Below are 65,976 nucleotides of genomic sequence, written 5' to 3' on the forward strand. Positions count from 1 at the left end.
GTACACTAGTTTATGCCTTATTTATATTTTCGTGCGTGAAATAAAGGGGTTTGGAATAATTATAGCTTTGCAAGCTTGAACGATTCTTAGAACCTCAATGATGTCTAGACGTAGAAATGGCTTAAGTTATAAAACTTCAAGTTACATCGCGCCGAGCGCGACCTAGTCAAGTTTATCACTGTCATAATATAATGTACCTATCATAAAACAACCGTATCGTATGTCGTACTCCTATTCTCTTCATCCTTGCTTCAACGTATTGTACATTTTCGATCCTTTTTTTAATAGCAGGGTTTTTGTATGTAACAACTCCGTAATTATGTTGGATAAGTTGAATTTAAACGGTTATAGTAATTTTATGATTTAACCCACAGGGCTCAACAAACAGCTGTGGCTCGCAAGCCGCCTGCGGCTATATGGACCTGCAATTGCGGCTCTTCAAGGATGTCCTATAATATTTATTTATTTAATTAGACCAGTCAAATCACCTATTGTGGCTCTTTGACATTCCTGAAACTGATTTCTACTGAGGTTGAATCTTCTCTTCAAAAGATTTCCGACCCCTGGTTACGGACAATCTATTAGGGTCTCCATTTTTAATCTCTAAGAATGCTAAGCACCGTAAAAGTTTTATATCTTAATTAGCTTTTCTCACGTGTACCTATACGACGTAATAAATCCACAAAATCCACAATAACCCTCGACACGAACAAATCACTCACCGGTAGCTCACCGGCGCCCTCAAGTTCACGGCCGCCTCCCGCGACGGCGACCTCCTCCTCTTATCGCCCTCGCGCCAGCTGCCGTAGCTCCTCAAAAACCCCCCAACCCCACAATCACTTCCGTTCACTTCCAAAAAATCCGTTTCGTTTATGAATTCGAATCGTTCAGACACGTTCACATTAGTCACGTTTTCAAAATTGGAATGGTTGCTTTCGTAAACGCCGTTATGTTTGGGACTAGAATACACATAGACTCTATCGAGTTCTGAATCGTTCTCAGTTTTGATGGTGAGGTTAGTGAGGTCTGATGAGGTGTTGAGGTGGTCGGTTGAGGTGAACCACGCTTCGAGGATGGCGATGTGAGCGTCGAGCTGGCGACATGTCAGGCGGAAGGCGTAGTCGTGGCATTGTTGCTCTTCGACGATTTCTGAAACAAGAAAAAGTAACACGTTAAAGCCCATGTTTTATTAAACATTTATCATACACACGTTGTCAAGTCGAAACCATTATGACTAACAGGTATTCACGAGACGGCGACAGATTTAATAGGAACGCTTTAGGCATATGAAGCGCCCATTCCCATTCCCAAGTCCTACTTTCCTTTTATTCGTCCATTTTTCTATTTTATTGAAATTGATTTCCATTGGGTTTCTTAGATGAGAAACAATATAGGTATTGTCTTTGTGAAATAGTTACCTATTTGTTTTACAAGGGGGCAAAGTTGTTTTTTAACCGCTCGTGCTAATATTGATACCCGAGCAAGCGAAAGATTCCAAGATTGAAACACGAGCGTAGCGAGTGGTTCGAGAAATAGAATCTTGAGCGTTGCGAGGGTTTCAAGGCACGAGGGTTAAACAAACTTTGCCTCCGAGTGAAACACAAAATTTTTCACCCCACAACGAGAGGAAATTATTAACTATAAAATACCAAGATATTCAAATTAAATCAAGTCCAAATGAATGTAAAAAAAAATATCATTCAAAATCATCATTTAAAAGTCAATTCTACTAGGTAACATAAGGAAACAACTCAAAATTTGTATCTGATTACTTTGCCCACATGTGGGTAAAATGCAACTTTCTCATTCGTTTCTGAACAATCAAGAGGGCCTTTACCAGTTGGTGTGGTGAAAAAATATTTATATCCTCCAATATTCCTGGGAAGTAAATATTTTATTTTATTTTATTTATACATACATCAAATGGGAATGCCGCGCCCGACTAGAAATATCAGTACTAATAATCAAAGTGTTACAAAACTATCAGGTTCCCAGTATGCAGGCAATGCTGCATGGGAATTAATTTGTCATTCACAGTAAAAGCACCAGCTCATGCATATTAATGTCGTATCAGTAACGGATTGCGGTGCATCAATATATAGGTGCCCTATTGTGTAAACATGTCAGGTGACGTATTAACTTGTCATATGCATTGATGTTCAGTATATCTACTAAACTAGAAACACATTCTATTGTAGCAATAGTAAGCAAGATGCCTTGATAAGCGTTCCGGCCGAATGTTAATTAGAATTGACCATTGAAATTTATCCATTACAAATTGAACCGTAACCGTAAACCGTAACGGACGCTTATAATTTACGGTTCAATTTGTAATGGTTAAATCTCACTATGGTCAATTCTAATTAGCGCTCAGTCAATTTCTATATGGTCAATTCTAATTAACGCTCAGATAACACTGCGTTGCAGTAGTGTACTTCATTGTTGCTAGTCACAGAATAAATACTACTACTGATATCAATGTTCCATATTCCGACAAATAAATACCTACATTTCATTTAATTTCATAACCGTAAGAAAGGAAACTTCCTACAAAACCAAACTTTGACAGCGATTCAGGGACGAATCACCTTTTCTAACTTATAGCATCCCTTTCGGTTATTTAAGGTTGTTAAAATTAAAGTCATTATCTTATCTGTGGTCGTGCACGCATAGGAGCGTCAAGTTCTGCCAACCCTAATAATTGGTCGTAGCAATGCTGAGCCGAACGGAGCCGAGAATGCCCGACCGCTACAGTTTCCCCCCACTGCTTAAGTATAAAGTGCAGAGGCACTTAAAACCGAGGTTTTATAATTGCCATTTTCAAAATTAGGTACCCCGCTTTTAAAGTTACCCCGACGCACCTTAAATAGTTACTTAAATTTATGGAATATTAAGTTTTTGGCAAAATTTTTATTTTTGGTACAAGTTTTTATCGCTGACTACTTTTTTCCACAGGCAACTAATACTCATCGAGACAATTCTAAAAACCCCAAACATAATCAGGTTGCGTTGTTTTATCACAGAGTTCCTATGGCTACCTCCTGTGTCCATCATGAGATCAGCTTGATGGTACCATAATATTGCATTGTCACCCGACTTACATATGTATGCAAATTTTCAGCTTCTCCGGAAACCGGGAAGTGGGTCAAGTTTAACTTGCAAGATTTGTCCCATACATACTAACAGGGAAAGTTAAATAAAAGCTTGTAAAATAGCGACCAGCACGGGTTACACAAAACCTTAACAAATTATACACCTAAACCTTCCTCAAGAATCACTATTGATCGGTGAAAACCGTATGAAAATCCTTTCAATAGTTTTGGAATTTATTGCGAATATACAGACAGACGCGGCGGAGGACTTTGTTTTAATAAGGTAGTGAAGTCCCTAAAGAAGAAGTACAACAACTTCTAGCTTTAATATTCTCGTGCCAATCTTTACGTGTCATTCACGAGGACATGTGCCTTGGTACGTATTGTCATGCCATTAAAGCTTAGATTTGTCAAATTCGCGCGTCATCATGACACGATCTATTAGAAGTATTAGAGAAAATTCAATTATTTTCTAAAAATATTTTAATTCGTTTTTATTTCAAGTAGAAACACTACATAAACTATAAACTGAAATAAATGGCATATACTAAGAAAAAGGTGTTGGTGGCCACACCAAAAAGCCACTGAAAAAGCCAAAAAGTGTTCCAGCCTAAGGCACTGGAGGTCTTGGTCACTTTTTTTAGTATATGACGTTTATTTCAGTTTATGACACGATCTATTGCAGCGAACTCCATACAAACGTACTCATTTAACTTGTAATTCTCATGCATCTACATTACCTCATAAAAACTGGTGGTTAAAAAAGTAAATCCTACCCGTTGCATAATTCAGGCGGCCAGCATTCTTGCACGGCCTTTTTGTTCATTCCAACCACAGACCATTATCCATAGACTCCGCTTTATAAGAAAGCCGAGACGTCGTCACACGTAGACACTCTTTTTAGCCTGCTGGATCGTATGGCGTTTTACTCTACAATAAAATGAACAATCCACATTTAGGCTTATTTTTTTTAAGATTCATAAAATCATGCGTTATCCGTTGAGCGATTTCCATGAAAACGATTTTAAATAAAACGGGCTATAACAATGCATCATAATCATAACTTAAACTCATTTAAATTTTTTCTATTTTTAAGATGGCTGAATCAAGTGAGAGCTGAAGAGCAGTGGGCAAATTCGCCCCATATTTTACGAAACCTCAAGGGAATGAGATATTGAACTAAATAATTGTAATATACATAAGTCTGAAGACCTTTTCACTTAGTTGGTCGCGATCCTGCCAATGAAGCCGATGATCCTGGGTTAAAATCCAGGTAAGGGCCTTTAATTGTGTGATATTTGTTCCTGAGTGTTTTCTATGTATTTAAGTATATCTAAATACGCATATATTATAAATAGGTATCGCAGTCCAAGTACCCACAACACACACCTTATTGAGCGTACTGCGGGGGTTAGTCAATTTGTGTAATAGTGTCCTATAATAATTAATTTGAGAGCGGCAATAAATAAATAAAACATTTATTACAGACAACATTGATCAATAGAACATTTACATTTACAATTTAAATTACGTACAAGGCAAATTAAGCAAGCATATAATTGATAAAATATAAAAATGTGTTGATAATTATTAAAATAAGGTTGAAACCTTTAAAGATGTGCGCAGTCCAATGAAATGAAAATAGCAATGCGTGATTCCCCATTTGTCGGATACATGCTCTACTTGCTCCAGTACTCCGGCTAGTAAGTAGGTAAGTGATCTGTGATTCAAACACTGCCCGGGTACGCCCTAATAAATTCACGACGTGTATAAGTTATATATTTATGGAAAATTCTTTGTAGGATTACGGTATAAAGGATTCCTTTATAACAGACTTGGCGCATTAATTGTTTAGAGGAAAGCTTCGTTAGGCGGCATTGATCGACCAATAGAAAAAAAAGAATTGAAAAATTACTAGAATATAAATTCTGGAAATTTTAAAGGCCCTAAACAAGGCAGATACACACCGTGGGCCTATTAAACCGCATTTAGAGACTAAAATGTCATACTAAGTTTCCTGAAATCGATCTTGTTTTAGAGATAATGTCAATTTTTGTGAAAATTTGTTTATAACTTAGTGAAAAACGGCTTTCTAACTGCGTCGCTGCCACTATGTGACTTGGTTTAGACATACCTACAGACTGACATCAAAGTTTTAAGGTAAACTCGAATTTTTTTTATTTGTGAAAATAAAATTACCTATTTATTCGTTTTAATATTATGTTTGCAATTTTTTTTCACCAAGGTGTAAAAATAAATAATGTGTCGTATGCAGAAAACGCATTTTTTTTACCAAAACTCAGATAACTCCTTATGTCCTAAGGAATGCGAGATTAAAATCTCGGTCGGGTTTAATTGGCCCACAGTGTATATATGAATATGTCCAGGAGTGGCTGTCTTTCTGATAATGAGAGAAATGTCAAATTATCCATGTCTACATTCCCTGGCCCTCGGCAGTTTTGCGTAAGTTTTGAAACACATAAATACCAACTTCGTGATTATCCATCTTGCGGCATGTGCGCCCCGCGCCCACTTCTTTGTCAACAATAAAATTAGTCTTCGCTGTCAGACTTGAAAAGGTTGAGTCAAGCCTAGGGCGAGGCCGGAACAGGTCATTCAAACCAAGGGTATTTCATAAACCCTCGTTATTATAACTGAAGGGTTTGCAAAAAGTATTTATTTTATCTAAAATAACAATTTTCTTTTCCGAAAAAGGAACTGAATCCTCAAAACAAAAATGATTCCATACTCATTTTTGGACTTCATCAGCAGATTTTTGCCGACCGGTCCGGCCCAGTGGGTATGCGTAGTGACCTTGCCTATGAAGGCGATGGTCCTGGGTTCGAACCCCTGTAAAGGCATTTATGAGCCTGGCCTGTGATGAGCAGAATGATTTGTTCCTGAGTCATGGGTGCTTTATATATGTTTAAGTATTTATATTTATCGTTGTCTGAGTACCCACAACACAAGCCTTCTTGAGCTTACTATGGGGCTTAGTCAATTTGTGTTGTATGTGTGTGTAAGTTGCACTGTATCAGCAATTGCGCAGTTAAAATATAGTTACCGAGCAATATCGCTTAAAATATAGTTATAAAAATTTGCTATATTTATATTATCTTCGCTTACAAACGCTTACGATCGTCTACCACGCGATTTTGTGTTTCGCTGACTTAATCTCTACTTTCTATGCAGGTCCCGTATTATCTCGCCTAAAATTTTAATACAAGAACGAAATTACACATCATAATTTTAGCAGTAATGTTTCAGATAACATGGAGATAACATAACCCTTTTAATTTATTTCGCCACCTGAACACACAGTTCAAACACATTTCAGAAAAGGGTTACTTGTATGGACAATAAAGGAAAGTATTTTTTGTTACTTTTTATTTTGTTATTTAATCTTATATTATATCAAGTGAAAGCTTATTTAAAATAATATGGGTCATGTGACATGACGTAGGATCACTTTATTTAGTACAGAAAATGAAAGAACTTGTTTTGAACCTAATATCACCGGCGAAATCAAATCCCACAGACATCGCTGGTTCGGCCACCTACTTAGAATGGAAGAAGAGTGACCGCTGGAGAGACAGTGTTGAAGCGGACCTGCTGCGGCAGCTCGAAGCCGATATTTGGCAGGAAGCGGCGCAGTATCGGGAAAAAGGAGGCGTGTTCCTGTTTCGGAAGCCAAGACCCTCTTTGGGTCGTTGAGCCACGTTAGTTTAGTTGTTTTGAAACACTTTGACGGTTTTAGGATAGGTGTTTAATTGATATGTTGTGGTTATGTTAGAAGAGACGGACTACGCTTAATTTGCACAGATTTTACAACAACAGGGCCACCATATCATAATCAAGAAACTTCTAAGAAAATATATCGGTTGTAGGTAGACTAAGGGCCGATTTTTCAATCCCCAGTTAAACAGTCAGATAGGTTTTATTCTACAGATAGCGGCAACTTCAGTTTTTCAACAGTCAGATAGCAGTTAACTGAGGAATAAATCCCTTAACGGAGGAATAAAGTTATCTGTCCGTTCAAGAGCCAGTTAGTACCTATCGCTCTGTTAAGTTGGACGTTTTAGGTTATGTTACAACCTTGAACTGGCTACCTAACCTAATGGATATTTTTGACGCCGTATATAAAATACGAGTATATATAAGATACTAGAATAAAATTTAGAATGTTAATAGAAAAATATTAATATTAACAACAATAATAGTACTAATGTATTAAAAAGTAAATATCTAAAGCAAACTATATTCTTGATCTGCTTTTATTAATATATGTAGCATAAAAATATAAATAAATTTATATCATATATATATTATTTATTTATTATTAAAAAAATCGGTTAATAAATGCACTTTCGATTTCTCAAAGCTGGAGAAACGTTCACGTTTCTTCATATCGCTTATTTTTCAATGCAATGATCACAAAACAACTCGGTTTTAAATAATAATAAAATAACACGACACTGTCGTACGTATATTACGCGGGTAATAATAGTAATGTACTAATGTAATAGGTTATGTTTGGTTTGGCAACAAACGTCAAATGTCAAATAAGCGTTGTATTTCTGTTTCACTCTAACATGTTGAGTTCTGTATCCTTGCATCCTGCTCACACTTGTTTAAAACGAAGTTAGCTGGCTAAGACCACAGATAACTATTCTCTGGATAAAAAAGGAATGAAAAATTGAAAATCTTTAACCAACAAATAAACAGTCAGTTATTTTTATCGGTGGGATAACTATTCGGCGATTTATCTGGGGATTGAAAAATCGGCCCTAAAGGCCGTAAAGTAAAAGTACAATAAGAGAAAAGTAGAGCTATGTAGCTACTCGTATATTTTCACTAGTTTTCCTCTCGGGCACGGGCATTTGCAAAAATAATTGTTTTTGAAAAACATCACAACAACAAAGTTTTTATTCAGTTAGCCCGAATATTGCTGCATTCATTTTATGTAATATTTAATTTATAACAAACTTTAATTTAATTTTTATTGTAATGTCTATTTTATCCCATGTTAATATAAATTGTATTTTCTGTACCTAATATAATGTGTATTGTGTGGACCATTGTTGTCTATAAATAAATAAATTGATTGATTGAAAGCACAGTCAAATGCCACATACACTCCTTTTTATGTAATTACAATATACAATACAACATAATACATTTTTTTAGTAAAACCTAAACTAAAATAAAAATTCACCCCTCGGCAAGGTGCCGTAGATGCTGGCAGCATTACCCCGCTGGATTGCAATACTAATGCGCTGTGCGAGGAAGCTGCCAGCCCTACGGTCCCCAGTCGCATCCACAAGCCTCTTTGACAAAGCCCCAAAAAATTTCAGGGCACCGGGACCCCACGGGCCAAGTGTTTCCACACCAAAAGGGGTAAAACTATATTCTTGGCCGATGCGGCTGTACTTAGCTCTTTTTTTTCGCTCAGCCGCATCCGCCGCTGCACCCGGTGAGACGGAAGTGCCATGAAGATGGGATGGGGCTAGTGTGTCCACGCATGTAGCGTCCCACACCAACACCCGTCCCATCTCCCACGGAATCAATGACATTCCGTCCGGCCTTTTACCATCGTCCCTGAGGACGCCGGAGGGCTCCAGCAAAGCCGGCACGTTAGCGCTGGCGAGCGCGCGTCGCAAGATGTCGTTGAGAGCCCAGTGCCTGGAAAAAACGCCCAGCACTCCTTTGACACGAAAGCCCGTGGTGGCCGCGCACATCGACATCAACTCCACAGGGGCACCGATGAGGAGCACAAACACGGACACCCAGCCGCAAACAGGTTGCCACGCGCATGGTGTTGGGTTCCAAAAAGGTACCGGTGTGCACCGAAGGATAAGCGTGCAACCAGGCCCCGGCCTCTTTAGTCCCCACCGCCAAGAGCCTGGCACGATCTGAACTAGTGCTGCGGCTAAGAAGGTCCTCGTAAAGAATTTTGGACTGAACGTCATCCCAGGCACTCTGTGATTCCAGATTCTCGGGAAATTCTTTACCCGGACAGGCAATAGACCAGGCGTTCTTGGCCTCTGCCAAGCCAACAGTCTCATTGTTTGACGGGAAACCCCGTAGTATCTTACCAATGAGAACTGCTGTGCTATAGGCAGAAGACAAAAACGCCGGTGCGGAGACGCACGACATCTTGCGTACCCCTAACCCACCGTACCGAATTGGAAGAGACGCTTGGATCCACGATTCTTCGGCCAGCTGTAAATTCAAAATTGATTCCAAATTTGATTTAATCATTTTATCCACTGGTATTAATAAACTTTGGAATTTTGTAAAAGGACAGCAGCGGAGCACATACATCAATTTGGGTACAAAAAGACAGGACCTCATGATGGTAATTGCGAAATGAGGGCTAATTTCAAGAAGATTGCTCTCGTACTTTTGAAATTTAAGGATGGTATCCGTAATAAATCCTTGAAAAGACTCTTCGAATATCGGTGATCCCAGCAGGTAAAGTGAGCTTCTGTCAACTATCTTGATGCCCGGCATCATGCCATCGAACTTTTCCTTCACATCTTCCGGACGTAAAGATTCATTCCTGATAAAAAGTTCGCACTTAGCATAGTTAAGGTCTAATCCAATGGAATGAAACTTAGAAACTACGTCCGACAGATCCGAGAGAACGGTCTCCAAGTCGCCTCCTATGGTCCCGTCGTCTAGGTACCAAACATTGAATTTGGATTTTAAATTTTGAGCTTATTTTATATATAATCTAGCTATATTAGGTTGCCTTATTAAAAAGTTGGTCCAGTCCATGGTTCCCCTTAGATAAAAATATACAAAAAAAGGTAAAAATATATTTTTTACTGTCCGTACGCAATTTAGCTAGACAATCTACTTGCAATGTGCCAATGTGAATATTATCTATCATTTATTTATTATTAAAAATAAATAACAGATGAGGGCATATATTTATATAACTCATCTCCGACTACAGGTATTGATTTTCATTGCATTGCGATGTCTACAGGAAAGACGCAAACGAATTAAGCATACAATAAAATTTGTATACGATACCTGTTAGTACACTCAGTCCAATTCGCAAATCCAGCAGATTGCGTCCCAAAAGGCAGCCTAATGCAATTTAACCGGTATCCCACTGCATTCACCCTATCCTGCATCCCTTACTTACACACACAAATCTGTATTTTCCTTTCACCTGTACAGCACCCTTGCGCACCCAAATTGTGCGTTACCATGACGACCGTCCAAAACAAGCATTTACGACCAATTTACATTGATCCCTGATATCTGCTCATTAACTTTAAATTACTGTAAAACAGAATGGCAATCGAAGTTCAGGTTATATTGGTTTTGTATGGGATTAACAAGGCATCTCTATTAAGGGAAAGTAAACGTTAATTGGTGGAATTAAAGTGCAATTTGGATTAATTAACGATGAGGTCGTAGGGTAGGTATGTATAGTTGGGGCGATAATCGGACCGCTTGACAAAGGTTGTGGGGCAGGATTGGTATATTTGTAATGTCGTTTTGCACACTGGAGATAACTATTAACTACTGTAATTGCTGAACACACATCCTGAGGAAACTGTTCTGTTAATGGGGTCACCGTGCTCAATTTTATCAAAGTAGCAGCTTATTAACATTTTATAAATGCCGAATTTCCCCTTCCTATACAAACGGAGTTTCGTTCGAATTGTAAAACTACGTATTGGGTTGTAATGAAACTTTGCACATACAATGACATGAGGTATACATACGCCTGTAATTAGTTTATATAGGGTGCGTGCATGAACTGTAGGAGGCAGCACAGGAGCCGTCAGATTTTTAGCGCGAGGCGTTAATGTGATGTTTTTTGACCGATGTAGCCCACAAGATGGCAGAACCTACTATGCACAAGAAATCACGTGACGTGTACATGTGCATGTTTATGGTTCCGATTCAGGCCACAAGATGGCAGACCCTCCAACGCGCACGGTCCCTATAGCTCCAGCTTATAAAGCAAACGAAATACAGCAAAACAAGTTTTGTATGAAAAATTCGCTGTATCTTTTAACCATGGTATCTGAACTACATAAACTAATAGAAGGCATACATATCCCTTACCTTATTGTAAGTACAAAGTTTCAGAGGAATCTAGCTAGTCGTTTTGAAATGAGAGCTTAACTACGTTTGTATGAAAACCGAACTTGCTGCGGATTCTTAATTAAATCAATGCTAGGATTTTGCAAATAAAGAAATGTTGATTTTCATGTCTGACCACAAAAATACCGAATGAAAAAAAGCATGACAGATTATTATGAATATATTATTTTTTCTTCCATTATCTATTAAAATGCTTTATACTCGTAGATATATAGCTTGAAGGCTAAATAATATACTAGTACTAATCATTTAATTTATTTCATTTAATTTTGGATGGAAGCCATGAGTATCAAATCTATATGATATCAGACCAATATAAACACTTATTTCACGGCTGAATCCGCCTCAAAGACGCAACAATTATAACAAAGGTAGGGTTGACATATTTTCACCTACCACAATAGATCCCTAAGTATCCCTAATCCTCAAATTAAAACAGGGCTCCAACCACTGCACACCACTCGAGAAACAAAACACGTCAAATAAGACTGCATTGTCATGTCACAAAATACTCAGAGAAGAAATCAATTCGCCTCACCGACGAGGGTGCTACCCCAAGTCGGTGCAGGGGTGAAGATGTCTAGGCCGTGTTTCCATTATTAAGAACAATATTTATTCGCTAAATTTCAGAAACTGGCGCCAACGAAAGACAACGAGGTCGATTCAAATTTAACAATTTGTTATGGATTGAATTGATTTTGATACGACGCGCGCATCTCACGTACGTAGCGATCTTCAAGGTAGTATTCAAATTAGATCAAAACTCTAACAAGGTGTTGAATCACGTCACAATCGCTTTTAAGGGGGTTTCTAACGCAAATGACCTTCGATCTGAATCCCTTAGTTTTCTAAGGTTTTTTGTAGCTTATCATATTAACAACAACGGCTGACGGCTGTAAGCAATATAGTATACCATATTTACTTCAAAGTTCACTGTCTTCGAGATATTTGACATCAATGTTGAACAATTTTAGGCCTATAAACTGGTTTACAGGCCATAACTTTTGTGTTAACTAGTTTAAAATTAAAATCTCTGACCAGTTTTTAGAGACGTCAAAGACGAACCCATATGTGTAGATTTCGTACATGTAAAATCCTTCACAGCAATCTTGTAACGAAAAAAGTGTTTTTTTTAGACATTGTTTAACAAAAAAAAAATGTTCATTTCTTTCAAAATCCGGCAGACCAGAATGGAGATAAAAGATTGAAGAACCGATAGCCGTTTGTCTTATAATTCTATCTATAGTGCAAATGTAGGAGTAACGACTCAAAACTAGTCAAAAATCGATGAAAACTTAAGGGGCCGCAGCAAGCTCGGTTCTCCATACAAACGTAGTTACGCTCTCATTTAAAACGACTAGCTAGATTGCTCTGAAACTTTGTACTTATTTACAATAGGATAAGGTAAATCTAATTAGTTTATGCTCCTAGCTTCAGATACCATAGTTTAAAAAACACAGCGAATTTAAGTTTTTCATTTAAAACATGTTTTTGCTCTATTTCGTTTGTTTTATAAGCTGGAGCCATAGAAACTAATTATAGATATACTTCATCTATTTGTATGTGCAAAGTTTCATTCCAATCCAACACTTAGTTTTAAAATGAGAATGAAATTCCGTTGGTATGGGAACTTGAAATTCGGCCGAGCTTACTGCGGACTCTTAATACTTTCGCTACCAACGTTTTCGTAGCGCTGCGCTAGTAGCCGATCCCAGCGTTTTCCCGCTTTGTAGAGGAAAGCGACTACAAACAGAGAACCCGCCGAGCGGCTTCCCGGTACTCAACGTGTTATTTTTTTTCTATTTACTGTGATATTCTTCTAAAAAATAAGAATATGCAACAGTATTTGAAATTTTAGAAAATGTAAGCTTACATTGAATAATATTTTATGCGGATACGAGTATTTCCATTAAACCATCGACATGTGTCGTGTCGCGTGCAACAATGCGAACGCGTTAACCTTTCTTCGCGATTGCCTGATAAACATGAACTGCTGCTTTACATAAAAATCATGACAAGAACATTTTTATTACTTATAGAAATAAAACTTTGAACTTGAGCGCGTAGCGGTAAGAGCGCGCGACTTGCAATTATAGAGGTCGCAGGTTCAAACCCCGGCTCGTACCAATGAGTTTTTTCGGAACTTATGTACGAAATATTATTTGATATTTACCAGTCGCTTTTCGGTGCAGGAAAACATCGCGAGGAAACTGGACTAATCCCAATAAGGCCTAGTTTAGCATTTGGGCTGGAAGGTCAGATGGCAGTCACTTTCGTAAAAACTAGTGTTTACGCCAATTCTAGGGATTAGTTGCCAAACGGACCCTAGGCTCCCATGAGCCGGGACAACGCGAGGAAGGTGATGAGATGATAGAATATCTAGACTAACTTCTAGAAGCTTTATGCATAGTGTTTCGAAGTTAAGTCTTAAGTATTGTTTCTCTTGTTATTATTTAGTATTTAAATGTTGCCGTATTTTTAGATTGATATTTATTTGTTTACTTGTAGGTACCTACATTTGATAAGTTCTTTGTTGTTGTTTTTCTCATGTTTTTGTCTCATTGTTCATGAATAAAGATACTATGACTATGACTACTATGACTATGACTAGGTTGGTTTGCTTTCAGGAAGACTTCATTTGAAGAAAATATTAGCTGCCTACTTATAAGTAAAGCAAAACTTTCTACTGAGAACTGTGACAACGCATTTTCTATCAATTAACAGAATTTACAGTACATACGGTGCTACTTTACCGCACTAGTGCGAAAATTTGCATATTACGTTACTGTGTCGAATATTTAAAGGGCCATATGTACTGTAAAACGTTGTACGATACATGTGCGAATAGGTAATTCGCAACTCGTGTCGATTTAAAACACTCCCTTCGGTCGTGTTTATTTTATCGCCACTCGTTTCGAATTTCCTATTTTTCGCACTTGTATCGTAATGTACTATTTCTAAACAAGACCATCGGTTATCTATCATAACCAATTTGATACTTTAACGCCACTAGAAGCGGTACATATTAATACTATGTCCACCAAGTCTCGGAATTTATTTATAAAATACCGGTAAATACCGGTTTATGTCGGTTTATTAAGAACTGTATTGTAATCTAAAAAAACCGGTTTATTCGACGAGCGGCGAAACGGTAAACATAGTCAGCGACATAGGAAGAAACTGTTTTTTTTAATACTACGTCGGTAGTAAACAAGCATACGGCCCGCCTGATAGTAAGCAGTCTCCGTAGCCGATGTACACCTGCAACTCCAGAGGAGTTACATGCGCGTTGCCGACCCATACACTCCGCACCCTCTTTGAGCTCTGGCAACTTTATTCACCGGCAGGAACACAACACTATGAGTAGGGTCTAGTGTTATTTGGCTGCGGTTTTCTGTAAGGTGGAGGTACTTCCCCAGTTGGGCTCTGCTCTAGATCTGGAATGACATCCGCTGTGCTGTGCATGCACAAAACGAAATGAGATTCACAATGCCCATACCTCTCTTTTTATTGCTCTAAACCGGTTAATTTAACGGTTCCTCGAGCGAAACCGAAATTAAAAGGTTTTGCGCAAAGTACATGATAACGGTTTGGAAATTTCACCGGTTTCCGAGCCTTGATGTGCACCCAGTCATAATGTGTCTACGCAATTTTGCAGCACGCTGTGCTAGCAATTCTTATAGTCGTTAGATTTGTAGCTGGCCTCCAACGGCTTATCCAGGTAGTGGCACGCGCAGTTTTAGTTAACAATAGACAAAAGATTAGCCGCTTCAGGCCAGCTTTAAATCGAACAAATATACTACCGGCAATAGGTCACCTACTACTGATAAACTGTTTTTATTTGTGTCATTTATTATCCTCCTTCCTTTTTACCCGTCGATAGGGCTGTCAAATGATCGTGTTTGCAGGAAAACTCTATGCACTTGACAGGATCGAGATAACGCATCCCGTGGGTCAGGTGGGACTCTTTAATTATTAACACGCGCCCTGGGGGTGGCAACCCTAACATAACTATCTTTGACATGGGGACAGGGCGTAACCGAATGTGCACAATTTGTTTGTACTCTATTGAGAGTAGCTATTATTTCACTATCGTGGTGTCAAGATTCCAATTCCAAAACTTTTATAGTTAATACTTTTATAGAAAGATTACCAACTTTAATATAAGAAAACAATAAAATTGCCTGTATAACAATGGTCGATTTAATCTCTTTACTTTTCCAGAAAACCAATGAATTTGGGGATTTTTTTTTTCATCCTACATACATAAAAATCGGCAAAGAGCATGTTGGGCCATGCTCAGTTATTTAAGCTAAACGGGAGATATTAGAAAGTATCATGTACAATATAGCATAAAGGAGTAACTTCACAGTGCTTTGTACTGTCTTTTTTTTTACTAAGAAGAGAAGGTTTTTGCATTAATTCAAAAACGGCTGGATGTATCATGTTCGCCATAATTTTCATTCAAAGTACTTGGTTAGCTTTTGTTTTAAGATTTTTTGGACCCATGGTTCAAAAGTTTGAGGGGGGGGGACATATTTTTTTATTTCGGACCGATTATTTCCGAAAATATTCATTTTATCTAAAAAAAATCACACTCACAAAAAACCTTTTGTATGGGAGGTACCTACATTTTTTGTACCTATTTTTTTTACCATTCTGTCGCCATGCATGATTTACGAGTAAATATGCATCCATGCCAAATTGCAGCTTTCTAGCACTTGCGATCACGGAGCAAAGCGGCGAACGAACGGATGGACATCGCAAAACTTTAAGGGTTCCTATTTCCTACTGGACTACGGAACCCTAAAAATGGCACTTACTCCAAATGCAGCTTTCATGTTCCATGAATAACCGATGAACGACGAAAGTGCAGCACTCAGTGTCTTTCATTACCTAAATAAGAGTAAGCGTAAAATAAACTTTTGGCAAAGATACTTGGCACGATACCTCACGGCTTTCCTCTCAAGATTAATTTTGTGAATTTGTGCAGGCAAAAATGTAGGTACAGTCAGCGACAAAAATATAGTGACAGCCAAAGTGATCCTATATCATGACACCTTTATTAATATGTTAACAGAAATATGGATGTGTACCGATATACAGATAGAAATAGCCGGTCAGACAACTTTATCTGTAGAAAAAGGTGCGAAATTCAAATTTCCTATGGAATGATAAACCTTCGCGCCTATATTTTTTAAATTTGCCGAACTATAGAATAGAACTCACTTTATTGGCACACCTCAGTAAAAAGATACAAAAAAAGAAAATAAACAATTGATAACATTAAAACAAGAATAAAATGGAAATAATTGATATATTTAGCCATTTTGGCCATCACTATTCTAGATATTTGAAGCTGACTAAATACTTAACAATTTGGAAGCACTCCAAACCATGAAACAGTTCAATGACATATTAACTTAATATGCAGTTTCGATAGAAGTTTAAAGACGCACAGCACATATAGACGTTGCATTGATTTTTTAACTGATTCAGATCACAGATTTTTCGACATGGCTATATCATAAAGACATTTTACGATACCTGCTTTAAGCATTAAGAAGTTCATGTCCTAAATTTACTTTGGAATTTTATGTTTAAAAAGCATTTTGTCCGAACATCCATCTAAATATAAAATAATGAACATAAACTTAGAATTAGCTGCTGAAATACGACAGCAATATGCGAGCATCTAATGCGTAGCGTTGGTGTTAAAACCACATAAAAACTTTACGACTCCCACCAGAAAAATTACTAACACCAGCTAACAATAAACACCGTGTTAACCACTTAGAGGAAAACCACTAAAAGAAGGCAAATTCACACAAAAATAGTCCCTTTCTCAATGGAATAAAGTATAGCAGAAAATCATGATATAGCAAAAGTCGTAAAAAAAAAACTGTCATATACATACGGCGATGATGTCAAACGATTACAAATCGGAAATCAATCCATCAAGAAAGCGCTCCGCTAAAGGTGTTGGGATTAGTTCCCATTCACGAACGAATGATTAATGATTGTCGTTCATTCCCTTCGTTCCCATGTTTACGGGAGGTTTAACCATTTAAGTAAACTAATAGGAGTGGTGAAGTTAGCTAAGTTTGTGTAATGCGTGTTGTAAATGAAGTTGTAAGTAAAAATCAATAGTAGAGTCTTAGGACTCTTAAGGTTCTGTACTGTCATATAGTAAAAAGGAAAGCTCTTGGTATGTACAGCGAGCTTGAAAAGTGCATACACACATTATGAATAAATTACATTCATAAAGTCGATATGCACTTTTACAGCTGAGTGTACACTGCACACACCTGGTCGGTGGGTATATGGCGCATTAGGCGCATGCACGCGTGTCTATATATGTGTTATTCAATTTACTTTTTAGTGAATTTTAGTATATAATACTTTCTATATCTATATACCTAACTCCGATTACCTATAGCTTCTTTAAAGATGAAGTAGTACCTTTTCATCTTCATAAATCAAACTAAAATATGTTTGCATACGTACCTGCTGTGATTTATTGCAGACTGTCACTAAGTCAAATCAATCTATAAAACGTAAGCGTTCTATTTATATAGGTAAGTAAGTTAATTACAACTTTTAGGATCATCGCACATCGATCCATCCAGTTATTTCTGACCCAAATCCCAAGATTTAAAGTTCTCTTACAATATAAAACTAAATTGCCATCACGCTCTAAAAAATCTAGATTATTTCCGCGCACGGATTGCCAAAACAACTACATAAAAGTCTTTTAAGTCTGTTGATGCAATGAATTGCCGGATTTACTTCCAGAATGTGCAACATTTATTTTAGAAGACCGCATTGGAAGGTCACATGAATGATATACATAAAGACTAAAATAATACAGCTAAAAATATGAAATGATACCTAAATTCCAATTATACTTTCTACAATTTAGAGAAATTTAACAACTCCTTAATGTGCTCAATGTCAAATGACCTACTTACTACCTTTTGACTTCCCGTCACGGAAATGAAGGTAGGAAATTATGCCTCTTATTTTTATATCCTAACCTACAAAAGCTTACTAGCAGACAAAAACACAGATAACAAAAGAAAAGGGAGCAAAATATTTGGCACCTAGTTTCTAACAATCCCATTCCTTTCATATTTATTTTTAATTACTTCCGCAATCACTACACACAATACAAAAATAGTATTTTCTAATGTATTCTAACCTACCATTCATGTGCCGAATGAACGTAACCATTAAAAAACTATTCACAATAGCACCCCTCGATCTACTAATATCGAATCACCGTGATTAGGATGCATGAAAAAATCGGCCAAGGGCGAGCTGATACAAGTTAACCGGGGTTCTCAGAAAATATCTATTATCCCTTGGAGTGGCAGGCCGTCGACTCCCGACCGATTACGTCATTTAAATTTGAATTTTGATTAATTGAAATAAAATCAAAATTCCCACAACTCACAAACGACGTATGCCACTTGAAGAGTTATTAGTAAAGATGCTTTAAAAATAGCACATAGCCTCAACTTTTTCTTAGCTAATATTAGAATAGAATTGCCTACTTATTATAAACGTTTTATACACATACGTTTTACATGAAGTACTTTGGTAAAATTTCGTATACATAATAATCACTTTCACGCAAACGTATAAATTACATTACTTAATTGAAACAAAGGCCAAAACTATGTGTAAATATCTACAGAGTGTATACTGTGTGAATATTTACAGAGCTGTTCGATCGAATTAGGTAAGTACAGTCACAGTCCTTTGTAACACAAATATTAAATTAAATAATTTGTAAACACAGCGCTTACAATAATTGTCCAACATACCTACTTAATTTGGTTTATATTATGTGAAGCCATCTTAGGATTGTATTGTACTACCTGGAGTTCGTCTAGGCTGTTTTCATGGCAAGTGTTACGTCAAGTATCACGCTTCTATGGGATTTGTATTTGTGTGTCATTGTCACTGCCTAGTCAGTACAACACAAACTTGATATGATCAGAGTCTATCTCTTATCAATAGTACCTGGGCGACCGAGCTTTGCTCGGATATAACTATTTATTGTAATATGGTGGTGTATAGGTGATAATCTTAACTACATTTTTTTACTAAATTAAACTGGTCTAAAACAATAAAAATTATATACAAACTTGAACATAAAAAAAACAAAAGTTAGTCACTCTAGCCGTCCGCGTCTTAACCCGCTGGACCAGACGGACAGTGGCCGGTAACACGAAATTAGCGACCATATCGAAAGAAAAAGGCATGAAAATTCGAAAACACGCGTTTTCCCAAACATAAGACTAATCTAGATCGATTGGATACCCCCAAAAACCCCCATATACCAAATTTCAGCGAAATCGTTAGAGCCGTTTCCGAGATCACAGAAATATATATATATACAAGAATTGCTCGTTTAAAGGTATAAGATTCTCGATAAAGATGAATTTGGCAGATACTGCCTTATTTTAAAAAGCACACACACTTATCCTTCTTAATCACAGAAACCCTTATACTCTTATAGCCTATAGGCCTTTTTCTAAAATTTCATTTCAACTTTTATTAATAAGACGTTACAAGTTTCCAAATTCAAACTAAAACCGAAAGCTTTTGGGTATTGGAATTCCGACGCTAGTATTGGAGGCTATAGTAGTTACGCGTTTAAATCCCTTCGAGAATACGACTATTTGTTAGTGGCCGCACGGATCCCTAAACCTTGCCCCAGTGGCTTAATGGCCGCCTGTCAGTCTGTATGAAATTATCATCTGTGCGATATTCCTACGATAGCGAAGGGGATAGTGATGAAGCCATTTGTCAAATACGGTCGCGGATTTATTATGAAATTTTATATATGAAAGAGAAAAGAGAAAGTCCTTAGAGTCTTTCGTTTTTTGAAGCTTTGTTTCCCGCGAAAGATTTACTCATAAAAGCGACTTTCGGACATGGACAAGGTGCTTAAATTGGTTTTTTTAATCTATAAACATAAAGCGATTTTTTACCCTCTCAATGACCCAGTTTTTGGTTAAGGAGCATGACTCTTATAGCGATTTGGAATTTTCCTCGCCTACTTTCATTAGCATATAAACGAAAAATGTTAAGTCCAAAATGGCAACTAAGTATTCAATTACCAATTAGCTTGTTTTAAATAACAGTCTTCGCCTGTTTAAAATTCCAACTTAAGGGAAATGCACTGTAGGTGTGTAGGTTCATCGTTCGTTTGGATACCATGTCAAAATGCCGTGTTTCCTTGGTTATCATCATATCTAACGCGAAGTTATGCAAATTGTGTATTATACCGCTCCTTTGTACCATACGTACAAACCCCTAACTATGAAACTTTTTGCTTGCAATCTCAAATTACTTACTTGCTAAAATTTCTAAGAGACAAACAAAAATACCTTTTGCTAATAGAGAATTTGTACATAAACAATGCCATTGCATTGTCCAGTGGCATTGCACTTGTCCAAATGTCTACTTTAGGTGAAGGCATCGTGATACCTAGGTATAACCGTAAACTGTAACCGTCCGTTCCGGTTTACGGTTCAATTTGTAATGGTTAATGGTCAATTCCATTAACCTTTTGGCCAACACTAATATATACAGGGCGTCCCAAGACTATGGGACATCAAGGGAAAGTACCTTAAATATCGTAGATAGGATATTTTGCTGAAAGAAGACTTTATTTTATTTTTAAAAGAAAGTAATATTGTATTCAAAGAATTTCTAAAAAAAAATTGAAAATTGCGTACTTTTTCTGGGAATTAAACCGAATCTTGAAATTTTAATCAAAAATTTTACTCTATTCATTTCTTTTGCGATATCATATTTCTGAGATGACTTATTTTTTATGCATTCTTTCGATTGGCATCATAAAAATACAAGATGTTTTTTTTTTCACGTTTGAGTCGGTTCGATTTCCAAATAAAGTAACTTTTTTTTTTTATATCCTTTTAGCAAAATATCCTGTCTTATATTTAAGGTACTTTCCCTTGATGTCCCATAGTCTTGGGACGCCCTGTATACCTATGTATGACGATGCCTTCACCTAAAGTAGACATTTGTAATGGTTAACGGTCAATTGCAATTAACATTCAGCTAAAACTGATCTATTATTTAATGATTTTTTTTTTCGTCTAGCTTTTACTCCCTGCAATTTAATGATATTCAATTATACCGTCCATTTTACATTAATGTTATTCTTTATAAAAGTGTATTACCTACATGTAATTTAACATGTACTTGCCATATTCAAAATAACACAGGAACAACAAATTCATAGAAATAAACATATATAAATTAATATTGTTTCCTTTTTAACACACTTAGCGCCTTTTCTCTCATGTTCCACTCTAGTTACACCAAGGCCAAAGTCGCACAACGAAAAATACCCTCCAAAATTCGATAACTAAACATAAATATTCAGCCAAACTTGATAGTTGATACAAACAAACGTAGCTTCACACAAAAGCCCGATTATTTTCTTTCAAAGCTTTCGCAAACAAACTGCCACGCCACGGTGGAGTTCTATCGTCATGTCCAGCGTTGTTCGAAACCATTCGAAACATTTGTTTGCGTTGCGGTGTTTGGCGAAAAAAAAGTCTGGAGCAATACCAGACTATTGCGAATCGGTACCGAATACAGAATGTGTAAGTTTAATCGTAACTCTGGTCTTTGAATACTGAACAACTAGAGAACTGGTGGTGGTACTGAACTGGTCTGAACCAAGCTAAGTTGGCAGCGATTTTGATAGCCACTGTGCATGTGTTATTTTAAACGTCAAACTTCTATGAAATTATGACGTTTACTTAACACTTGCACAGACTGGGCTATCAAAATCGCTGCCTACTTATCGTGGTCTATCTCTATGAACTATGTATTGGACCAACTCCAAGGAGTTTATCACTTTATAATGTCTCTTTTGTTTTGTCTTTTTAATCCCCGAAGCCCGAAGCAAAAAGTGGGGTGTTACATGTTTGACGCCAATGTTTGTGTGTCTGTCTGTCTGTGGCATCGGAGCTCTCCAACGGATGGAGCGATTTCGATGCGGTTTATTTTACGTTGAAGCCAGTTTTCTTGCGGTGGTTGCTAGCTATGTTTGATAGAAATCGATGCATTCCAAATTGATGTACGATATTTTTGGCATTACTTTATTATTTTGGCATATAACGTATATTGTAGGGTTTTTTTTATTTTATTTAATAGTTATAAGCATAGAAGCAATGGTGGCCTACCGGTAAAAGCGTGTGACTTGCAATCCGGAGATCGCGGGTTCAAACCCCGACTCGTACCACTGAGTTTTTCCTTACTTATGTACGAAATATCATTTGATATTTACCAGTCGCTTTTCGGTGAAGGAAAACATCGTAAGGAAACCGGACTAATCCCAATAAGGCCTAGTTTACCCTCTGGGTTGGAAGGTCAGATGGCCGTCGCTTTCGTAAAAACTAGTGCCTACGTCAAATCTTGGGATTAGTTGTCAAGCGGACCCCAGGCTCCCATGAGCCGTGGCAAAATGCCGGGACAACGCAAGGAAGAAGTTATGAGCATAGACAGAGGTCGAATTTAAAGGACTAGTGTTCTTCGTAAATCTATAACACATACATTACTCTACATACCTACTGTACGTACTACTTACGCTTAATTACATTAATTTGTGTCAGTCTCCAGTACCCCTAGTGTAAATAAATTCGGTTTCGAAACGTGAAGTACGCGTTTGCGTTTAGTCTCATTTTGTATGGGTTTTTGAACAGCGCGCCAAGCGGGACGTTTTGGAAAGTCAAAAATCTCATACAAAATGACACTTAACGCAAACGCGTACGTAACGTTTCGCTGTCGAAAATATTTACACTCGGGGTACTGATTTGTGCCTGCGTCTAAACTCCGTCAAACCATACTAACTGTATGAAAAGTTTGACAGAGTTGAGTCTGGCCGCAGTCATATAATATTAGAAGGGCCCATTTATAGATAGCTGGCATTGTATTTATGGATAGCTATTATATTTTCATGATTCCTATTTTAGGGTAGATAACGTAAGAGAAATATTGGGGCAAAATATACACTTGTAGCCCTTGTAGGGAATTGTTTCTTTTGCTTCGAGTAAAATACACTATGTTTCTCTTACACCACATGACCTTAATATTTTATTTATTTATTTATGCATCTTATCTTACCTATAAGTCCATCCACTCCCAATACCAACAATCCCACGTGCCATAGCGCGAACGCGCTCAACATTTTCCCAAACTCACATCCTTCAGCATTTTCTGACACCAAACACTATTAAATAACATTTAAAACGCACTAATCACTCAATCTCATTAACTCACACACGCCATTGTATTAATAATTGGATTTAAAGTTGAATGACTGCGTACGTAAATACGAGAGACGTGAATTTTAACGCGCGCGACGCGTACTCTCCCTTTGAAAGCTGGCGCGGTACTGAATTTTCTTCGTAGCCGTAGTGGAGCGTAGCGTCGAGCGTTTTGGGAAAGCCCTCAAAGATTGATCGAATTTTCATTGCTGTGCACGTATGGGTGACGACAACGTTCTGTAGGTTAGTTTGTCTATGACGTGTGCAATGGAGAGAATGGGGTAGTAAATTTTGCCGTTTTAAAGGAAAAATTGCCAATGATGTAATGCTAAAATAATGGCGCAATCAACCGTGTAAAGCATAAATTCATTTCTTTTTTATATGTTAGTCAATGACCGAGCATACAGTCAGCATCAAAAGTAGCGGATGAAACAACGCGCCAAAAGTATCTGATATTCCGGATAACTTTTCCAAATATAGATAATTCTCTAAAAATCACCTTTAAAGCTATATCTTTTACAGTCTAAATTGGTCTACATATAGAACCATCAAGTTTTGTTAAGCTGTTACAGAATGGTACTTTTGAAACCTTGTTTGATCCGCTACTTTTGATGCTGACTGTACAAGCACAACCCGCCTGATATGATGATTTAATTTTACCTTCTGTTTTATATTGATAAAAAACCAAATTCGGGAAAATATGCTAACAGAATATATTTACTATTTGGGAAATTTTATAAAATTTTCTAGGTAAAATGACAGGAAACAATTTGTAGTTTAATTTTATTTCTGGTCCTTTAAGCCTGGTAAGATACCAATCCCGCGAGTCCATTTAAAACGGACCGTTAAGACGTGACTTCCATTCTACTATAAAATTTAACGACATTCCAACATAAAGCTTAAAACTTTATTTAACACATTCACCGCTGAGCTACGGTCGTAGCGCTACGTCGTAGCCGATAATATAGGTTTCTTGGTATAAGTACTGTTACGAAATTGCTTCATGGGAGGCAAAACGACAATCAGCCCGATTCGAAGAATGAGATACGATAACGATAAGTTCTGTAGGGCTAAGATGGTTGGCTCTTTATCATTTGTCACCATGCCTGTCACGTTCTAACAAGTGCGTAAGTGCGAAAGTGACGGGCATAAGTGACAAGCGATAAAAATGGAACCATGCTGCCACTGCTGCGGTGGCCTATATGACCATCTTAGCCCTACAGAACTTATCGTTAAGTTCTCATTTAGATATCGTTTATATATCGTATAATTGACAGAAGCAGCTCGATTTGGGCAACCAATGTCACTTTGATGTTGGAAATATCGTAAATAGTTCTTATTGGGATCATAGAGGAATCGAAATAAACGTCAATTTTGACATGACAAGTTATCGATCTTTTAAAGATCTTTAACTTGTCTTAATCATTCTTCGAATCAGGCCGGACGTGTCTTGATTAGCACTGAATCAGTTAAGTGCTTGTCCAGAATCGGAAAACTTTCACAAAAGTAGTTAGGTAAATACTTTTATGATAATTTATAGATTTTTTCACTTTGAAAGATTTTAATATAGGTATAATAACTATACCTATAGTAAAACCGTTCAAATGTCGGTGAATACACCTACTATTCCTAGATAAACGTATACACTAAATAATAATATAAATTATATATTCATTTGTTATTATATAAATTAATATCATTCAGCCAATAATTTAAAAAAATGTTTTAGTGAAATATCGTATTACAGTTATATGTATAATACAATATTTCAATTAAAAACATTTTTTTTAATTATTGGCTGAATGAAACTAACATTCGTTAACAGAAAAAATTAAAAAGTAAAATGTTTGAAATGTGTTGTGATTAATTTTTGCAATGTAATCATCGCTGAACGTAGTGTATAGTGTTGAATTAACATTCAAGTTCAAGGAAAAAATCGTAACTGTAAGGTCTGTGAGCCGTCTCTCATGTAACCAATATTTTTTTTATTGTGATTTTTTTCGCAAATGTTTTAAAAAACGTTGTTCAATGTACGTGTGCAAGTGTCATTATTTACTTGTCCTGTGTCTTTTACGAGCCGTAGGCGAATCTCGGGACTCGTAATTAATGACACACTTTGCACACTTGCATTGAAATATACTATTACAGTACATATAGTGCTACTTTACCGCACGAGTATGATAATTAGCACATTACGTAACTATGTCGAAAATTTCAAAGGCCACTGTAAACACGTGGTAGAATTTTACTGTAATATTATGTATAGAAATACTAACTACGCTCTATCTAGACTCAATTTGAAACCCTCGATTAGATCACAAAAAAGCAATTAAGTAAACCAATTATATGTGAATATGATAAATGATTTATATATATAAGAAATAAAGATAATAGATATATAAGAAATAAAGATAATAGATATATAAGAAATAAAGATAAAAGATATAATTTATCCCTCATCACCATGCAGAAAAGAAAAGCCCAGTCCTTTCTGGGTCCAGGTTACCTATAAATACTGACGTGCCGCCACTTTAGGCTGTTTTACACCAGCGATGTGCGAGGATGCGTAGCGAAGGATGCGTTTGTATTTATAAACCAAAGAATAACTTAATATACCTAGCCGCGTTCAGCGCAGCTCTAGTGGACAATATTCTTTCGGGTCTTAAGGGACGCTCTCATTTTAAAACGACTAGCTAGATTGCTCTGAAACTTTGTACTTACAATAGGATAAGGTATATCTGGTCGTGTAATTAGTTAATGGAGCTTCAGATACCATAGTTTAAAAAATACAGGGAATTTAAGTATTTCATACAAAACTTGTTTCTGCTCTATTTCGTTTGTTTTATAAACTGTGGCTTTATAAACTGATTACAGTACCCCTAGTGTAAATAAATTCGATTTCGAAACGTGACGAACGCGTTTGCGTTTAGTCTCATTTTGTATTGGATTTAGAAAGAGCGCGCCAAGCGGGACGTTTTGGAAACTCAAAATCCTATACAAAATGAGACTTATGCAAACGCGTTCGTCACGTTATGATGTCGATCAAAACTAGGGGTACAGGACAAGATATACCTCATATTATTATTTGTGTAAAGTTTCATTACAAACCAACACGTATTTTTGAAATGAGAACGGAAGTCCGTTTGTATGTGAAGGTGAAATTCGGCCGAGCTTGCTGTGGACTCGCTACGCAATCTACCTTCGAGCAACACAGGGGAGGGAGACGGCATTCATACTATTTCCCCTCTGCCAAAATACTGGCACAACTGTGCCTATGGCGGTGCATGTTGACTCGTCCGTACACAAAAAGAGATCGAGGTGTTCAAGATTTGTCTTTGACATGTGTCATTTTCTATGTATTTGTGTCGTCATTACAGATTGGATTTTGTAAGTGAGAAGTGCGACTGTGTGCACGTTTCCCCCCGCAAAAAATGTTAAAATGATTTGATCGGTAAGATATCGCTTAGGCTCCTCCCTTCTGACGTTTCGGAAGCCGGTGTTGCTCGAAGCAATCTACGCATCCTCGCACATCTTGGAAACGTAGCCTTAACCGACCCAAATAATGTCATACATTATTACATCAACGATCGACGACGCCGTGAAATGTGTCCACACCCGCAGGCACCAATCATCCAGATCGAAGGCACGCCCGCACATTAGTATGGCAAAAGGGCCGGCATTACCTAAAGTAGAGACAAATAATTGATAAAAACTGTCAATCATAGACTTCTTAACACAATGAAGCCCGCAAGGCAACGGCAATCTGTGTTAGTAGTAGTGACTGGTGGTATGAAAACTGTGTAGTGTAATGATAAACTCGGCAAACGTCTGAAAAAATACATAACACTACCACCTGCAGTCGCCACCCAGCACACTCTGCTTAAACCATAAGGGCCACTTGCGCCATCCAGGGTTAGCCACTAACTCGGGGTTAACCGGTTAAAAGTGACGAAAGTGCGACTATCCTCACTCCAGGGAGTGTGACACAATGATGATGCCTTTCATTCACGAATGTAAATAAATGTGGTTAACTTTATTTGATGCTGATTTTTTTTAACCTTTAATAAGTTCTGACTACCGAGGTGAAAAGTTGTGGCACACGAGAGCAGTTATTTTACATCTCGTATTTTGGAGTCCCTCGCTACGCTCAAGATTTTAACTTAGAATCGTTCACTTACTCAGGACTCAAAATCAACACTCGCAAGAAAAACCAACTTTTCTCTCTTGTTGCACAAAATACTTTTTTTTTTCGAGTGAAAATTTCGCTATATTGTAATCTTTCCGACATCATCGTATTGACAATCCTCATTATTTACTTATCTTTGGCTAAATAGACATAAAGGGCTCACTCGCTACTCTACTCACGTCATGCGCTCTTTCCTATGTTGCCTATTTCAGAAGAGCGTAACTGCATAGAGGCGTCAATGACGTATTAATCTCTTTTTAACAAAATACCTGAGCCGCCGGCATTTTGGTAAAAAACAATAAATTCGATGGGACATGATGGGAATTGGGATGAGTATAAAAGAATAAATACGATGAGGGTATAAAAGGTTGTTGACAGTTCGATGCCCTTATTAATCCTTTGATGTATTGGACAATATGTAGTTTTATTTATGCTACGTCGGTGGCAAACAAGCATACGGCTCGCCTAATGGTAAGCAGTCTCCGTAGCCTATGTACACCTGCAGTTACATGCGCGTTACCGACCCTGCAGACTCCTGACGTGCAGATTCCTCAAATCTAACCATAACATATAATATACATGACTTGACATAACATGACTTTACGAGTCAAGGCACGCGTCTTCGTGAATGGCACTATCTAGATATGTACTTTTTGATGTGGTTTTGGTAATTCGTTGTATCTAATTTTAATTTAATCTACATTTATTTATTATAATGCTAATTAATTGATTATTAATTACCTAATTTAATTTATTTCAATTAGGTTGTAATGTATTATTTTATTGTTTGTAGTATGATCCTGGTTGGTCGAAATAAATGATAATTTAATTTAATTTAACCTGAACGCCAAGCCTATTCTTGGCTTTTTGCCAAGGAATCGTACGTAACTAGACAACTTGATCAGGGTCTAGGTACAGAAGCTGCCAAATTGCATGGAATGGAATTCATTTATGGCTTTGCAGCTAGGTGTATCTAGGGAAGATTTTGGAATAATAAGTAAAAAACATTTAAACCGTTAATCATTTAATAATCAATCATGTTAATAAATACGTACATTTTATCCTCATCCTATTTATATATCTAATAGGTAGATGCAAACAAAAGAATAAACTCTTCCACTGTAATGTTAACCTGTGGTGTAGGTACCATCTAAATTCTAGGCAGAGCCTGAATGTGCGCTATCAGCTCCAAGTTAATGGGGATAAGGTCGGATGCATGTGGATACATGCACCTGTATGCTTCCCAGATGGCTTCGCCCGCCACGCCAGAGATGTTCTCGACGTCTTTCTGGGTTCGCTTATCGCGGGACACCTGATATAAATAACAAAATAGTACATTACGATACAAGTGCGAAAAATAGGAAATTCGAAACGAGTGGCGATAAATTAAAACACGACCGAAGGGAATGTTTTAAATCGACACGAGTTGCGAATTACCTATTCGCACATGTATCGTACAACGTTTTACAGTACATATGGCCCTTTAAATGTTCGACACAGTAACGTAATATGCTACTTCTCGCACTAGTGCTATAAAGTAGCCCCATATGTACTGTAAAAGTTTTTTAAAATTGATGGTCGTCGGAAACGAGGAAATATTTTCCTTTTCGGGATAGTTTCTAACGTTTTACTCATTTTACAAGCATTTATTTAACTGGCAATGTTTGTATGTATGTATCTAAATTAGACCCACTCCCACCTGGTTCGATTGAGATGAAATTTCAGAAAGATATGTAAGTTGGGTCACAACACAATATTATGGTACCATCAAGCTGATCTGATGATGGACACAGGAGGTGGCCATAGGAACTCTGTAATAAAATAACACACACTAATTGTGTTTGGGTTTGCTACAATTGCCTTGATGAAAATTAGTCGCCCGTTGAAAGCAAAATACAGTATAAAAGCTTGTATCAAAAATTAAACTTATGAAAAAAACTTCAAGTTTCCTTAAGAGATACTATGTAACCTAAATGTTTGTTCACTAAAGTATATTTTTTAATATCATTTACTAATACTTGCCTGAGAAGCCATAAAAATGGCCGCCGCAATAATTGCCTGACGATCGCACTGAGGCACGATTTTCATCGTCTCAGCTGCCAGGACGATGTGGTGCGATATACGCTTAACATGTGGAGGCAAATCCAAATCGTTGCAGAGACTATTCACGAACGGGTCCGTATACACAGGTTCCAGTTTGATATTTAGAAGGTTTAGGATGCTTACGAAACATTTGCCTATCGCTTTCTTGCTGCATTTGCTGGCGTGACGGATATTTTTGAATGATAGCACGTATTTTTCTTGGCGAGCGGCTATGTATACACACGCCGTCGCGATGGCATCGTTTGTAAACGTTTTTAATTGTATGCTTTTTTGTACCTGAAAACTTTATGAGTCAATATCATCTGGTGAAATTAGCAACATTTAATCATTCGTTGTTGAAGCCACGCCAGACCCCCAACACTGACTGTAAATACACCCGGCCAAAAGTATGAAAAGTATGAAAACAAGCTTATAATGAGAATAAAAGTGCATAACTAAAATTCGGGTTACGATAATTGCCAGTTCAACATCTTGTAAGGCAATTAAAAATCTTTTGGGCTTGGCTAATGTAAATTTTTGTTTATCGGTATACAATAATAATATAATAGAAACATGAGATATTAAACAAAGAACCTTTTTTTTATGCTTTTGGCCTGCAATGTATATGCACGGTGTAACACGAGGAACCCGAAAGATTTTAAAGTGTACTCCTGATCACAATTAAAGACTAAAATGTCATATATTTTTTTCTGGAATTCGCCTACTTTAGGAGTTCATACCAAATAAAAAAAACATCTTCGTATTGTTACTTAGTTCAAAACGCCTTTTTGATGCCATTATGGGGCACAGATAACCTTATTGATAGATGTCAAAAAGTGACACTTTGCAATATGGAAGGTAGAGTTAAGGAATAGAATCTCGATATACCAAAAAGTGTCTGACAAAAAACCATAAATAGGTGGCGCTACAAAACCTAGAATACTTGAGAAAACGCACTTTTCTCCGTCAATAACGCCTAGGTTCTTAGCTACTCTAGCGCTACTCTGGAGAGATTTGGAACTATTATTTATAGCTGACGGCTGGACACTTTTGCAACAGTTCTCCGTATGGAGATTCTATTCCTTGCCTCTACCTGTCATACTTTGCAAAAACTATGTTTTACTAAAAAAAACGTTAAATTCATTGTAAGGGGCTCCCCGCATTTGCACTACACATAAAATTATAAGACAAACGGCTGTCGGTTCTTCCATCTTTTATATTCATCCTTGTGTGCCGAATTTTGAAAGAAATCAATACTTTTTTTAATGTTTTTTTTTTAAACATAACTTAAAAATCACTTTTTTTATAACTTGATTGCTGTGACCAATCTCACGTATACGAGATCTATATATTTGGGTTACTCTTTGATGTCTCTTAAAACTGGTGAAATTTTAATTTTAACACAAAAGTTAAACCAAAACCAGAAAACAGTTTTTTTGCCTAAAATTGTTCAACTTTGATGCCAAATATCTCGAAGACAATGAACTTCGAAGTGACTATGGGATACTATATTGTTTAAAGCCGTTGCTGTTAATATATGATAAGCTACAAACCATTAGAAAACTAAGGTATTCAGATCGAAGGTCATTGGCGCCAGGGAGCCCCTTAAGTGCCAATTTTACCAATAACGGGGCTAACGCTAGTTACGTTACCTACCTGTTTATACAAGTCCCAGGACTTATCCACAATGCTCTTGGGAAGTTTGACGCATTCAGCCATCCTTTCAATCTAAATAAATCCATGTATCATGTCTATGTCGGTGCTAATGGATTCTTTCTCCTGGGTAACAGCAGGAGCATTCTGCGTAGCATTTTCTAGGTTGCAGCCAGGAGCTATAGTAAGTTGTTCACCTGGTGGATAGTAAAAAAAATTAAAATATTTTAGGAAAATTCATGTAAAGGTGTGTTTTTTTTACCCTTTGAACGACAGGCCTATCGTTTCGCACGTCTTCGTGGACCTTATCAGAATGCACGAAGGTTGATAATTAGGCTGTAGCCAAAAGCCAAGCGCCAAAGACGGCCAGAGGGTAAATCAATAAACAACTTGTGAGTCAAACCTTGAAGTCCATTTTGTCTTTCTTAAAGTTGTTCATGATCTGACTGTCAAATCAAATAAGTATAGTTCGTGTCATCACGATGACGCGCAGATTAATCAAATCTAACCTTTAATAACATGAAAATACTAGTCAAGGCACGCGTCGTCGTGAATGGCACGATCTATAAGTAGTGTATTTCTTTCGACAGTTCTACTTACCTACCCTCTGAGACTCAAAGTTGTCCTAAAGAAAACTTTTGGCAAACTAATACTCACCATGGAAAACCACAAGACTTAGAATTATAGAGCAAACTATTTATTTAACTTAATTTAATTTTCTTACACATGTATACAGTTAGGTCATCCAGTAACAATTGTCTCAATACATCACATGTGGCAATAACAGATACTTATAAATACGTACATTTTATTATTCTATCCTTATTTACCTATCTCACATGGTTACAAATTAAATGTTCCTTCAAACAAAAGAATAAACTCTTATACTGTAATGTTAACCTGTGGTGTAGGTACCATCTAAATTTTAGGCAGAGACTGAATGGGCGCTGACAGCTCAAAGTTAATGGGGATAAGGTCAGATGCATGAGGATGCATGAGCCTATATGCTTCCCAGATGGCCTCGCTCGCCAAGCCAGAGATGTTCTCGACGTCTTTCTGGGATCGCTTATCGTATGACACCTGATTAAAATAACAAAAAAGTATTTTAAAATTTTAAGGAATCGTGGAAATATTTTCCTTTCCGATCTAGTTTCAAACGTTTAACCCATTTTACAAGTTTTTATTTAACTCGTAATTATTATATGTATGTATCTCCACTCCCCATAGTTCGATTGAGTTGAAAACTTGAAACTTCACATACATATGTATGTTGGGTCACAACATATTATGTTACCATCAAGCTGACCTGATGATGGACACATGAGGTGGCCATAGGATCTCTGTGATAAAACAATTCTTAATTGTGTTTAGGTTTGCCAGAATTCAGCAAAGCGATTAAAGCTCGAGTCAAATATTAATTTTATGAGAAAAAACTTCAAGTTTCCGTAATATACTATGCAAACAATTACGGTACTACGTGAACGAAATTTTTGTTCACTACAGTATATTTTTTAATGTCTTTTTTTTAATACTTGCCTGAGAAGCCATAAAAATGGCCGCAGCAATAACTGCCTGACGATCGCATTGAGACACAATTTTCTTCTCCTGAGCTTCCTGGACGATGTGATGCGTCATCCGCAGAACGTAATATGGCAAATCCAAATCATTGCACAGACTATTCACAAACGGGTCCGTATATATATCAGGTTCCAGGTGAATATTGAAAATTTTCACGATGCGTACGAAACATTTGCGTAATGCTCTCTTGCCGCATTTGCTGGCGTGTACGACGTTTTTGAATGAAAGCGCAGATTTTTCTTGGCGCGCGGCTATGTATAAGCACGCCGATGCGACGGCCTCATTTGTGTTGGCTTCTAATTGTTTGCTCTCGAGTGCCTGAAAACGTGATAAGTCAATATCATCTGATGGAATTGAGTAAGCCAGGCCCCCACCCTTCAGTATGTAGATACACCCGGCCAAAAGTATGGAAACAAGCTTCGATGGATTTTATATTACGCAATGATAATTTTAAAACTGAACTTTTTTTAAATCGAATGCAACACATACATAGAAATGTAAGGCGTCCCATACTTTCTATCACTCGTCTCTTTCCACACAGACTTAACCAAAATTCGGGTTACGATTTACGATAGTTACCAGTTCAACAATTTGGGCTATCAGAAATCTTTCGAAGGTACCTATAATGTAATTTTTTGGCTAACATTATATAATAATAATATAAAACAACGTTGTTTCCCCTTTGGCCTGGGGTGTATATACCTATAGCAACGCATAAAAAGGGTGAGTCAGGATGGCGGGTGTACCTTAATAAAAATAAACAAAAAATATACTATATTTTGTACTATTTACTATATTACTACTATTCTGTCAGAATGGCGGAATTCTGTAATAACTTCAAGTACCGGGAAGTACTAAATAGAACAAATAAGGTACAAAAGTATGGTAACTAACACCCGCCATCCTGACTCGCACTAAAAAGGAATCAGAGTGGCAAGACCCAAAACCTCGTGATCGTTATCTTGCTTACGTCACCTTTTTATACAAATCCCTGCTTATATTCACAATATTCTTAGAAAGATTGACGCAAGCAGCAATCCTGTCAATCTCAATGAATCCACGTAGCATGATTATATCAGTGCAAATGGATTGATTATTCTGGGTCACAACAGAACCATTCGGCGAAGCTTTTTCGGGGTTGGGGCCAGAAGATACAGCAAGTTGTTGACGTTGTTCACCTGGTGAATAGTTGAAAAATTCAAATTATTTTTAGGAAATTTATCTAAAGACGTGCTTTATTAAATAAATGACTAGTGTCAGTCAAATCTTGAAGTCATGTTTTCTTTCTTAAAGACGTTCAAGTTCGGACTGATCAAAATAGCGTTTCCGACAATTCCACTTACCTTTGACCTAAAGGTAGGTTTAGCCTAAATATAAATACTCACCATTAGAAAACTACAAGACTTAGAATGATTGAGCAAAGTATTACCAATTTTAAAAACTAGATACTTAATCTCCTTCGTTCAACAATCTAGGATTTTCCAATACTTACGATTATTCCAAACCTTAGTCAGTTTACCAAACTTATAACCAATAAGAGCTAGCTCCAACTACTCAGATAGAGATACATTTATAACTGGAGATAGCTCTATAACTCTTGGTCAGTTGCAAAAACGCACTTAAAATATTTGGACACCGATTCAGGGCCCATAACAAAATAATTCTAAGTTCGTTCGCAGCTTACAATACCTAGATCTTTTTGAAGCTGACTATACCCCACCGTATGGAATGTCTCTGACAATCATACGGTGACGTTGGACGCAGTTTTAGGACATACCCGGGTCCGGGTGCAATTTCAGTATAGGTATCCGATTATATCAGGATTAGGGCTTTCAATACCGGAATCGTGCCCTTTTTAGGGTATTTTTCAATACCAGGATCCCGGTATTTTTAAAAACATACGAAATATGCAGTATAGGCCCTCTTTGTCCATTAAACGAGTCAAATTCGGCTGCAACAAGAAGCCCAATACACGTCAGTCATATCAAACTAGCATGTGAGATGATAATCTTATTTAATCATTATTGAAATGCATATCTGAGTAAGTGTTGATCGGCGTGGGATAAATATTTCTGGTAGTCATGGTAGTACCTATCATGAACAAAGTAGGTAAAAACTAAGCAATTTCTTTTTGTGTAAAATCTGACTAGGTAAGTATTATTATCAATTTATCATTCTTGCTAAAATTGGAGCTATGTAACATTTCAAGCTTTGTAACATTTTAAGTGAAAGATAAGATAAGAGACATAATATATTTTCCATTATACATCTTGAATGGCCGCTAAGTGCACCACATGTGTTTTATAAACACAAGAATGGGATTTTATTAAACTGTATATTTCTTTGCTATGCTCTCTACCGACTAAAAAATAAATGAAATATATAAATAATGTAAAGTGTCATTACATTAATAAGTTATTACGTTGAACTGAAAATCCGTAGCAGGTACATAATACTTAAGTGACTGTTGACAGTAAATAGAGACATTATTGGATTGTCCATTATCTTTTAAAGCTATAATGATTTATGTGGTCTAATATTTAAATCCCAATTTTTTTTATATAGTTCAAGTTCAATACTGGGATCCCGGGATTGGCATTTGGTAGAATTTCGGTATTAATACCGGTATTCAGAGAGGCCCGGTATTTGGAAGCCCTAATTAGAATATTACATAAATCATATCAAACAACGGGCATACTATGATGGCGGGAATTATCTACTTCACAAAAACGCGAAGATGTGCCGATTACGGATTACATCTGTTAACGCTTTGACCGTCAAAGATCTTCACAGACGCACACCGTTAACGATGAGCGTATAATTTATAATAGGCGTGGCGTTCAAAGGGTTATTCACTGTAAGCTTTGGAGTCCCAGAGGCCTAAATTTGTCAGCCAAAAGGGCATGCAGATTTTTTAATTGTAATTGAATTTTGATTGTCATTTCAAGCGCGATATCGTGCGTCCGCGGGACTTAAGATACATAATAAAAGCAGTCTGTAACTTAAAAATACATTTATTTGTGGCGTTACTTATAATAATTATAAACTAAACCTTAAACACACGACCAAGGCGATAATACACTATAATACAGTTTGTAGTTCTAGTCTGTTTTGGAGTAACTTTATCAGTTTGGTTTCTATTTTAATTTTAGAACAGTTTTAAGGCATTGCTTTAAATTACAGGGCTATTGCTATTTTATGACGATTTCAAAAGAGTAAAATAGCAACACTGATAAAAGGCCTCTCGTCATTGGTCAAGCGTGCGTCAATAGGCGGGTCCACACAGAGCGAACATACGCACGAGGCAATTTCCTCGCACACAAAACGGCCTGTGTAGACATGCCTCACCCGAGGCGGCGCGCGCGTATTCCTCGCCTGAGCATGCCCGCCTCAGCCGAGGCACGTCTAAACTGGCCGTTTTGTGCGCGAGGAAATTGCCTCGCGCGGATGTTCGCTCTGTGTGGACCCGCCTAATCGCAGCAATGTTGCCAGTTTACACTTGTGAATTTTTCATGATATTGTACATTTTTAGCAAATCGAACTAGTCTAATAGAGACAGTTTGGTAGATGTTTTACAACATTCGTATTGCTATTTTTACATGTTAATATGTCACATAATACAAAGTTTGTTTAAAGCAGCTTTCTCGAATAGGTTGGTTGTTGGTTGGCACTTGTCTTTTTGATTTATCTTTAGATATATATATAAGTATGGAAGTCAAGAATTTCTTTCACTACTAAATTCGTCATTCTCATAATAATCAGTATGAAAAGAAGGATTTTTGTTAATGAAAAACAATCTTTACGCATCAAGTAAATAAGAATCAAAATGCAAGGTATGTGAAATTTAAATTTCCAAAATATCATAATAAACCAACAAGCAAAGAAGTTTTAACTCAAAAAATCCTTCAAAAGTCATCCAACAAAAGACTTACAGACTCAGTTATGTATATCGCTTGTAATCAAGGGTATAAAAAATGTTCTTCAAAGGTAAATGTCAATAACATAAAACACTGCGTTATAATAATGAAGAAAAATAAAGCCGATCTTCATTTTTTTATCGACGTTTTTGAATCGTAAATTTGATGGGCAGATAAGTCCCAAATAAAACACTATTTCGCAAGATGTTTGTACAATTTCTTAATCGTTACTGTGTGCACTCGAGTTGGGCGTGCAGCGGAGCGGGGCGTGCGGCGTGCATGTTACACAAATGCAAACATATAGGAGCGGTCTTAGTGCACGCTGCTCAAATCACTTATGAGCCCGACGCCACGCTGCACGCCCCGCCGAACGCTTCGCTTCGAGCGTCCACTCAGGCCTTACACCAATGGATATTTTAATAAGATATTTTAATGGTATCTAAACAGCAAAGAAAACGGTGAGTCTTTTCTTATACCCATCAAATGTATATTCAAATCTGCAAAAAAAGGCGGTAACTAAAAAAAACGCTTTAATAGGATATCTACCATACTAGCGGATAATCTCAACTAAAACTGTACAGCAAACGGCTTCTCTCGTACAAAATAAATCACAAAATCCAACGCGGCGTTGGCTGGTAAGTCCAAAAATAATACTTAAACCTAAGTTAATATAAAAACGAATAGATCCATCCACATTAACCCAAAAGACTTCAATGGTACAATCAGCAAAACTATTAGCCAAGCACCCCTGCATGCGTGTATGCAGCATTGCCAAGCTTATATCTTGGCTGATAGTACATAAAAGCTGTGACATAATAATGACTGCTAAACGTTCACTGTAGAGTTTCTCTCCTGCATTCTTTTTTTCGAGATGGCATCTCTAAATCTAGCTTAAACTAACAGGCGTCTTCTGATTAAAATAACACTAACAATAACAGCCATAACAGGTTAAGGATTATATCTTAATTAACTATTTCTTCAACCAAAAACATCACTTTTGACACTGACAAATTAGAATCAACTAATCCAGATTTAATTCTTGGCCTGTTACCAAAATCAGAATACGCCTGTAACTCACTAAATTGATCTTTTGTTTGAGGAGCATTTTTATAAAGGTAACAGTCTCTCTCTTTTTTTAACTTTTTTACTTATCTGGTACAATGTTCAGCGAAAATGTGGAAGATGCTTATAATAATTCTACACCAGTCCTAAGGCTTATTTATAGATAAATAGGTCCCGAAGTCACGCAGCTACATTTTTTTACGAATTATTCCCAGTGTTAAAGTCGCCATATTGGCTATGTGTGCGCCTGTGGCGCCGTCTGGTTGCTATAGGCCCCATTAGTTATTCGACAGCTGATATATGTCAACTTCCGGTCCACGAAGGTTCACAATGATGTCAAGGCGTACGCAGTCCTGTTTTCGTTTTCCCAGTTTTCACATACCCATTGTTATACTCTATGGCATTTTTAAGCAAGATTATTGCCGACTGGATTAACTGGTAATAATTCATTTTCACGATACTCTGCAATATATACATCGCTTTATGTAGCAGTTTAGTAATCAATGCGATAATAAGTAGGTAGATACAACATATACAAAAAAGTCAGTTATTCCGTCTTACACACACGCAAGTTGCGAAATAAACGCATGAATGAAAACGCACAATCGGTGATTCCTCGCGAATTAATTAGTCTCAAAAAATAAGAAATCATTTATGATGAAAGTTTTTACTTAGCTATAGATCGTGTCATCCAAGATGACGCGCAGATTTGTCAAATCTCACCTTTATTAACATGACAATAGGTACGAGTCATGATCTATGTCGCTGCTGTTTAAAGTTGAATGGCAAAGGGTGGATAGGCAAAATGTAATCAGTCAGGCAACTTTTTGTATCGTAAATGCTAATAATATGTAAACAAATTGGCGTCAGAGTTCTTAACATTAAGTTAATTATATATCACGTCATTCATGACGACAGGTGCGTCGACTGTCATATTATTAAAGGTTAGATTTCACAAACCTGCGCGTCACCGTGGATGACACGACATATCATAACATATAGTCTAACGCAGCTAAGCAGTCAATTTTGAGTTATGAATTGAACCTTATATATATGACACTAAGGCTATTAGTTAAACAGTAGGTCTTAGTCTCGTAAATATAAGGGTCAATTCATAACTGACAAAATTTACTTCTTAACTTACAACGACTATAGTAACCTTTGCTCAGCATTCATTTTGCTAATATTATGCAAAATTATAAAATGATACGTTAAGGGGTAACAGGAGTGGTCATTTCTCCATACAAACGTACTTGACTGTTTCCTCCGTGGTTTTTGAAGCTAGAGCAATGATGTTTTCAACACAGATTATTATTATCAATATCTGTGTCGGACTGTTTTGCTTTTTTTGGTATTTCTGTTTCCTAAGGCGCTAGTGCACTGCAAATATTCGCAAAAACGGGTAATTTACTAGGCCGCAAAGAGAAGCATGGTATTCAAAAATGAAATCAATTAGGCTAAAAAGCAAAACAATCCGACACAGATATTTCATTGCCATTTAGATTACAAAATTTCGTTACATTTGGTTAAGTTTTGGAGGAGGAAACGGTCGAGTACAAAACATCGTTTTTTTAAGATTTTTACGCAGGATTTTTCGCCTAACCTGGCGTTGTCCTTATCACACTAGTTTTAGGAGCTGCTTCCGTTAGCGAGACGGATATATTTATCTAAAATATTTAAATCTCAGCTCCCATATCCTCTTAAAATTTAGTTTCAGTTCGCACTTGGACAAGTTTTTTTTAAACAAGGCAGTCCAGGGAACTGAATGTTACTGGCGCAGTCTGTTGGGATGCAGTCATATTCCCCTTAAGGTACCATTCCAAATTCGACTTAACGCGGAATGCAAATACAGCCATATAGTTGAAGTCCGCAGTCGAATTTGAAATGGAACCTTTATGCAACTCGTGTTCTGTTAAATTATTGGAAATCTTTGATATTTGAAAGTAATAATGACATTATTTATCACTATAAGGCTTAGTTTATATTAGTAACGATGACAATATGGTACTGACGTTTGATAGTTCTTATCTCTTTACAATAAGGTTTACGCATCATCAGTTAACAGATTATGTGATGGTACAGGCAAACAGAATGGATAAGCAACAGCGGGCGATTCCAGTGGGGCAATTCACTGCATGTCGCACGCTGCGATTATACACTAAAATAAGTCTAGCCTCATTAATAGCAATCAACACTTATAAATAATATGTGAATGTATTGTAAGGAATCTCGTCGACAGAATTTACGAAGTTGTTTGTTTTTGTGTAAAGATGCGACTAACAGCGGGCGATATCCTCAGTGGGGCAATTCACAGAGTTCACCGGCCGATGCATAAATGGATAGTTATTTGTGTTTGGTACATTAAATTAAAAATGGCAGATAAGTTGTTTTACGAAAAACATGGGTAGGGGTGGAAAAAAGTGGACTTTTTTTATTTGACAAACAATGAACCGAACACTGTATATTGATACTAGAAACCTGAGATAATTGTCATGCTGGTCTTCAAACACTGTCAGGAATAATTTTCTGTCATGCCTGGTATCTTGATAAGTATTGTCAATATTACTGACGTCAACTGACGATTCTTAGGTTGTCGGACTCCCAGATGGTCAGGCTGATACTGATAAATATTGTAAATATTACATTTGCGGCAAGAACTCGATAGGTGTGGCGAATTTAAGTTGTCCGGGGACAGTTTGGCCGCAAACGTGTACATGAGCTTGTAGACCTGCCAGATTATCAGTAATAAATATTGTCAATATTACTGAAGTTTCCACATATCTACATCAGGAGTAGGAATTCGATAGGTGTAGCTAACTTGAAGTCATCAGGGAACAATTTGGTTGCGACATTAGTTTGCAGGACTGCCAGTCATAAATATTGTCAATATTACTGACGTCAACACAGTTAGTGATAAATATTGTCAATATTACTGTTTGCACATACAGTCTACATCTGTGGGAGGAACTCGATGGGTGTGGCGAATTTGAAGTCATCGGGGAAGAGTTTAGCTGCAAATGGATACATGAGCTTGTAGGACTGCCGGATGGTAACGTCGGCCACGCCAGCGATGTCGCCGATCTCTTTCTGGCTGCGTTTGTCTTCTGATGCCTGTAACAATCACAAATATATTTGAGAAATGTGAAACAAACTTAACATACCCTGCCTACGATGCTGGAGGTCCCAGGTTCGAATCTGATTAGGGCATTTATTTGTGTGTTCATCGCGAGTATTTGTGCCTCAGTTAAGGACTTTTTCTATGTATTTAAGTACATATCTACCATATACAAAATATCTAATATATATCGTCGCCTAGTACCCACAACACAAACCTTATTTATTATTTTGATTTGTGTAAAACTGTACCATAATTATTATTTACAGGGACCGTGTGTTGGAGGGTCTGCCATCTTGTGGCCTGAATGGGAAACAAACATGTACATTGACACTTCACGCCAAAGCAAATGCTGCCATCTACCGTTCTCGTATGTTTTCTTGAGCATAGCCATGCCATCTTGTGGACTACATTGGAAGCATAAACTTCACATTTACACCTTGCGCCAAAAACCTGACGTCTCCAGTGTCCCCACAGTTTATGCATGCTCTCCATAGTGTGACACAAAAACTTTCAATTTTATGCAGTCCCAAGTTATGGTCTGAAAATGTTGGTGTTAACCAGAACCTAAATAAGAAATAAACATTGTTCATTGTCAAGTTTCATATCAAAGGATTTGTAGAACGGCATGTGCAATTATTACATTACTATGTCTAAAGCACTATGTTACAATTTATTGTAATGTAAAAATAATTTCCAATTCAATAGTTTACTCATATAGCACTACTAAGTAACTAGTTCAACTAAAAATGCTAATAGATAAAAAGGTATTAACCTAAAACGAATTTGCATTTTTCCTTAATTGCTACCTTAATGAGTTCAACACCCTTTTGTTAACAAAGACCAAATGTGACAAGTTAAAAGTAAAACTATCATTTACCCGAATACCAAATATAAGGTATCCGCCTTGGTTGTTGATAAGGAATTTTCCATGTAACATACATACATCTTTATATTAATGATAGGTATTATTGCTGAAAATATCCTTTGCTTCAACCTCGTAAGGTCCACCATATAATATAATCCACCATAATAAATTGAGATGAATTTCGCTTGTTTGAGAAAGCAATTAAACAAGAGAAATGCTACTTTATTTGGTTTATGAAAGGTTCAAATATGATTGAAACAGAGCATACATTGTAATGTACTTTCGGGCTTATGAGGTTAAAACAACACATATAGGTAGCCCATCAAGTATATCAATGTTCTCAATATATTACTTTCTTATCATACACTTGAAATTTATTGTTAGCAAGCACTTACCTGAGAAGCCATATAAATAGCAGCGGCGGCAACTGAAATAGGACTTCGTCCAGACACGATATCCAGCTCTCCCGCCTTCCTTGCAATATGTGTGGCTGCCCTTTGGACAGAGTTCGGAAGCCCCAAGTTTGAGCAGAATCGGGACATGAAGTCCGCTGTGGTGATGAGGTCCACCGAGGTCTCCAGAGCTTTGAGAATGAGTTTGAAACACCGGCCAATCTCTTTCTTGCTGATTTTGCTGACAGCACAGATCTCTTTGAATGTACGAGGCACGCCCTCCTGGCGGCAGGCAATGTATAGGCATGCTGACGCAATGGCGTCATTTGCTCGGCCTTTTAAGTTTTTGCCATCATGTACCTGGAAATACACAATGAAATTTGATCGAACTTTTGAATAAACATAAAACATCCAATTATGATGTTTTGTATCATAATAGAAACAGAATAGGTAACAAGTTTTTCTCAAAGATTTCATGAAAGAGTCCTTATTTTTGCTGCTTAGTTGTATTCTATTAACCCCAATCCAATTATTTCATAACTTAGCATGTACACCTCCTAGCAACTTTCTGCTGCTTTAAATAACGATTAAATAAAAAAGCCTTAATTTCCAAATTTCCCATTTTACATTTGAAGTTTTACTACTAACTAACTAACTAACTATCGTGGCGCAGTGACCCAAAGAGGGTCTTGGCCTCCAAAACGAGAGAATGCCACCTGTCCCGATCCTGTGCCACTTCCTGCCAGTTGTCGGCTTTGAGTTGGCACAGATCCGCCTGTACAATGTCGCTCCAGCGGTATCTGGGCCTGGGGAAGTTTTACTACTATTTATTTATTTAATTTGGACCCCTCTTCGAGTGTAGGCCTCCTCCAACTCTCTCCATTTTTGCCTGTCTTCCACTTTGATTAGCCAGTCTTTCCCTGCAGTTTCTGTAATATCATCTAGCCATCGTTTATATGACTATGCAAGTGCTTAACTCATTATTTCTTATTCCAATTGGATTATGAGGTTTAAACATTTAACCTTATTTAAAAATACATGATTCTGTGAATATTATATATACATACCTGTTTAAACAAATTGTTAGCCCTGTCCACAATAGTTTTGGGAAGATTAATGCGGTCAGCCATTGTGTTGATCTCTCTGAATGCATTAATCAGAGCTCTGTCTGTACTGCTAATGCTGCGTCTGTTCTGATACTTTGATACACCAAAACTGTCAAATGAAGCATCGCCACGGCCAGGACCGATGATTGTGGAAAGGTCTCCGCCCGAGAGGAGAGGGTTCTCGGGACCACCAACACGAGAGGGGTCTACTCCCGACTTCTCGTTGCTGAATGTACGCCATTCTGAACCCACATCAATTACTCTGTGAATAAATGATTCTTTGTCAACAAATAGGTGTGTTCTAAGTATAGAAGCTTTTGGCTACGAAAATTAAAAGTTGTGGACTGCCAATAAAGAAATCTACATAGCTACTTTGTAAACAAATGTTATAAGCATCACTGGAACGTACATAAAATTTGCACATATTATAGTCCCATTCGCCGTAAAATTAGCTTCTGAATACATTTGTAAAAATTGATTTGAGGGATTTCGAAACTTTAGAAACTTAGCTTTGGAAAGCTAAGTGAATTTCGTAACATTGCCAAATATCCAGAATAACGTTACCTGTCTCCGACGACGAGGCCACATTCCGAGCAGATCATGTCACCTGCCCGGTAATCCTCAATAAGCGGCGCGTCGGGGTGAGCATAGCAGACCACCTTATTTGCCTCAATTCTAAAACCACAAAGGAAAGTTCATCATCAGTAAATTACAAAACGTACCATCAGGTAAACTTTACCGTGACATAGTGTAAGAGGCTACCATTACCACAAATAACTTACGTAGAATCTTAACCAACATTATTAAAATTCAGTTATACAATATATAAACAAATTACTTCAGTACGACGGAAACAGGAATAAAAATAAATGAGAAAACAGACCTTGACGTGCTCGCCATGATTGTCAAGTGTTGTCTATAGACAATGTGTGTATTTTTTAAAATGTTCTGTGCGCCCATAGAGATCGGAATTTCAATAGATGGTGGGTTCCTATAGATGCGCTACACGCATGCGCCCGTGAGGGACAGAACATACGCAATGTGACAAAATTAAAAACACCACGTACCTAATTTGGTCGGATTATTTTATTTGTTGCTCAGCATTTGCCCAGCATAAACCATACTAAAATTTTCGGTGGGGAAATAATCAAAAATGAGACTGATAAGGACAATAGCGCTTTCTTTGCTACTCCTACTGAAAGATACATAAGCCTTTGCCGTTCGGTCATTTCTCCCCAACGGTCATGCCTGGTCCAGTACAAAGTACAAACGTGCAGTATTTTGCCATTTTAACACTATTAATATCTTGTTCCTTAAAACTTAATTAATCTGACGCAATAATAAAATTAATGCAAATCCTGTAATTAATACAAAAACGCAATTAACCATCAATTATATAATTGTTTAATTCATCACCGATAGATGTCACTGTCATGCAAGAATGAAATAAAGCGCTATTCAAAATAAAATTGAAAACGCAGTCGTAATACATTAAGCTTAAATAAAAACTTTTACAAACTTCATGAACTCTGATAGAAATAATAAAATGTAATTGGCAGAAATTGGAGCATTCTACGTCAGTAACTACAAAAAAGTAGAAACGCCAAACGAAATGAACGTCAACGATATGACAGCGTTAAGTAAAACGCAATTAAAACTATTGCTTACGACTATTTTTAGTTATATTTTACCCTTAAATAGTGTTAAAATTGAATTTAGATATTCTTAATTATTCTTTAATTTACAATTCCGTGATATAAAGTTGTGTCCTATTCATAAATTGGAAAAACCGAGCTTTACAGTCTCTATCCTGCTGCAGTTTTTTACAAGTTCCTTTATTAGACATGGAGCGAACTCTGAAAAAAACTGTGTCGTTGCGTCAAATGAAATTGTTGTTGGAGTTTTTAGAGAAGAATAGAAATCTGGCGCTCGGCCGATTGCGATCCAAGGAAGGGCGCGCGTTGTCTAAAAAATTATGGGCAGAGTGCGCGGACATTTTAAATGTTGAAAATGTCGGATCTTCATTTAGAAATGGCAGGGAATGGGCTAAGGTAAAAACTTGATATACCTATTTCTCAATTTAACAGAACCATGTATTTTCTTTTGTTTGATAATAATTGTTATAAAATTGTTTGCAGACTTCAAGTTTTTAAACAAAAAAGTTTTTCTAACAACTTTTACAAAAAAAAAAGTTAAACGTGATGTCTATGGTAAACATACCATGTTATGTTTTCAGTTCTATACAGATTACAAAGCCCGACTAAACAACAAAGTAAGAGCAATGAGAAATAATGAAACCACAGCAGCAACTGGAGCAGAAATAGAACTCACTTCACTGGAAACCAGGCTGTGCAATATCCTTGGGTACAATATCAAAGATCTGCTCATGGCAAAAGCAAACCCTTTAAGCTTAACCCGAGAAGCCAAAAAAGAGTCAAAAATTAAAGGAAAGAAAATAAAACTAAAAAGAAGAAGGAGTAGTAAGTAATAATTTCAATATTATACATTCACCATAGGCCCATTAGGCCATCACATAACAACTTATGGTGCAAGTAGAACTTCTGTACCCAGTAATTAGTCAACAGGTCACCCTCATACTACCTGGAGGCACACACTTGAAAACAGCAACAGTAAAGGAACTTTAGCTTGAGTTATTTCAGTACACGGCAGGAAGAAGTTGATAACTTGAGATATAAAATGGAAGAAATTAGAACTTAAAATAGAATTGCATAAGGTTCAAATTACTTAAATTTTATCTCATGTTTGGACTTATTGTTAAATGTAATGGACCACTGGTTCCTGGTATATGCTAAGCTCTCTTGAATATTAAATTTTTAATAGTATAAAATATCAGAATTCATTTTTATTTTAAATTAAACTGGGCCCATAACCTAATGAAACAAATGTTCCTAATCTCTAATGAAGTCTATCAAAGACTGGAATTTCACTGAAGTCATTTCAATACAAAATCATAACCTGATAGCCAGTTTAAAAAATTGTAATATAAATTTTCTCATACTCAACCACTTAACTTTTTTCTTTTCTTTTTTTTAGGTTCATCAGACAGTTCAATAAACTCTGCAAAAGAAACTCTAGAAAGAATAGAAGAATCCCGCATAGAAGTAGACAGACTTAAGGCCGACGGTCTCTTTAAAATAGCAGACAGTCTAGCACAGATGGCAGAGGCTCAGAACAGAGTAGCAGCGAGTATGGAGAACCTGGGGGCGGGAGTGTGGCAGCTCTTGCAGAGGTTTGGCCCTGCTCCGGGGCCACAGGATGGGAAAATTTGGGGTAATTTAGGTTGATGTATTAATTTATTTTATATTAAGAATCAGAACCGCCTGTTGCTGTTAAAACTATCGCAAAATTTTATTATACGGAAAGTTTCATAGTTCTCCGCTGAATGATGTTGATCAGTCCATTGATTGTAGTTGGTGCAAGTGGAACTAGCCCCTAAGAGACACAAAATATAAACCTGCCGCCATACAATCGTCACATTCAAGTAACATAATTATGTCTGGAATGCACTAGTTTTCGTTGGCGTTCTTTACTTCACTAGATGGCGCTGGTATGTCTCCTATATTTTTATCATTTATGGAATGAAGCTCTTTTTGGCTTTGCATATCTTGAGTACGTGCCGTGCGCCGCAGTGGATCTTACTTATCAAAACACAAAATCTGAAAAAATCAAAATCATCAGTTGAGATCGTGGTCAAACGCCTCCCTATCGTTATAAAAAAAAAACGGGAATCCCTGCTGAGTTTTTTTAGAGCAATATTTATCTTAAACAAATAATGTATTGACATGTTAAGTAACGATTTCATAATGTTCATCATTATGAAATCGTGACTTAACATTACCAGTTTTGAATTAATTAATTACGTATGTCGTCAATTACCATACAAACGTTTTGTTCAAATGATAATATTTATTGCAGATGAAAAAGTTCAAGAGCACAATATCCTGCAATGAAGGTGGAACCATGGTTATTATCAAGGTCAAATTTTTGTAATATTTATGACCTCGAACAACCACAGATAAGAAAAAGTTTTATTTTTTCTGTGACCCTGACATTACATGAACATACTATATTTTAAGTCATGGTTGCCTAGGGCAGAGATCGGCAAACTCTTGAAAAGACCCAACCGCAGTAGAAATCGCCAGTTTTAGGAATGTCAATGAGAATGTTTTCAGTGGTTTAAGAGATCAGAAGATGTACATTTTTTTAGTTGCTTGAAGAGCCGCAATCGTACCTGGAAATAGCCGCATGCGGCGCGTGAACCGTGGTTTGCCGACCCCTGGCCTAGAGGTACCTAAGGTGTACAACTTTCAAACTGGAAGGCAATTCTTTTAAGGATCTACTACCTATATTATGAGCTTATGATTTATGTTATTTTGACAAGGTTGTAAAATGTATAATATCCTAGTCATGTTGGGTGATATTCATATTGTCGAATTAAGTACAGTAGGCGCTCGATAATCCGGCGCTCGCCAATCCGGCACGCTCAGTAGTCCGGCATTTTGGGAATCAGGTAGCCCGCTCTATAATCCGGCATTTTACACAGCTGAACGCCGGACTACTGAGCGGGTTCGAGTAGTTTCTCTCGCTCGGCAGTCCGGGCCTATCCTTAATAGTGAAGCCACGTGTTTGTTTTGCTTTTGCTTGTTTCGCAGCGTCGCTTTGACAAAATGACAAGCTTTTACTTCCATACAAATTCGATAATCCGGCAGTTCCGACAATCCGGCATAGAGGGAAAAAATCGGTTGCCGGATTATCGAGCGCCTACTGTACATCAATAATTTTACGTGAATTATTTGTAATTGTTACGACCATTTTTAAAAAAGCTAGTAAAAATATGTGATGAAATGAATTATTTAATGGATGAAAGTGTTTGGTTGAATCTTAGTTTCAGCCACATAATGCTCTAATATAGGGTTGCCATCTCTAAAATTTGGAAACCAGGACAAGACGCGTGAAAACCGCGGATTTTAGAGTCCAGAACCCGGACTTGCCAACAGGTTGTGCGTGTGTCGCGGGCGGCCTAAGACTTTTAATTTGTAAACTCCCCGGACGCTCCCCGGATGCCCTCTAAACTAGGACAAATCCGGGGAAGCCCGGACGGATGGCAACCCTACTCTAGTATAGTTAGGGTTGCCATAATTATTGGTAAAAATAGTGTTACGCGTTATGCCATCTCATAGCTTAATCTCACATAGGTATAGAAACAATGTGGTTAAACAGAGATAATTGTGATCATTTATAATATTCTACAGCAGTATTGATATACGGGACAAAAACGGTACGAGTAAAAATACGGGACGCGATACTTAAGTACGGGCGGGCGGGTAAGGCACGGTGACGGTCCCGTAATATACTAAAGGGACTGGGACTAAGTCTCCGTATTTAAGTATCGCGTAGCCCCGGGACGTATGGCAACCCTATCTATAGTGAACTATGTTATAAACAATTATCGCCAAAATAAACCTTATCTTGTTGCAATAATACTTAATGTCTCAATACATTATCTTGTTTTTCTCACCACATCGTGTGAGGGTCACTGAAAGGGGTACAGACGTAAAATGATAATTGATAACAGTTATCAAACTAACCCTTGTGTACACATGTAAATAGTACGTTTATGTATTATTAATACTTAGGTATGTAAATAAAATTATAAATTTTATTAGAAATGTTTGAATTATTTTACCGCATGCGGAATAATCACATGATTTGAACTGAATAGTAGCTTAATGCGTGACAGTAGCGTTTACTTGGCGGCACTGGGAAACTTTAATTGTGTAAAAAATCCAGACTTAAAATAGCAATAATAGTATGAAAATTTGGTCCTCAATAAGTACTTACACATTTTAAATCACATTAGAGTTTTTTCCACATCTATTTCTTGAGAAAGTAAGCAGCAGAAAATATCTAAGTCGTCGGGATGTTCAAAACAAACCAAATACAACTTTATTGTTAGGACAATAAGGTCATGCAGTGGTACATTGTTGGTACGTTATTTTGACACCTAAGCTGACATTTTTCAGTCTTAAAATTACCTTTTTTTCTAAATTGGTCAAGTCAAATCTTGCAAGTTAAATTTGACCCACTTCCCTGTTACTGATGAAGCGTGAAAATTTGTATAGGTAGAAATGTAAGTCGGGATACAATGCAATATTATGGTACCCTCGAGCTGATTTGTTGATGGAGACAGGAGGTGGTCATATGAACTCTGTGATAAAACAACGCACCCTAATTGTATTTGTGGTTGTTAGAATTGCTTCGATGAGTATTAGTTGTCTGGATGAAGGTTTACATCTGCGTCCGTGGTTGCCTGTGGTATTAGAGTCAGCGATAAAAGCTTGTACCAAAAATTAAATTTTTGGCAAAAAAAAATGTATGGTTAGAAAGGTGTGTTACGATATATTTGGCTACGTTGGCTGTCACTATCTATTTCATGCTGACTGTACTAATTAAATAAACAATTAACAAATGTCACGCAGGCATAACCATAGATCTGACGTGACCACAGACCTAAAAATGCTATGGGCGTGACATCAGTGCAAGCTTTTTTATCCGTATGAGGGCCAAGGTCCGTCAGCTGTGATCATGACATGACAGCACGCATAGAGATGACAGCAGTGATCGATTTCAGTAATCAACATTGACCTCCTTGCTCCATTCATCGTTTAATTCGCAGCCCGGTTAGTTACGCAATCTCTTAACTTGTTATTTTATGCTAAGCCAAAATCCACCTTCATTGAAAGATGTGAGATTTCATTTTGAATGGATTTACGTACTTGTTTATGTTGCTTGGAAAGTAACAATTTTCGTTTGTTTTGTGGTATTTCGATAGATGGCGCTGTCAACAGTATCAAGACTATCAAGGTGCTATAAAGTTAATGTAATGTAAATGACCTTTTGAATGGCGCGACGCCTAAAATGGTTGCATATTGGAGCCCAAAAGGTTGCGTTGCAATACTTGTAATGCCTTTAGGTAAAAACAATTAAATTTTGCATTTAACAGCATTAACTTTTTTACAAATGCATGAACAAACCGATCCCATTATTGATATGTAAATTAAGGAAACTATAGATCTATTTACTGCTTAATCTACTGATTAATGTTATTGAATGACTGTTTGTTTCTCAATGAATAAAAACATATATATTACCTAATTGGAATCATACTAATGTAGCGTGACTTCATTTTTCCGTCAACGGCAATATGAAATGTACGGGCCCTGACTATGACACATTTTATGAAAATATTAGGACTTGTGTTACTCGTATTTCAAGTAGAAACACTACATCAAGTAGAGTTCCCCCCTCATTTACTTTTGGCCCGTAGGGGGCCGAATTTCGAACGCTCGATTTCGTCACTCGAAAATCTGTGGAAAGGAAAACAGTTCACCGAATAGTTGATATTTTTGAAACACAAGTGGTATATGGTAGTGGTATTGACCACTCGTTTTCAATTCTATTATTTGAATTGAAATGCCAATTAGTATATATTGAAGGGAGCCACACGAAATCGTGCAATATTAGAAATTCAAAAATCGGCCCACAGAAAGAATGCGGTAAAAGGGCTGGGGAAGTGGACGTGGCACTCTGCACAACAAGTTTCGAGACCCTTGCTATAGGTAAATAAAGCATATTGCTAACCCCTTTTTTGTAAGTGTCTCATCATTTGCTAACCCCATGTTAACCCTACGCAACAGCAATCGGTTAAAAATTAAACTGGCTCGCTCAATTATTGTACTTTAATTAACTACTAATTACTTAAGTAATTGTTTCTCGTAAATGCAACAACGGACAGGTTTGTCTTAACACGTGCCTGATTGTGTCACTGATATTTTCTAAATAGAAGGTAAATGACTAAAGTCACATTCGTTTTACGTACCGTTGTAGCCTTTATTAATAGACATGTGGGCCTCAAATCGCGTAAACAGTGCGTGGACTTAAGGCTCCGAATTACTTAAAAGAATTGAATAAAATATACATCAAAGAGCCGCTTCCGCACTTATGAGTTTTAAGTGAATTGTAATGTGCGTTTCCTGATCTTCAATGGAGATATTGCAGCATATTTAATAGCTATTAACTCATACCTAGTTCTAACTAAGTAAGTCCAAAATTTGACATTGGTTGTACAGCAGAGATGTAGTGTAGGGACGCCCGGCAGAAAACAGGCGGGCTGTCTATCGCATGCTGCGTTCATTCAGCCCAATTCCCTGTAGTTGGAGCTGCAGATTTTTCCATACCAATCGTCCCACAAATCTTCTTGTTTTCCTGCAGAACAGAAGGACATCTTTAAGTTCGATTTTCAGTCGTTTGTTTTCTTTTAGTGTGTTTCTACCGAATGTATTATATCGCAGTGCCGCGTAATACATGATACATTCTGCTAGTAGATGGAAGCTAGTTTCCTCCTTACCACAGTGTGGACAGGAGGCGTCTCTATTTATTTCCATTATCTTGAGGTGTCTGTTGAGTGTTATGACCAGTGATAATAACCGTCATTAGTCTCAGACTGCTCTTACATAGTTTCAAAAGATACCTGGTTCTCCTGTGATCATCATCTTCGACTGTCTGCAACTAACGAATAGAATCAGGCACTTTGCGGATATCCATATTAATTAAAACAAAAAATATTTGCTAATCCGCGAAAAGAAAACAAGTTAGTCAATCAGTGCTAACCCGTTATACTTACGAGTACCTATTTGCGTAATGTTCTCACAAAATACGCAGGTAAGTATAACGGGTTAGCACTGTTTGACTAGCACGTTATCTTTTCGCGGATTGGCAAAGTAATATTTTTTGTTTAAGTTTGTTAATTGTCTGCAACTAGTCTCTTCTTTCCATTTTCTCTGTGTTTCCATTTCTTTTACCTTCTCGATTGTACAGTAAGTACCTCTATTACCTACGGGATATTGTTGCATAAGCCTCGAGTCCTTTGAGTCCTCTGCTGTAAGACTCGACACTGTTTTTCATCTTATTACATTATAGACTTAATCGCGTATTAAGGTTTAAAACTTCCGACGCTAACTTAATACGCGATTATGTCTCGTTTCTATAATTTAATAATTGTATAAAAATCGTGAAAGTATAAATCAGTGTTCTTTTCAACTCTTTTGTAGAGACTTGATCATCAGAAAACTTCTTATTTTTTTTTTTTTTTTTAAATACGTATTCACATAATATTATGGGTTAAGTACTCAAATCATACCATACCATAACGCCAATTATATTTTTAAATTCGACCCGGGTTTTTTTTCTATTCATAATTCTATAAAGTTATTTAAGTACAGTCTCGTTAAAATGTGTCGTGTACTTCAAAAAGTAATTAGTACTATGGATAGGACCATGGGTACGTTGATGAGCTAAGTAGGTACAACGTAGGTAGGCAATGTATATATGTACGGAGTCAACAGTGCGTACACGAGGTGTCATTTTACCCCACTTGACCATGAGTGTTATAAGATAGGCCACGATGACGTAACCCTATTCCAATATCAAACTATAATGTTATTGCACATCTAGTTTTACGCAAACATTTGATTACGAAGTATTCCCTGTAGATGTAGACCCTAGAATAGCCTCGCCAACTTGAATCCTATCCACCTTTAAATATTTAGTACGAGTATACGCTATTAATAAACTGTTTATATCAAAAAACCATTATAAATAATTTCCGTACAATTTTTTTAAGTACTAAACTGCCTGTAACTAGGAAACTAGAATCCACAAAGTGGTACCTTTTGCTAGACACTATCACAAACAACACCCAATTGATAAACCTCTCAATTTAGCAACAACCTCAATTAATGCCGAATCGACTCGATTAAGGGCAAACATATTTTGCCACATAACTTCCCAAACCTAGTATCTCACTCCACAGTAACTCTAAAATACTCTAAATGAACCTTAAGCCTTGCGTGATACAGTTCATCTTTAAGTGACCGTGGAGTAGATACGAGATTCTGAAAGGGATCGGGTAATTTTTAAGCCTAGTTCGGAACCTAGCTGCCCTTGGGTTGCCGGCGACAAGTTTTAGGTACACTTCAAATACTTAAGAGCACAGTCTAAGAAAATACAGTCGGTCGACGAAGGCGTCTAGACAGGGCAATCGTGCGGGGTGCGAGGAGCGGGGGGCGGGAGTCGGTCCCTGAGTTTCATACGCAGTTACGCACCATTGTTAGTATTCAGGGATATGATTTTGAGCGCTGACGCGTGTCTTGTAATTATCAATCAATTTGTGCAAGATTAAAATGGTGCATACGACATGTGCTGTGCGACAATGCCTGTCGTCTTCTTCCATAAATAAAGAACTGCGATTTCATCAATTTGTCACGCTCAATGAAAAGGTAAATATGAATATTGTTTATATTATTTAATTTTATAGTGCCTAATTTATAAATTTTCTCATGTCATGCTAACGTAAACAAAATGGCGGATGTAAAAGCGTTACGCTTGCCAGTAAAAATTGAAATACCACAAAAATACCACTAATTGTTTGTTTTAGTGTAAACAAAACAACAATCATATGATATTAAATTTTAAATTCAAAATGGCGGACATGTTTTATAGCTTATTTTAAGAAATTACGAGTAGTTTTAAGACTACCTAAAAAGCAAGAAATTGTTTCTTGCTTCTGTTTCTATATGTATCATGTAGTATTTGATGTTTTTATTATTATTGAGAGTCCTCGGGGTGCCGATTACAGAAATGACATCCATTTTGAAATCCAAGATGGCGGTAATTATTTTTTCTTAAAAATCGATATGGGTGTCATATCCGAGGTTACTCGGGGTTCCGAGTACGAAAATGACGTCCATTTTGAAATCCAAGATGGCGGACATTAATTTTTCTTAAAAATCGATATGGGTGTCATTTCCGAGGTTACTCGGGATTCTGATTACGAAAATGACGTCCTTTTTAAAATCCAAGATGACGAACATGATTTTTTCTTAAAATCAATATGGGTGTCATATCCGAGGTTTCTCGGGGTTCCGATTTATAAAAAGGACGTTCATTTGCCACCAGATGGCGGACCTGATTTGTTTAAATAAAATTGTATGAAGCGGTGGTAGCCGAGTGGATATGACGTCCGACTTTCAATCCGGACGTCGCGGGTTCAAATCCCGGCTCGTACCAATGCGTTTTTTCAGGACTTATGTACGAAATGTCATTTGATATTTACCACTAGCTTTTCTGCATACATCTGCGAAGAAATTCAATTGGGCTAGCGTGGGGACTGTAGCCCGAGCCCTCTGGCATGAGAGGAGGCCTGTGCCCAGCAGTGGGAAGTATATAGGCTGAATTATTATTATTATTTTAAAATTGTATGGACGTTTAAACCTAAAATTATAATTTTTGTATCGCACCTGTAGAAAAGTTTAGATGGAAGAAGCACACATTTTAAGTGCTCTGTATTTTCATTTCAGATCCAAATTGTGGGTGCAAGCTTGTAGCAGACCTGATTTACTTGAAAGAAGTTTCCAGAGTCTTACGTATATGCACATTTGCAGTTTGCATTTCGAAAAGCGTATGTACAGCAAGAAAACACTAAAGAGAACAGCTATACCAACTTTATTTTTACCAACCCATACCACAGCCCATACCCATTCACAGACTGATCCTGAAGTCAACATTTTAGATGATGTAATATTGCGTTCCTGTGACAAACTACTTATTTTAAAACCAAAAGCCACTCAAACTTGCCATAAATTAGCAGGTCCATCATCACAATTTGCAGAAACCACCGATAAAACTAAATATATAGGTATTGATAGTACTTCGCAAACACCAGCAAGATTGACGGCCCACATCCCCCGGAAAAGAAAACTCAGAGACCAGGTATCCAAAATAAACAAAAAGCTAAAATTAACTGAAGAAAAATGTCAAGAGATTACTGAGAGTCAATTTCTGAAAGGCTGTGATAATTTTTTATCGCCTAAGTTAAGCGCGATCGTAAAAGCGCAAATTTATTTAAGACCACACTGTAAAAACAATAGATATAGCAGAGAATTTAAATTGTTTTGCCTCAATATTTACTACTCAAGCCCGCTCGCTTATCGATTCTTATCGAAGACAATTTGTTTGCCGTCCAAATCAACTTTAGCTTCCATGTACCTTCCTATAGAACCTAAAGTTAACCAACAGACGTGGGATGTTCTAATAGCTACTACGAAGCACATGTCATCTTCTGAAAAAGAATGTGTGCTTTGTATGGATGAAATGAGCCTGAAGTTGAATTTATTTTATGATACTAAGGGAAGGAAGGAAGATAAAATATTAGGATTACATGAAGTAGATGGGCAACAGAAACCTGTTGCTGCAGGGTATGCCTTTACCTTGATGCTCCGAGGTATAACGTCAAATTGGAAACAACCTATTGGCTTTTCCTTTATATCCAGTAGTAAAATTGATGATCAATTGAAAACATGGATAACAACTACAGTCCAACGTTTTCTACAGCTCGGATTTAATATACGAGCTTTCGTATCAGATTTAGGATCGGATTTTTTGGCACTTTCAAAAACATTAGGGATCTCGAAAAATAACTCATGTTTTGAGATTTATGGGCGCAAAATATACTACATATTTGACGTTCCTCACTCAATAAAGTGCGTTAGAAATAATTTGATAAATTACAACTTTGAGTTTGACGGCAAAACAGTTCGGTGAGGACATACGAGTAGTAAACATGTATGAACAAGATAAAACGAAAGATATACGATCAGCTCCTCGTCTAACAGATGCGCACATGAAGCCGCCTAATTTTCAAAAACAGAAAGTTCGACTTTCCGTTCAAGTGTTCAGCAATTCTGTGGTCGCTGCTTTACGAAATTACGAATTGGTAGGTTCTCTAAGAGTTTCTAATGGTACGATATATTTTATTGAAACCATGAATAACCTCTTTGATTTACTGAATTCAAGCAACCTTGACTCGCCGAAACCCTACAATAAACCGTATAGGGGTACTACTAACCAAGAAGAATTGCTAGACAAAGCTCAGGATCTATTAAATGATATGAGAGTTAAAAATAAAAATAACGGTCGTGATGTTACCAATACCATAAAGTTCATAAATGCTTTCGACGTAACTATAAATTCACTGCGGCAGTTATATAATGATATGAAGTCTGAGGGATACGATTACTTACTCACTCGAAGAGTCAACAATGATTGCTTAGAAAATTTATTTGGTCTCGTGAGGCAGGCTGGTGGAAATTGTCGGGAGCCCACTTGCTTACAATTCACCAGGGCATTCCGAAAAACTTTTCTATGTCAGATTCTAAATTTGTCTGGCGCTACAAACTGTACCGAAGATTTCGACAACATACTAACACAATTCGTAGAATTTACCAAAAATACACCTCAAACTCAAGTCTCTAACCAAAGTCCAGCTCAAACTCAGTCTGAAAAAAATGAGTACGATATACCCGAAGAAAATGCATTTTTCTATATCTGCGGCTATTTATTGCAAAGGTGTGTTCAAATTCACAAACGTGACTGCTTAACAATAGTAACTTACGCGTCATCTTATGCAGACGAAGAAAATGAAAAAAACGTGTACATCCGTCTGAGAGCTTATGATACTAGCCGTGATCCCTTCGGAGGATTACAAGCTCCTCCAGATGATTTTGTGGATTATATCCGTAGCTTAGAAACAGAACTGATGTCGAAGTTTACTTCGTTTACTGGAAACAACATTGGAAACAAAGTATTTCAGCATTTGAGCACAATCGAATTCAAGACCAAACCATGTGCATGCTTTCTAATAGAATTTTTGCTAAAATTATTTATCAGGATGAGAATTTGTTACATTGTTAAGTTCAACATTAGAAGTTTCAAATCTAGTAAGTCTAAAAACCGAAAATATTTGTCAGTTGCCCATTTATAATGTGTGTAAATAGTAGCCAATGTGTAGTTAACCCACCAAAAACATAAAATTAAATGTGTAAATGGGAGCCAAGTTCAATTATTAACAATATCGTTATCGACGCTGGCGACTTCGCCGACAAAAGATTTGAGATTGAAATCTAAATGAATGCCATAATATTGAATTTGGCTCCCATTTTCATATGTTAATCATTTCAATTTTGCTATTACAATTTCGAGTGTAAATAAAAACTTGTTATTTAGAAAATATAATAAATCGTAAAAAAAAAGATTGTTTTTTTATCTTAGATTCACAATCACACAATTACAGCTGGATGCCAAATTTCAACTTGCTAGGTCATATGGAAGTGGCTTAGGTTTTTTATGTTAGGTCAGTCAGTCAGTGAGAAAAATCCCGATTGTTAGATGCTTGTTCTTAATAACCGTTTGAGCCATATTTTTAGAACTTTGGGGTTTTAGTTAGCCTTCAGGGTCTTAATAAATGAACTAAATTACATAAATTTATATTTAATACATTTTGAGTTACGTAAATGAGGCTCTAAATGGTTCGCGTGATATAACACACGGCCGTTCTCTTCTTTTGAACTTGGCTATCGCGTGTCTAGATGAATTTAATGAGAAAACGGAAACTAATCCACTAGGTAAAGTATGAAATACTGAATAATAAAATTGTATTTGATTTAAAAGCTCTGAATTACAAAACAAGACTGCCATGCAAATAGTACATTGTGTATCATAGACGGTAATTCTAATTCCTATACCGCCCAAGATGCACATAATGTCAATCACACTTGGAAGTAAAAAAAAAATTGTGACTAGAGATTTTGGACTTTAAGATGTCCGCCTCACTTTTTTTAAACTTGTCATGGGTTTCGTTTTCTAGGTTTTTGGGGGTGCAGATTTCAAAAATAGAGTCTATTTTAGTCGTAGGCGTCGGCCCACTGTTACTTTTTACACTGTGACTTGAGTATAAAACACCTTGAGTTGAGCTGATTGACTTCGGTAAACATAATTTTTGAAGGCCCCGTAAAGTTCGTGTTCTTTTCTCACTCGCACTGAGCATGAGTGTGAACTGTGAACGAGATGGATGTGTGCTCGGGATCGTCGATATCATGTTTAAAAATAAACCACTAGGGTTCCGACCTTCCGACTAAACTTTCAATTATCTCATGTAAGTATAAACAGAAATTTCTTCTTCTTCAGACTTTTGACCAGAAGTATACTAAGCATAGTGTACAGCGCCATCTATCGGCAAAGTGGTTAACTAATTTGCGCAACCGGTGCATGTTGGCTTTTCAGGGATAATTTTCTCTATCATGTGAACCGGTTTCATTTTATATGAAAGGTGCCTTTAGTGTGTTCTAGAATTTTCAAGAATAATAAACACCTGCAAAGGGTATTAAATTACAAATTAAATTTGGAAATGTTTTTAGATAAGTTTAAAAAAAGTTATCTAGATAGAGTTCTGGTTATATTTTTTCTGTAATATTTATGATAATATTTATGTTATATAACAGTATTTTATATATTTAAAGAACTAAATGTCCTATAACTGTTCTGGGATTTGCCCAGTTACAGAGAGACCAATTAAAAAAACCTCTTTTTATTGTTACTTATGGGTCTTCCATTAATTACGTCACACGAATTTCTAGGTTTTGACCCCTCCCACACGTGGTCACATTTGGCAAACGGGAGGGGTTTGCCTGGTGTGACGTCACATTTTTCGAATTAGGTATTATTAATATTTTATCATATTTTTGATAAAAGAAATATAAGTAATTTTATAATACAAAACCGATGAGAAAAGAAAATTAAATGAATAAGTATAAACGATTATCGTTCCAAAACCTCGTTATTTAACTTTACAACGAATAAAAAAGAAAAATTCTATTACTGATGATGTTAAAGAGCCGTCACAGTTTGTGTCTCACATTAAATTGACTCCTTTGCATTACAACCTGGGGTTCTTCAAGAAGCGGTTATTCAGTGTTCATAGGTGGCTAGTCCAATGTTGCTATGTCCATGGGCGACGGAGATCGCTTCTCATCAGGCCGTTCATCTGCTAATTTGCTCACTATCATCACTTATAAAAATTATTCCATTTTGTATGTGTTTTTATTTCTATTTTGTCTCAATTTTCCTTTGTGCCATTTTTATTTTGTTACTGTAATAATTTGTGTTTTTGTTGAATAAATGATTTATCTGTCTATATATCTAAAACTTACACGGCCACGAAAGTCAGTTTACTAACTCTATCTAATTTTGAATAAGTATGTATAAGAACCTATGTAGGACGTAAATTATATACAAAATGACCCCTTAATTGCTCTTGGGCGTAAATTCTTAAAGTATTTCAGCTCATATTCTTTACTAATGACAACTGTGCTTCAATACACGCATTATCAATGTCCCCTCGGGTACATAATTTAGTCACCAATATTAATTCTCTCGATTGGAGTCCTTTCATATAAAATTCATATTGCAAATTTTCCATGTACCTATGTACTTGTCTTATCAACAAAAAATAATACACGCAATAATACTCTAAAAACAAATTAAATTACTTTCTTATGAAAATATTTTAATTTTAGGTTTTTTTCCAGCCCCCACACTGAAGGCCTTGATCATTTTCGTTTGTATTTTTTCATTTATTGCGTTTACGCGCAATAATACCGGGTGTATTTGGGTGAATCGACTTTTTCTTATCAGCTCGTGTAGCCAACATACCGATCAATTAACGCTCCGTAGCGAAAGAAATGCAACGGTCGCTGTCGCACTAAAATGGAAGAGTAATAAAGAGAGATGACTACGCTACGCTACGGAGCATTAACGATTGGCATGTTGGTTACGCGGGCAAACGTTGCCATTGGTTACATTTTCAATGTTTGGTCATGTCAATTAATTTCACCAAACACGAAGGGTTTCCATAAAGGGCCATCTACCAATCGTAATAGTATAACGTCGTGGTGCATTTTCTTCTAACAAACTATTCTACTATAATGTTCATTAAACCCAGTCGTCTTGTACTGACGTTACTTTGTCGTACTGATGTTTATATTATGTAACAATACGATAACTGTGGCCCTAGTGAAAAAGGGTACAAGTCTCTGGCAGTTTAGGTGTATAAGGGCATAAGTGTTATGTGCTTAACTTACACCCCTTTACACCTGCGCTGCCAGAGACTTGTACCCTTTTTCACTAGGGCCACAGGATTGTTTTTGCATCTTTTAAATCTCTGTTCAATCTCAATATAGCGTAGGTATTGACTATTGATACTTCTTGACTAAAAATAAGTAGATAACCTCATAGCCCTCATTGGTCTTACGTGATGCGATAACCTTAGATAAATGATTTACCTCTTTGCAACTGCATGTCACATTGACAGACAGCCACAATGCCTTGCAATTATTTTAGGCCAGGCAACAAATGCTCAAAAAAAATTACAGAGGAAAATGCTTAGAACACAATATTTGATTTCGTAACTTTGTTTGGACTAGTTAGGAGGTGAACATATCAAAAGTCCCCGACCGTACACGAAACGTAAGCTGATTCAGGTTAAATTAAAGATATTTTTTTATTTATCTCAAAAGAAATGATTGATTGAATGATTAACATTTTCTACAAGTTTTATTTACTCAAGTTTTTCGAATCTTGAATAGTTTCGAGATATCCTATCTCAAAAGTTTATTTTAGGGCTCTCAATTTTATCTTGATTTGATATCTACATTAGTGAAGCTACTATGCCATGTTTGGTATTTTCTTCGTATGAATCAGGAGTACTAAATTCATTTACGGTATCACGTTAACACCATTCCGAAGTAAAAACATATAAACTTTAAACAAATACCTTTTTTTTAACTATCTTCCCGCTTAAACTGCTGAACCGATTTAGTTGAAGTAGTAGACAGGACATAAAGGATTTTTTCTAAAAAAAAATCATCCCCTAAAGGATATGAAATGGGGTGTGGGGAATTCAGCCGAGGCGAAGCCGAAGCGGAATTATGTTTAGGTTTGAAGTCATGTTTGGTATCATATTCAACTAAATCAAAGATGTAAACCATATTACCAAATTTTATCTAAATTGATTCAATGGTTATTGATTCCCCATACAAATTTCCACCCCACTTTTCACACCCTCAGAAGATGATTTTGGTTATAACAACTATTTTATGGACAACTAGGACGTCCTTAAACTACGTCCATATATAAGAGAGGTATGGGCATTGTGAATGTCATCTCGCTTTGTGTGGTAGGGCACAGCCAGTGGATGTCATTCCAGATCTAGAGCAGAGCCCAACTGGGGAAGTACCTCCACCTTACAGAAAACAGCCAAATAACACTAGACCCTACCCATAGTGTTGTGTTCCTGCCGGTGAGTAAGGTTGCCAGAGCTCAACGAGGAGGGGCGGGTTTAGGGTCGGCAACGCGCATGTAACTCCTCTGGAGTTGCAGGCGTACATAGGCTACGGAGACTGCTTACCATCAGGCGAGCCGTATGCTTGTTTGCCACCGACGTAGTATAAAAAAAAAAAATCCTATGACCTGTCCCGGAACTCAAACTATCTCTACACTAAATTTAAACAAAATCGGTTTAGCGGTATAAGCGTAAAGAGGAGTTAAAAATAGTTTTTTTTTTAAATTGTTTTTAACTTATGAATGGTGTCAGTGTGATACAAATGAATTTAGCACCCCGATTTGTACGAAAACGATACCAAACACGGCATAGGAGCTTGTGATAAAATTTAGAGCCCTAAATAAACTTTCAAGAGTGGATATCTCAAAAACTATACAAGATATCGAAAAACTTGACTAAATAAAACTTGTAGCTTTCATTTTGTGTAAGTAGTCATATCGCTAAGACGCAAAGTGCCAAATTATGTGAAAAATGGAAATATGGGACCTTCAAATTCGGAGGCCTCTGATATGTTCACCTCCTGACTAGTCCAAACCAAGTTACGAAGTCAAAAATTGTGTTCCAAGCATTTCCCTCTACAACTTTTTTTGAGCATTCGTTGCCTGGCCTATATGACGTTTGCAACAATAATGTTGCTGCAGACGTCATTCAAATGCCACTTTAACCACACTTTAGCATATATTTGAAAAAAGTTTGCACCTCCTTCAAACCAAAAAAGTTTGCACCTTCTTTCCTTTTTTGTAGCGCCATAAGATTCAGGTGCAAACTTAATCGAGTGTAGTGGCTACCCTTCTAGGGGTTGAATTTTTTTAGCCTATAACTTGGCCGGGGATTTTCTCGACCGATTAGTAAAGTTTGCATCAAAATCCGTTTAGCCGTTTTCACGTGATGCGCGGTTAAATAAACAGACAAACAGATAAACAGACAAACAGACAAAAATTTTAAAAACTGTTGTAACGTGTTCTGTTATCGATTCTAAGTATCCCCAGCCAACTTTTTTTCGAATATCATACAGACTTTCGACCCTCTTCAGCTTTATTATATGTATAGATAGATCTGTTTCACAAAATACTATATGTTTTTCTTGCCACTGACACGTACCGATGTACCCGGGATAATTACTGTTAGATATGAAGATACGTGTCCTAGATCAGGGATCTCCCGTAAACAGTGCGCATTAACTATGATTGCGAACTTTCCGTGTGTGAATCATCGACATATCAACAAGTGCGATGATTTTGGGGCAAAAGATTGGTACTTATTTACCAGACAATGATATTTACAGCACCATTTGTTAACCAATGATAATAACTTGATATTTATTATAACAATTGTAGGTACTTACCTAATAATTACAACCTGACACAAATAGGTATGTGGGTACCTATTACCTATTATTAACCTTCGACGCAAAAAGAGAGGGGTGTTATAAGTTTAACGTGTCTATCTGTATATCTGTCTGTGGTATCGCAGCTCCCAGACGGATAAACCGGTTTTCGTTTTTTTTTGTGTCATAGATATTTTTATCTTTTATTGAAAGAAAACTATATTTTATCATTTTTTTAAACGATTAATCGATCATCGTAAATCCAATCTTCGTTTCGTTTTCGTTTATTGATTATAGATATTCGAGGAAGGCTCTCTAGTATATCGACTAACATTTCCGTGTGCGTGAATCATCGTCATATTAATAACAATCAACAATCGAAATGATTTTCGGGTAGTGAAGTGACGATGATCACTTGCGCCAGATAATAAGGAAAACAAAACAACGTCATTTATGACTAACTTAAATAGAGTAGGTACTTGACGATTCTGTGTAAATGAATGTTTATGTTTATATCGTAATACTTATTCTTAATTTATTAGTTACTTGTATTATTTGGCTGAATCAATTTTTTTTGTCAGAAAATTATGGCCTACTTTGACTAAAAGTGATAAAAAAATATTCGGATCTTATTTAATTATGTTTAATTTATTATATAAACAAAGTAGGTACATAATGCAATATTTTTTACCATGATTTGATATTTTATAACTTGTTTAAGAGCAGTCACCCAGGGGACAAGGTGTCCCATACTTTTGTATGAAAATAAGGGTTCCTCCACTGGGTCACCCAATTGTTTTAGTAAAAATTTGACGTATTTTTATTTCTGCCTGATCTGGCATATATATTAAGCATCTTGTTTCATTTTGATCATATTAAAACTTACAAAAGTTGAAGTAATAAGATTAAGGGCAATTCTTGCAAAAGATAAGAAAAAGGTGATTCACCCATTTGAGCTATAATGTGTTTTACCTATGTGGGTACAACTTAGTGAATTTTGAATCCTGTCATCCTGTCAACCATGCGTCCAGAACCAAAGGTATGGTACTTTTAACTAGGTTCATCTAATAATATTTTTAATTCGAAACCAAGATGAGTAGATAGGTAGCTAAACATCAACATCATTCAGCGAAATAATGTGTATTATATATTCAGGAAAAATACTCCTTTATAACGCACATATAATCAGAAAACCCATATTTCCATTTTTCCGAGAACAATAGAAACTCATACACTGATTTGTATCATAATAAATTAACCAATTTGTACCTTTACGTCTCTTATTTAAAGTCCAACTTCGTCTGACGCAATAGCCGATGGACTGTACATGAGTGACACGTGTTGTTAGACTATTAGCATATTTATCATTACTACGTCACCTCATCTACAAGTGCTCATTTGTATCTAGTATAATTTAAACCGTCTATCGGTAATAACAATGCGTAATTAAAGTTCACACTTCACTGGACTTTTGTTACACGCTTTGGTGTCCACCCAAGTGTCGTTGTGAGTAGACATAACAAAACGTATTTTTGTCTGGTATATTTTGATCCGCATATTCGTAACAACTCTGCGTAACCAAAGTTCAGACTTATAGGAGTTTGTAACATGCTTTAGGAGAACGTTGTGAGTAACAAAAACCTAGTAGGTACTTAAAGATACTAGAGATAAAGTTAATAAGATGTGATAGATGAATCATTGAATTTTAAACATTTAACAATATTTTCCATGATCCCTGGTTTTTCCGTTGTACATGAATGTAAACTAGGCGTTCAAGACCTACGTAAGTTTTTCAGGTACCTATCTGTCTGGATACTTACTATTAGCAAGTTTAGCATTGTACCTTTTCAGGGTTCAGTACCAAAAAGGTACAAAAGGAACGCTTATGATGCGACTCTGGCCGTCCGTCTGTCTGTCTGTCTGTTACATCGCTAGATATTTCAATAACCACTTAAGCTATCGATTTGAAATTTGGAATATGATAACGGCACCAATTATGGGACATTTAAGAGAAAATTTGGAGTATTTTTGATATTTCACCGACATCTGTAACATTTCTACCGCTTTTTGCTTTAAAAGTTGAATGTCCAATTCGTCCTTTATATTTTCTATGTATTTAATGAAAGCTACTTTAATTGGTTTCAATATTATTAACCAATTAAATCTATGGTTTTTTGCTCCAGTCATGGGATGTACGGCGCAATTAATTTTCAAACTAACAAATATCAATGAAAAATCTTTGGCTCTTGGTTATGGTAAAATGTTGCCAGCGATTAAAAACTGATGGTAAATACTTGTTTTACGGGATTTGTCTATACCATCCCATTACTGGTGCCAGTTCCATTATAGGGGTGTTTACTATAGTTATGAACAACGCTTACCCAGACACATTGAAAGTATTATTTTTTTTTTTAATAACTATGGGAAATGCCCAATATGAAGAGGGGGCAAAATTTCAAAGTCTGGTGACTAGGTCAAGTGGGGTATCATTGGAAGAACTGAAACTAATCATTCCAAAACATTTTTTTACTATTTATTAGTAGTAGAAAAAAATATTGTATAAAAAATATAAAAATAAAGGAAAATGTGAAAAAAATACTTTTGGATTTTTGTGGTTTGCGAAAATATGACTCAATTTACGATAAAAAGCATCATCATTTTTATCCTAATACTCAAATTGTATGATAACAAATCGTATTAATCACAGATACAATGCGTCATGGCGCCAGGACTTTTGAATCATAGATTTTTAACAGGGAAATACAGACAATGCTTAGTCAGTAGTAGCTGTAAAAGTACTGACCGTTAAAAACGATGACAGTATTATTGTATGACCGT

At 36.7% G+C, this 65,976-nt stretch overlaps 6 protein-coding genes across 11 annotated transcripts in view; 2 read left to right on the forward strand and 4 right to left on the reverse strand.

Moving 5' to 3' along the window:
* LOC133517609 (uncharacterized) overlaps positions 1–24,161 on the reverse strand; it is a 214,972-nt gene extending 190,811 nt beyond the window's left edge. Inside the window, exons 1-2 of one of the 3 annotated variants that reach the window (XM_061850952.1) lie at positions 23,397–24,161; positions 723–1,149 (exon numbers count right to left, since the gene is read on the reverse strand). In XM_061850952.1, the coding sequence (XP_061706936.1) occupies positions 723–1,149; positions 23,397–23,460 (491 nt within the window). In that variant the 5' untranslated portion in view covers positions 23,461–24,161. The remainder of the gene's footprint in view (positions 1–722; positions 1,150–23,396) is intronic. The other 2 variants (XM_061850950.1, XM_061850949.1) reach the window with 2 other exon arrangements.
* A 4,638-nt stretch (positions 24,162–28,799) lies between these two features.
* On the reverse strand, positions 28,800–31,603 carry LOC133517569 (transcription initiation factor IIB-like). 2 transcript variants are annotated; one of them, XM_061850885.1, is made up of 3 exons: positions 31,464–31,603; positions 29,748–30,104; positions 28,800–29,037 (listed from the first exon to the last, which is right to left on the reverse strand). In XM_061850885.1, exons 1-3 carry the CDS (start codon positions 31,524–31,526, stop codon positions 28,876–28,878), a joined length of 582 nt encoding a protein of 193 aa, XP_061706869.1. In that variant the 5' UTR covers positions 31,527–31,603; the 3' UTR covers positions 28,800–28,875. The 2 variants fall into 2 exon arrangements, with proteins under 2 accessions (XP_061706869.1, XP_061706867.1); XM_061850883.1 differs by having other exon boundaries at positions 29,748–30,111; positions 31,464–31,596.
* Positions 31,461–35,007, reverse strand: LOC133517568 (transcription initiation factor IIB-like). Its single transcript, XM_061850882.1, has 3 exons — positions 34,014–35,007; positions 32,997–33,356; positions 31,461–32,540 (listed from the first exon to the last, which is right to left on the reverse strand). The coding sequence occupies exons 1-3, from the start codon at positions 34,104–34,106 to the stop codon at positions 32,379–32,381; spliced, it is 615 nt and encodes a 204-aa protein (XP_061706866.1). The 5' UTR covers positions 34,107–35,007; the 3' UTR covers positions 31,461–32,378.
* Positions 35,008–36,036: 1,029 nt separating this feature from the next.
* Positions 36,037–44,443, reverse strand: LOC133517570 (transcription initiation factor IIB). Of its 2 annotated transcripts, none has more exons than XM_061850886.1 (5): positions 44,382–44,443; positions 44,063–44,173; positions 43,460–43,760; positions 42,396–42,752; positions 36,037–41,128 (listed from the first exon to the last, which is right to left on the reverse strand). In XM_061850886.1, exons 1-5 carry the CDS (start codon positions 44,396–44,398, stop codon positions 40,967–40,969), a joined length of 948 nt encoding a protein of 315 aa, XP_061706870.1. In that variant the 5' UTR covers positions 44,399–44,443; the 3' UTR covers positions 36,037–40,966. The 2 variants fall into 2 exon arrangements, with proteins under 2 accessions (XP_061706870.1, XP_061706871.1); XM_061850887.1 differs by having other exon boundaries at positions 44,281–44,397.
* Positions 44,444–44,773: 330 nt separating this feature from the next.
* LOC133517571 (uncharacterized) lies at positions 44,774–49,188 on the forward strand. Of its 2 annotated transcripts, none has more exons than XM_061850889.1 (4): positions 44,774–45,549; positions 45,735–45,975; positions 46,553–46,789; positions 47,435–49,188. In XM_061850889.1, the coding sequence occupies exons 1-4, from the start codon at positions 45,343–45,345 to the stop codon at positions 47,467–47,469; spliced, it is 720 nt and encodes a 239-aa protein (XP_061706873.1). In that variant the 5' UTR covers positions 44,774–45,342; the 3' UTR covers positions 47,470–49,188. The 2 variants fall into 2 exon arrangements, with proteins under 2 accessions (XP_061706873.1, XP_061706872.1); XM_061850888.1 differs by having other exon boundaries at positions 44,785–45,549; positions 45,735–45,978.
* Positions 49,189–53,681: 4,493 nt separating this feature from the next.
* On the forward strand, positions 53,682–56,179 carry LOC133517572 (uncharacterized). The gene is made up of 2 exons (XM_061850890.1): positions 53,682–53,856; positions 54,937–56,179. Exons 1-2 carry the CDS (start codon positions 53,849–53,851, stop codon positions 56,177–56,179), a joined length of 1,251 nt encoding a protein of 416 aa, XP_061706874.1. The 5' UTR covers positions 53,682–53,848.
* Positions 56,180–65,976: the final 9,797 nt, after the last annotated feature.

Source organism: Cydia pomonella, chromosome 5 (genome assembly GCF_033807575.1).
Source record: "Cydia pomonella isolate Wapato2018A chromosome 5, ilCydPomo1, whole genome shotgun sequence".
Taxonomy (NCBI): domain Eukaryota; kingdom Metazoa; phylum Arthropoda; class Insecta; order Lepidoptera; family Tortricidae; genus Cydia; species Cydia pomonella.

Excerpts from the sequence above, each read along its gene's own strand:
- LOC133517569 (XM_061850883.1), bottom strand. The coding sequence starts at position 31,549 with ATGGATTTATTTAGATTGAAAGGATGGCTGAATGCGTCAAACTTCCCA. Across the intron at positions 30,112-31,463 it reads CCTGGGACTTGTATAAACAG|TTTTCAGGTACAAAAAAGCA; the intron begins GTAGGTAACGTA and ends TGACTCATAAAG. Across the intron at positions 29,038-29,747 it reads CCATTTTTATGGCTTCTCAG|GTGTCCCGCGATAAGCGAAC; the intron begins GCAAGTATTAGT and ends TATTTATATCAG.
- LOC133517568 (XM_061850882.1), bottom strand. The coding sequence starts at position 34,106 with ATGCTACGTGGATTCATTGAGATTGACAGGATTGCTGCTTGCGTCAAT. Across the intron at positions 33,357-34,013 it reads GCAGGGATTTGTATAAAAAG|GCACTCGAGAGCAAACAATT; the intron begins GTGACGTAAGCA and ends TCACGTTTTCAG. Across the intron at positions 32,541-32,996 it reads CCATTTTTATGGCTTCTCAG|GTGTCATACGATAAGCGATC; the intron begins GCAAGTATTAAA and ends TATTTTAATCAG.
- LOC133517570 (XM_061850886.1), bottom strand. Across the intron at positions 42,753-43,459 it reads CTAACAATTTGTTTAAACAG|GTACATGATGGCAAAAACTT; the intron begins GTATGTATATAT and ends GTGTATTTCCAG. Across the intron at positions 41,129-42,395 it reads CTATTTATATGGCTTCTCAG|GCATCAGAAGACAAACGCAG; the intron begins GTAAGTGCTTGC and ends TGATTGTTACAG.
- LOC133517571 (XM_061850888.1), top strand. The coding sequence starts at position 45,343 with ATGGAGCGAACTCTGAAAAAAACTGTGTCGTTGCGTCAAATGAAATTG. Across the intron at positions 45,550-45,734 it reads ATGGCAGGGAATGGGCTAAG|TTCTATACAGATTACAAAGC; the intron begins GTAAAAACTTGA and ends TTATGTTTTCAG. Across the intron at positions 46,790-47,434 it reads ACAGGATGGGAAAATTTGGG|ATGAAAAAGTTCAAGAGCAC; the intron begins GTAATTTAGGTT and ends TATTTATTGCAG.